The 59,145-nt window shown below is 26.3% G+C and overlaps 2 protein-coding genes across 5 annotated transcripts in view; both read right to left on the reverse strand.

The window, feature by feature from the left end:
• Positions 1-349: 349 nt before the first annotated feature.
• Positions 350-36,598, reverse strand: LOC122503983 (cAMP-dependent protein kinase catalytic subunit PRKX). 4 transcript variants are annotated; one of them, XM_043614798.1, is made up of 6 exons: positions 36,482-36,598; positions 6,867-7,249; positions 3,082-3,244; positions 2,733-2,996; positions 1,237-1,567; positions 350-1,108 (listed from the first exon to the last, which is right to left on the reverse strand). In XM_043614798.1, exons 2-6 carry the CDS (start codon positions 6,934-6,936, stop codon positions 962-964), a joined length of 975 nt encoding a protein of 324 aa, XP_043470733.1. In that variant the 5' UTR covers positions 6,937-7,249; positions 36,482-36,598; the 3' UTR covers positions 350-961. The 4 variants fall into 4 exon arrangements, with proteins under 4 accessions (XP_043470733.1, XP_043470731.1, XP_043470734.1 ...); XM_043614796.1 differs by lacking the exon at positions 36,482-36,598 and adding an exon at positions 7,859-8,012; XM_043614799.1 differs by lacking the exon at positions 36,482-36,598 and adding an exon at positions 7,939-7,956.
• A 20,499-nt stretch (positions 36,599-57,097) lies between these two features.
• The window catches only part of LOC122503982 (40S ribosomal protein S8), a 4,273-nt gene continuing 2,225 nt past the window's right edge, over positions 57,098-59,145 (reverse strand). Inside the window, exons 3-5 of the mRNA XM_043614795.1 lie at positions 57,743-57,994; positions 57,425-57,554; positions 57,098-57,249 (exon numbers count right to left, since the gene is read on the reverse strand). Coding sequence (XP_043470730.1) covers positions 57,140-57,249; positions 57,425-57,554; positions 57,743-57,994 — 492 coding nt within the window. The 3' untranslated portion in view covers positions 57,098-57,139. The remainder of the gene's footprint in view (positions 57,250-57,424; positions 57,555-57,742; positions 57,995-59,145) is intronic.

The raw sequence follows: 59,145 nt of genomic DNA on the forward strand, positions 1-59,145 counted from the left end.
TTCCTTTGTTTCCGAGAAATTTCTCAAGATATTTCCAAGAACGATTGCCAACCTTTGAAAAATAAAAACCTAGAGAAGGACACAAATATATTTCCATCCTTTTCTATCTCTCCATTGACAAAATGTTATTTAGGCCCATTAAATAATATTTATATACTATATTTATATAATATATATATATATATATTATTATATTTATATATATTATATTTATATTTCGCAATAAGAATTTAGGATTTTAATAAAAATGTTCACATGTTCATGTTTTGGGAAAAATTTATTTTGATAATTTTCAAAACCAAAAATTTACTGGCACTTTAGTGTTAGAAAATATATAAATAAATTAAGATTTCTTGAACAAAGTCGGTCATAAAACTAAATAACAAATATTATAGTTTTATAAATATCATTTACAATATAATGACTAAATTATTTTAAGCTATAAACATTTTTATATATGTAAGTCTTTGCTATTACTTAGATATTTTCAAAGTGTCGTCGTAAATTTTTTTAATATACAGAAATAACAGTACTATTTATATTTTCTAAATCCAAAATTTTTCACTTATACACATATAGACACATACAAACAAGATTTTTGAAATCACAGCCTTAATCCTATTTGCACTTTTTTCTCTATTTTTAAAAAAAAAGCGACAAAAAGCCTCGAGTTTTCTAACCTCTCTCGAGTATATTAATTTTTCTGTCTCCAAATATACAATTGAGTCTATAGTATTCAATTGACAATAGGTGAGAAGAAAAATAATTGTTCCATATTATAAAAAATATTTCTTTTCTTATGGAAGCACGATTTTTCGTAAATATAGTCTCCTTACTGACAATAAGTTATATATGAGATACTGTGTGTAATATCACGAGACAAGAGATGATTTTTTTGCTTCTAGGCAAAGATGGCAGGATTGAAATGTTTTGAACATTTATGATAGTCACTTATTGTGGGTCAAAAATCTTGAAACAGAACCAATTGATCCGGAGGTGGTGGAGGTTGGGAGCGCCAATCAATTTCCGGATAATCGTCAAAACAACTTGGATCCTCGGGTGCTTTCAATCTTGGACAAATTGGAGGGGTAAGTGCTCTTTGTGGTACCTGAAATTAATAGAAAAATATTTTAAATAAGAGAATAATATTATTAATTCCTTTTTAAGAATAAATTAAGTTTTTAAGGCTTAATTTTAAAAAATTAAGTTTTTAAGGCTTAATTTAACTATAATAACCTGCGTCCAGTCGACGAGTTTAAACCATCGATGCCTCTTGACATCCTCAGCACCTTGCCTCATGTTTCCAAGTCTCTTTGTTCTGTCGGTAACTAATAATTTTTTCACTAAGTCTTTGACAATTGGATCCATGTGCTTTGGCCATTCGATCCTTCCGCTCAGAATCTTCTCGTAAATACCAAAAGGATTATCATCGTAGAATGGAGGAAAACCGGCTAACATTTCGTAAATTAATACCCCCAATGCCCACCAATCCACAGCCTTATTGTGACCCTTACTTTGAATTATTTCAGGTGCCAAGTATTCCGGTGTACCACAAAGTGTCCACGTCCTTAAAAATACATGTACATGGTTTGTATTAAAAAATTTTATTTTTATACCTAATTATTTTCTTAATAAATCGCCATATATTTAATAACTATTAATCGACGTATATTTCTTAATTAATTAATATTTTCTATTTTTGTTTTTTCAGAGATGATGTTATTTGGGACTTTCAACAACAAATGATTCTTTTTAGAAAATTTAAAAAATATACATTCACTGAAGTGAAAGAGTTAGAGGTCAACGAAAAAGTGACAAAAAGTATATTTTGATTTACCATCAGTATTTCTATTGCAATCATGGACATAACCGACAAGTGACAGAATATAAAAGGTTCTTTTTAGAAAATTTGGAAAATATTATAAATTTAAGTAAAAGAGTTAAAGTCAATGAAGAAGTGACTAAATAGTGTTTATTTTTTAACTATAATCAGTATTTCTATATTAAAAATTAAAAATCATAAACATAAACAAGTGACAGTGAAAAGCGCGAATGTAAAGGATCTTTTTAGAAAATTTGGAAAATATTATAAATTTAAGTGAAAGAGTTAAAATCAATGAACAAGTGTCTATAAAGTGCATATTTTCGATTTATAATCAGTATTTCTATACTAAAAATCATGGACATAAGCAACAAGTGACAGTGAATATATAAAAGGATCTTTTTAGAAAATTTGGAAAATATTATAAATTGATTATGTCAATAAGTACTGTCGATCAGTATTTCTATTAAAAATCATGGATATAACCAACAAGTGACAGTGAAAAGTGCGAATATAAAGGATCTTTTTAGAAAATTTGGAAAATATTATAAATTTAATTAAGGAGTTAAAGTTAATAAGAAAGTGACAAAGGCTGTTTTCGTCAGTAAAAAGCGAATATAAAAGGTTCTTTTTAGAAAATTTGGAAAATATTATAAACTGATTTATAATCAGTATTTCTATTAAAACTCATGGACATAACCAACAAGTAACAGTGAACAGCGAAAATAAAAGGATCTTTTTAGAAAATTCGGAAAATATTAATAATTTAAATGAATATAGAAAACGATAAACATGCACAGAAGCTTTCAAACCTAAATTCATAAAAATTATAGCAATTTTAGAACCCTGAAGACTTATTTCTCCCCTCATTGGAAAGAGAGCTTTTAAGGCTACATAGTAATATACCCACCTGTCTGTAAGTTTCTTTGAAAATCCAAAATCCGTAATTTTCAAATGACCCTGAATGTCTAGGAGTAGATTTTCCGGTTTTAAGTCCCTATAGACAATATGTTTACTATGTAGATAATCTAAAGCGCAAATTATTTCGGCAGCATAAAAACAACTCGTCCTTCCGGAGAAACGTCCAGCTGCTCTCAGGTACGAAAAAAGTTCACCACCAGCAACAAATTCCAATAACATGTATATTCTAGCCTCGTCCTTACCGCTCCATAACCTAAAATATTTTTAAAGCCATATAATTCAAGAAAAAACAGAGAAAATTAGGGTAAAAAATAGGAAATGTTAATAACCAAACTTACATATTCACGATAAAGGGATGTTTTACTTCTTTCAAAATATTTATTTCGTTTCGAACATGATCGACCTGTTTCAATCGAATCACATCCACCATCGAAAGGATCTTCAAAGCCATAGGAATACCCTGATGTCTGCACAAAATTACTCTTCCAAATGTCCCGGTACCTAGAATACAGTGAAAATAAAAATAAAATTAATAATAAAATTAGTAATAAAAATTCTATTTATCAAAGTTATTTAATTGTACCTAATTATTCAAAAAATAGGAATATTATGTAAAAATCTAAAAATAGTAGTAAATAAATGTTTCCCTCGCATTTATAGACGTGTATATCATGTTTGTGAATGGCTTTCAAAACATTTCGTGCTTCTAAAAATAAGCGTGTAGTCAATAGAAGTAAAATGATGAGAATGTGTGTGTGTGTGATCGCGATAATATAATCATTTTGGTGCATTTGAATTTGAAAATTCATCATGATTTATAGGGTCAAATGTAGATTAAATATCATTCAAGGATAGAAAAGCATGATTTTGTTGCTTAGACATTAATCCAAAAGGCAATGTGTGCGATTTAAATCATCAATTAAGAGGGGAAAAAATACGGAAGTTTTTGCTTTTACAGTCTTCATCGTAATACTACTAACTGTGAATTTTCGAGTTCGAGTGCAGACTTCACTTGAAGTTTAAATATAAATCTCATTGCCCCCTTACTCTCCAGTGGCCCACTTGCTTATTTCGTTCGCCGCTCCCATTTCACCTTCTGGATAAGGCGGTCACTATTGTGCCACCTTTACTTTCACAATAATAATATCAAACGAAAGCAAATTGTACCCTTTTCTTTTATTTACAAAAAAAAACAATAATCGTAAATTATTTCCCTTTAAGAACAACAATTTAGATTTAGACAAAAAAAAATTTGTATTTCTTCGAGATGAACATTTTTATTCATTCTTAGGATCTATATAAAATTGTTCAGTCGAAAAAAAAGTGATTGACGTTACGACTGACAGTTATTGTCAATTTTGAATAATTCTCTAATGTCATAAAATCTCGAGGTGATAAAATTATTCATTTTGTTCTATTTACTGGTGAAAATCCCCTTTGTATCATCTATATATATAATGGAGAGGGGAAATTTTCTCGCTGAGGAAAATCATAAATCAAATGTTTAGTAATAAATCAAAAGATTCAGAGAGCACTTTTGGGACGGAAGTCTGTGAGTCGAACAAATGTTTAATTTGGAAATAATCCAGAAAGCAGGCGCAGTAGCCCTAAAGTTTATAAATGACGCACTTGGTAACAGGTGCAAAGATTTTCTAATAAACGCATCATCCTTCGTACTAAAAATAGAGACCTTGGATTGAAACTTACTGAAAATTGAAAACATTATTCTATCACTCAACCAAAATTAGCAACTTTTCCGGGTGAAATAATTATTTTTGTAAATAAAAACAAATATGTATAGACGAAGTTTGTTAATATGCAATTATTTAGAAAAGAATTATTATTATTTAGAAAATAATTCACTTGAGGGAATAATTATTTTCTCAAGGGAAAATAAGTTCAGTAAGGAACCTAATTACAAATTTGTTTTGTTTTTTTTTCAGATGTACAGCAGGAGTTTCAACAAGAAGAGATCGTGATGGCAGAGAAATAACACTTTTCTCCAAAGTGTCGTGGAAAACGGATCAAACTGATTTCAAATCTATAGGTATTGTTTTTATTTTTAAATTTAACGTGTCATGTTTTTTTTTGGTTTACAGGTGAATCATAGAAGGCAGCTACTATATGAAGGGATGACGGTAAAAAAGGAAAATCAACGGATCTTTAAAAATAAAAATCATGTTTAACTGTTTTTGCTTTTTTTCAGGTTCATCGTGGGACTTTTAACAATAAGTGCCAGTGAAAAGTGAACAAAAAGGATCTTTTTATAAAATTTGGAAAATAATATAAATGAAAGTTGTCAAGAGTCAATGAAGAAGTGACTAAAAAGTGTGTATTTTTTATTTATAATCAGTATTTCTATATAAAAAATTAAAAAACATGGACATAAACAAGTGACAGTGAAAAGCGCGAATATAAAGGATCTTTTTAGAAAATTTGGAAAATATGATAAATTTCAGTGAAAGAGGACAGCTATAATGAAGGGACGGTAAAAAAGGAAATTAAACGCATATCATTAAAAATAAACATGTTAAATCTGTTTTTGCTTTTTTTTCAGGCACATCGCGGGACTTTCAACAATAAGTGACAGTGAACAAAAAGGTTCTTTTTAGAAAATTTGGAAAATATTATAAATTGATTATGCCGAAGAAATTATGCCAACAAGTGTATATTTTCGATTATTATAATCAGTATTTCTATTAAAACTCATGGACATAACCAACAATAGTGACAGTGAAAAGCGAATATAAAAGGTTCTTTTTAGAAAATTTGGAAAATATTGTTTTAAATGAAAGAATTAAAGTATATAATTATATGAAAGGTTCTTTTTAGAAAATTTGGAAAATATTATAAATTGATTATGTCAATGAAATTATGCCAACAATAAGTGTATATTTTCGATTTATAACCAGTATTTCGATTAAAAACCATAGACATAACCAACAAGTGACAGTGAAAAGCGAATATAAGATAGGTTCTTTTTACGTAATTCGGAAAATATTATAAATTTAAATAAAAAATTTAAAGTAAATAAATATATAAAAGGTTCTTTTTAGAAAATTTGGAAAATATAATAAATTTAAATGAAAGAGTTAAAGTATATAAAAAAGGTTCTTTTTAGAAAATTTGGAAAATATTATAAATTGATTATGTCAATGAAATTATGACAACAATAAGTATATATTTTCGATTTATAATCAATATTTCTGTTAAAAATCATGAACATAACCAACAAGTGACAGTGAAAAGTGAATATAAAAGGTACTTTTTGGAAAATATTATAAATTTAAATAAAAAATTTAAAGTAAATAAATATAAAAGGTTCTTTTTAGAAAATTTGGAAAAAAATATAAATTGATTATGTCAATGAAATTATGCCAACAATAAGTATATATTTTCGATTTATAATCAATATTTCTGTTAAAAACCATGGACATAACCAACAAGTGACAGTGAAAAGCGAATATAAAAGGTTCTTTTTAGAAAATTTGGAAAATATTATAAATTGATTATGTCAATGAAATTATGCCAACAATAAGTGTATATATTTATAGATTTATAATCAATATTTATATTTAAAATCATGAACATAGCCAACAGGTGACAGTAAAAAGCGCGAATTTAAAAAGATTCTTTTTAGAAAATTTGGAAAATTTTAAATCCATTAGGGGCCATCTACAAACTACGTTACCAATTCAAGAAGGGGGGTCCAAAAAATTATAAAAATGCATTTAATGCAATCGAAATGGGGGGGGGGGTTAAAAAGTATGGAAAATTGGTAACGTAGTTTATAGACAATCCCTTATTAACTGTAGAATATAATATTTTTATTTTATCTTTTTTTAACTATCCGTGGGGTTAATAAAATATAATATATATATATATATATATATATATATATATATATTTTTTTTTTTTTTTTCTAATTTTGAAATCTCTTTGTTTATAATAAAAATCGAGTAAAAGTATAATTCATATCCTTTTTAATTTCAAGACAAAAAAAGAAACGGTTTTCATTATAGTAATAATGACAATGCGAGACCTCGGCAATGCGCAATATTTGAAAAGTATAAAATAATAACAATAACAAAGATTATAATTATAATAAAGGTGCGAAACTCACCAATTGTTTTTATAATTTCTAAATCATCAATATCATATCGATCTTCGTCTGTGGTCATTTTGTCAGACATCCTTCCGTATATAAATCAAGTAAAAAAAAATCAAGATCTTTCACGATAATTCACCACCAAGTAAACGCGATGAATCTCGTTTACTTTCTCAGTCTTCACAGCACGTGGAAGTGTCTGGTTCAATGATCCTACTCGTGGATATTCTTAGACCCTGTTCGTCCAACTCGCTTTCGTAAACTGTGAGTATATTGCTTTCATACTCCTTCTATTATTCTCTTTTTTCTTCATCAATATTTTTTTGAAATTCTACTCATTTTTCCCTCCAAAAATATTAACCCTCATTTATATATTGTTGATGTCCGTAAAGAAAAACCTTTTAAAAATAGAAATAAATTTTATATTATTACTATACTAAGTTTATTAATATTAAAACTTTTTTTATAATTAATAAATTTAAAAAGAAAAATTAATTTTGAATTGTATCGCATTGTATAGTACTTTTTAATTTCAAATATATAACATTCTAAGGAGTGGGGGAGGGGGAATCTTTTTTCATACAAAAACCAATGAATTGATATTTTTAGTGGGTAATTTTTATGATTTGAGACTAAAAGTAACGGTAAATGTGTTTTTAAGTACAAAATAAACTAGCGAGTAACGGTTTTCGGTTCCGCGGTTTTGATATCGAATTAAACGGTTCCGGTACTTTGCGTTTTGCTATCCTACCATCTGCAAGTATTATTTTTTTTTCCAACTTTTCATGTTGCCTCGGCATTATAAACTGACGATATCTGTCTTATAAATCTATTAATGAACTTAAATGGAAAATAATCAACTATTGATTATAATAATTATTTTCTATTACATTAATTATATTTTTTTAATTATTCTAAATTTTAATTCTAAACTATTGATGATTTGAGATTATATTAAAAATAGTTTTTTTTTAAATGGTAAAGGGTATATATTTATATGTATGTACTTTTTTTTGAACTATAATCACTTGTTTATAATTTTATAGAATAATTATTATAATTAAGTATATGTAGCGATTGTGTGCACATTTTTTGATTGTCGCGGTTGATAAAAAATTTTCAACGGTCAAACACACTCGAAGCAATGCAGAAACGAACTGATCGCTGTGAAATCTCAAAAGTTAGACTGTCCTTCTCTAACCCCTCTACTTAGGTAGCGTCGTTCTCTCTCTTTCTCTTTTCCATTTCAGTTTAGCGCTGACATTTTCAACGCGCCGAGAGCAATCTTTTGTATAGGCACACAATACGTACTGAATTAATATATTTATTTACATTATGAATTATATATTTGATATTAAATTATTTTATATTACCTATATATGCTATACTAAATTGTTATTTTGTAATAAAAAAGGCCTAAATGTGATTTTTTAATTTTTTATTGCAAAGTAATTAAAAAACGGGTTTAAAGAAAGCAAATATTATGTTATATTATATTATATACGAATTAAAATTTAAATTATATATTTTCAAATTTAAGATCATTAAAATTTTGAGTCTATTTTCAAATTTAAGATCTTTTAAATTCAGGACCTTAAAAATCAAAGATCTTTAAAATGTAGGATCTTTAAAATTTTGAGTCTATTTTCAAATTTAAGATCTTTTAAATTCAGGACCTTAAAAATCGAAGATCTTTAAAATGTAGGATCTTCGAAATTGAAGATCTTTAAAGTTTAGGACGTACAAATTTTAAGATCTTTAAGATTTTTGACCTATATAATTTGAGATTTTTAAAAATTAGGACCTTCTTGGAAAAAGACCCCTTTTTAGAATATATAGTTTAAAAATAAAATTGGAAACCAAATAATCTTAAATAGCCTTTTTATTATAAAATTATTATTCTATTTATTATAATATATGTATATTATATTAATATAATAATATAGTTGTATATAATTATAATAATATAATATAATATATATTAATTGTATATCATAATTATATTTAATATTATAATATATTATTATATTAATTCTATATATTACAATATATTTTAAGAAACAATTTAAAAGAACATTTTCATTCTAATTTTTTTCGATCTAATTTCTAAGAATTTCGGGGCGGCATACGTCCCACTCGCAGGTGGATTGAGTGAAATTGTTGCACGTCATGTATATTATGTGAATATATATTTTATCAGTGAGACTTTTCCCTATGTGACTGGACATCATACTCGAAATATTTTCTTCTCTCTTTTTCTTTTATAATAAATATTATTTCACATCTGACATCAGTGTTTATTTTCGTATTATATATTATGTATATCTGGGGAAAATGCATATTACATTTTTTTCGTCTCATTCACTCCATCTATTGAGATCTCGAGGAAATCAATTTTTGTACACTGTTTTATCGATCGTTATATAGAGTAAAAGTCGATATAGCAGGTGAAGCAAATGAAAATATTGTACAAACTCATATACTGGGTGTTCTTTTAGTCTTTAAAATTTAAGATCTTTAAAATTTAGAACCTATAAAATTTTAGACATTTCTTTAATTTAAGACCTTAAAAATCGAAGATCTTTAATATGTAGGATCTTCAAAATTTAAGATCTTTAAAATTTAAAACCTATAAAATTTAAGATCTTTAAAATTTGGGACTATAAAAATTAAAATCTTCAAAGTTTAGGACCTTTAAAATTATCGATCTTTAAAATTAAAGTCCTCAAATGTCATAGATCTTAAAAAGCAAGATCTTTAAAATTTGGTATAACTAAAAAATTTAAGATTTTTAAAATTTAAGACCTTTAAGAATCGCAGATCTTAAAAAGCAAGGTCTTCAAAATTTAAGATCTTAAAAATTTGGAACCTATAAGTTTTAAGATTTTTAAAATTTAAGACCTATAAAGTTTAAGATATTTTTTAATTTAAGACCTTAGAAATCTAAGATCTTTAATATATAGGATCTTCAAAATTTAAGATCTTTAAAATTTTGAACCTGTAAAATTTAAGATTTTTAAAATTTAATACCTTAAAAAGTCGTAGGTCTTAGAAAGCAAGATTAATACCTTTAAAATATTGGACGTATAAAATTTAAGATTTTTAAAATTTGAAACCTTTAAAATTTAATATCTTTTAAATCTAGGAAGTATAAATTCTAAAATCTTCAAAATGTATGACGTTTAAAATTTAAGATCTTAAAAATGTAGGACCTTCAAAATTTAGAATCTTTAAAATTTAGGTCCTTAAAAATAAAAGATCTTTAAAGTTTTAAACCTATATAAAATTAAGATCTTTAAAATGTAGAACCTTCAAAAGTTTAGATCCTTAAAATTTGGTACCTTAAAAATCAAAGATGTTTAAAATGTAGGACCTCCAAAATTTTAGGTCTTTAAAATTTTGGGCCTGCAACATTAAAGATTAAAGTCTTAAATCATGAAAATCTATAGGACCTTAAAAATCGAAGATGTTTAAAATTTGGGACCTGTAAAATTTAAGAGTTTTAAAATATAATATCTATTATATTTAATATCTATTATATATAATAACTATTATAAATAAATATTTCTTGAAAAATACTTTCAATTATAAACTAGAAACTAAAAAATTATAAATTTAATACCTTTAGGTGGTAATTTGTTATTAAATTTTCATTACATTCGTCAATTATAAATATGAGGAAAAAATGTAAATATATATTATAGGAAACGTCGCGATGTGGAAACTGGTTTTTAATGTATCATGGGTAAGAGAGTCAATTAAGAAATAATTAAAGCAAAGTAACATTAAGATTTCTGCACTTGAAAATGCGATGGTACTTGCACATATATATATATATACATATAGATACATCTATATATGTTTGATGTTAGATATAAAAGGCGTACCATATAGTGCAGCGCGTGTATTATATATTATAATAATGAAAAAAAAAAAAAAAAAATTAAAGCAGACACGAATTTGTAAAGCCGGATTCACACTTTGGCGCAACGCGGTGATGTGCAACCAAGCGAAATTTCTTTCGTGAGGTAATTCACGCTCTTGCTCATCTATATTATACGAGCGTTAGGCACTTGTTATAATTTCAAAGTCCTCACGCGCATATTCATGTGGTTCTTCTTCTTCTTTTTTTTTCTTTTTTCGTCGGTGTTTTATGCGGCAATATAAATTATTAGATTGTAGGCTTTAATTGAAATCTTGACTAATTAATTAATTTATAATTAACTAATTTCGACGAATTAGAACATTTATTTTCTCCATTATAAATTGTATAAATTGTTATATTAGAAATTTACATGTTTTGGCTTTCTTTATTTCAATGCCTCTTTTTCCCCTCTATTTACCATCCGTGTCCATATATATTATTGCATTTTACCCTTCATTTTTCTTTTTTACCCTTTTCACGTTATTTTACCCTTATTTTGGTAATTTTACCCCTATTTTGCCATTTTTACCCCTATTTTGATAATTTTACCCCTATTTTAGTAATTTTACCCCTATTTTGCTTATTTTGACACTTCTACTATTTTATGTGCGTTATTAACATTTTTCGGGTATTTTACTCCTTGTATTTATCACTTTACCCCTATTTTGTTTGTTTTAACCCTTATTTTCATTATTTGACCCCTTTTTTCTGTTATTTTAACCCTATTTTTGTTTTTTCTTCCAAACATTCTACATCCGTTTTTTTTTTCTAATTTTGAAATATTTTAATGTTTCTCTTTTTTATCACACTTTTTATTTTAAAATTATTTTGTTCAATAAAATTAGAGCTTTATTATTAGTAAATATATTTATTTAAAAAAGAAATTGTTATTTTAAAAAAGAGAAAAAATGACAATATATTTCTTGTTTTTTGTTTTTTTTAAAGTATAAAGTAAATAATTTTGGTTTGAATACAAAATACGCGGCATAGCCAGGGACGCAGTTTATCTAATTTATTACAAATAAAATACACGCGTTCATTATTTTCGACAACTTCAAGGCTGTGTTTCAAATAAATATTATGAAAATTTAAAATACGATGTATTTCTAGAATTTTTTATTATAATATAATATAATATAATATAATATAATATAATATAATATAATATAATATAATATAATATAATATAATATAATATTTAAAAATTTTATTATATTATTATTATATATTATATTATCAACTGATTTAGAATAATTTATAATTTTATTTATTCTTTTTCCGTTATTATTTATATTAGGATATATCAGTTTCCTTTGAAATTAAAAAAAATTTTTTCCTACCATAACAGCATTTTACGGTTTCCTCGATTTCTTCCAATTTTCTCATTATCTTATAGGCTTTTACTTCCATTTAATTCCTGTTGCCCATCGTTTCCTTTTTCACACTAATTTCTCTCTTTCTCTCCCCTCGCTCCCTTTCCGCATTTTAATTTTCCATTTCCTCTTTTTTACCTTTTCCGCTCAGTCCATTTCTGTTTTTTCTCCCCGCCACATCTACAAAAAGGCATTTCAATTTTTTTAAATTCCCTTCAACCTTTTGTCTGCAGGTGAAGAAATATAAAATGCATTATGTGTATATTTTCTATTCTATATTTCAAAATAAGGCATTATTTTTTTTTATATGCGTATATATAACTGTATTATTAGACACAAGCACATGGAGATATATTTTTCAAATTTTGAAATTTGTGACTGCTACGGTCAAGTGTACGTCTTCTTATTTTATTATTATTTTTTGGTAAATTTCGAATTATTTTCTTGAGCTAATTTTAATTGAACCTATACATTGTCTACAAAAATTATGTAAAAGCTATACTTTTTTGAAGCCACGAAGAATTTTCTATTTTCTAAAATGTTTTAATTTAATTTTATAGTTTTCAAATTTAAAATCTTTAAAATTTACTACCTTAAAAATAAGAATTAAAAAAAATTTTAAATCTTTAAAATTTGAGATTAATAAAATTTAAGATCTTTAAAATTTGGGACCAGTAAAATTTAAGATATTTGAAATTTATTGTGACCCTAAAAATCAAAGATTTGTAAAATATAAGACCTATAAAATTTAGGATCCTTAAAATTTAAGACCTTAAAAATCGTAGATCTTCAAAAGCAAGATCTTTAAAATTTGGAACCTATAAAATTTAAGATTTTTAAAATTTAGGACCTACAAAAATTAAGATCTTTAAAATTTAGGATCTTAAAAATGTAGAACCTACAAAATTTTAGATCCTTAAAATTTGGAACCTTAGAAATCGAAGATCTTTAAAATAAAGAACCTTTAAAATGTTACATCTTTAAAGTTTGGGACCTATAAAATATAATACCTTCAAAATTTAAGACCTATAAAATTTTAGATCTTTTAAATTTGGGACAAATAAAATTTAAGACCTTAAAAATCGTAGATCTTAAAAAGCAAAATCTTCAAAATTTAAGATTTTTGAAATTTAAGACCTTTAAAATTTTGGGTCTATAAAAATTAAGATATAAAACTTAGGTCCTTAAAAATTATAGATCTTTAATATTTAAGATCTTAGAAATCGTAGATATTGAACAGCAGGATCTTTAAAATTTGGAACCTATAAAATTTAAGATTTTTAAATTAGGACCTTCAACATGTAAAATATTTAATTATTCAGAATAAAATATTAAATTTGAAGGTAATTTTACGTATAATTTAAATATTAATTAAATTGTAAAGGGAACAAAATGTATGATTTTAGATGTTTTAGGAGATTTTAATAATTTAAGGGAATAAAAAAAGGAGACTAACTGTGATTCCTGAGAAGAAAAGGAAGAAGAAAGCGAGAAGATAAAGAAAAAAATTTTAAATATGATTTATTTTCTCGCGTTTGAGTGAATGAGAGAAGAAATTAAATTTATTTTTCTCTCTCTCTCTTTCTTTGATGTTACGGTGCTAGGTTATGACTAGAGAGATGTCCGGTTAATGCACCTGCCTGCAGTGCCTGCATACTCCATGGGGTGTGAACGCGAGTAGAACGTGCGGGAGAACAAAGAAAATAGAGGAAGAAAGAATTATTTTGTCATTATTTCTCTATTCTTTTAAACCCCTCTTCACTCCTCTACTCACCCATTTTCATTGCTCCTCAAATCCCCCTTGTCCCCTTCCCACCTTGACCATCATTCTTCAACTGAAATTGTTGCAGAAGAAATAAAAAAAAAAAAACTAACACATCATCAAAATGATTTATATCAGTAATTACTAACCACTATACAATATAAAATATATAGAAATTTTTCTTTCTTTTCTAATACTTCCATTTTTCTGTATATCGAATCCTATATATATAAATATAGATACATAGTTAGTATATTTTTTACTTTTGTTTGTTTTTTTCTAAGAAAAATATTCCAAACGTAGAAAGTTTATGGTACAATTTGGGGCAATTTATAAAATCTGTAAAATTCGTTTTTAACAGTTGTAAATCTTCTATTGTTGTTGTAAATCTTGAAAATATGAAGTAAATAAAGATAGATCTGCCATATCGGAAATATTATGAACTTAAAAAAATTGAATCTCTATAAATTAAATCTTCTATGACATCTACAATTTAAAAAATCTTATATTTTGTAGGTCTCAAATTTTAAAGATCTTGCTTTTTCGGATCATATACGATTTTTAGGGTCTTAAATTTAAAATGTCCTAAACGTTGAAGATTTTAATTTTTATAGGTTCCAAATAATAAAAATCTAAAGTTTTAAAGGTCCTAAATTTTAAAGGTATTAAATTTTATAGGTCCCAAATTTTAAAGATCTAAAATTTTTAAGGTTCTAAATTTTAAAGATCTTAAATTGTATATAGGTCCCCAATTTTAAAGATCTTTGATTTTTAAGTTCCTAAATCTTAAAGATCTGAAATTTTATATGCCCAAATTTATTAATCTTAAATTTTGAAGATCTTATACATTTTAAAGGTTTTCAATTTTTAAGGACTTAAATTTAAAAAATCTTAAATTTGATAATAGACTCAATATTTTAAAGATATTAAATTTAAAAATAGGTTCCAAATTTTAAATATGTTAAATTTTAAAGGTCCTATACATTTTAAAGATTATCTTATACATTTTTAAACCTCCCGAATTTGACTCATTTTTGTCTAAAAGTTATTTCGAATATATATATTAAAATGAATTTTATAACAAAAGTCCCATTAGATATCTAAATTATACGTAAAATTACTTTTAAAAATAAATACTACTTTATTCAAAAAATTTAAGATCTTAAATCTTAAAGATCCTAAATTTTAAAGATCTTCAATTTTTAAGGTCCTAATTTTTAAAGATCTTATATTTTGAAGGTCCTACATTTTAAACAGCTTTGATTTTTACGGTCCTAAATTTTAAAAATTTAAGACTTTAATCTTAAATTTTAATTTTAAAGACATCAAATTTTTAACGTCCTATACATTTAAATTCCTTCCATTTTTATGGTGCTAAATTTTAAAGATCTTAATTTCCAAAGGTCCTACATTTTAAAGATCTTTGATATTTGAGTTCCTAGATTTTAAAGATTTTAAATTTTGATGGTTCGAAATTTTAAAGATCTTGCTTTTTAAGGGATATGATTTTTAAGATCTCATATATTAAAGATCTATAATTTTAAAGGTGATAAATTTTAAAGATCTTAAATTTTATAGGTCCCCAATTTTAAAGATTTTTGATTTTTGAGTTCCTAAATCTTAAGGATCTGAAATTTTAAACGTCCCAAATTTTAAAGATTTTAAATATTGAAGGTCCTACATTTTAAACCCTTTTGATTTTTAAGGTCCTAAATTTTAATGATCTTAAATTTTAAATGTCATAACATTTTGAATATCTTTGCTTTCTGAGTTCCTAAATTTTAATGATCTTAAATTTTAAATGTCATACATTTTAAAGGTCTTAAATTTTATACGTCCCAGATTTTAAAGATCTTAAATTTTATTGGTTCTAAATTTTAAAGATCTTAAATTTCGAAGGTCCTACATTTGAAACACCATCGATTTTTAAGGTCCTAAATTTTAAAGATCTTAATCTTTAAAAGTCGCATACATTTAAAGACATTTAATTTTTAATGCCCTAATTTTTAAAGATCTTAAATTTTGAAGGTCCTACATTTTAAACATCTTTTATTTTCAAGGTCCTAAATTTGCAAGATTTAAGACTTTAATCTTAAATGTTGCAGGTCCTAAATTTTAAAGATCCTAATTTTTAAAGGTCTTACACTTTAAAAATGTTTGATTTTTAAGGACGTAAATTTTAATGATCTTAATTTTTAAAGATTTGGAGATCTCATTCGGAGATCTACGATTTTTAAGGTCTTAAATTTAAAAGAACTTTGATTTTAAAGATCCCAAATATTAAAGATCTTCGACTTTTAAGGTCATACAGTTAAGGATCTTCGATTTTTAAGGTCCTAAAGTTTAAAGATCTTAATTTTTGCAACATAAGGTAAGTAAATTTCTAAAATTCAGTATTTGTCCTACAGTTTATATATATAGCCGCGTGGAAAAGTTGTTTCTCCATCACTGAAAATTAGCAGGGTTCAAATCTTTGGACCGACAATTTTTTTTCTTTTTTTCGCGTAAAATATTAAAACGGTTGAACTTCTCTTCGGCTTCTCGAAATGAATATTCGCCAACAAAGAATTAATAGAGAAACGACATTCAGAAGAATTAATATTTTCTAATATTCTTTTTAATTCCTCATCGCTATATTCTTGTCATATACGGGTTACACGAATGATCCTCTTTTCTTTTCGTAAAATATAATATTTCCTCAATTGCGACCACCTACCATAAAAATATACTAAAATTAGCTTCGGTGTATTTTGTTACAACTCCATGAAAAATGTTCCTCTAAATTGTAATAAGCTAAAAATCTCTTCAAAAAAAAAAAAAAACTGATTTTTATAGCATAGAATATATAAAACCGTTTCAAAATGGATTATTTTCTATTCGCACGGTTTATAATATACAAACTTTTTTTTCTAGAACAAATGAATCGAATTTTAGAATTTCGTTTCGTTTCTTTTTTTGTTAATTTCAACTTCCTACCTGGAAGAAAGAGAATTTACTTTTTTCTTTTGTTTGTTCATCAAAAATCTTTAACAATAGCATTTGGGCTGGATTAATATATATTTCTTTTTTGCGATTAGTAACACTTCCTCTCTCTCTCTCTCTTTTTCTTTTTGTTCCTTCTGTTCTTCCTTCCGTTCCTCTTCGTGCACCAATTGATAAAGCTTCTGGAAATAAGCCGGTAGACTAAACCTGAGCGCTCCACTAACTTTCAGTTACCTTACCAACCAACGAGTCGCTGACCTCAAGATTCAGCCGTGTGCATCAAACGCTATGATTCTCTATGTTCTATGCCAATCTCTTCTGGATTTCTGTGCGTTATGCTATGATGCTCATGGTAATCCTGCAAAAGGGCAAACTAGAGAGAGAGGGAGCGAGAAAAATTATCAAGAAAGTCGAGAAAGAGAGAGAGAGAGAAATTATCAAGAAAGTTAAGAGAGAGAGAGAGAAAATTGAGAGAGTAAGAGAGAGAGGGAGCAATTGAGAAAAAAAGAGAGAGCGCCAAAGGGAGCGAGACAGAGCAATAAATGTGAAGAGAGAGAAGGACATAGAATAAGAGAGAGAGAGAGTAAGAGAGAGAAAAAGACTAAAGCATCTTACTTGGAGAAACGGGGCACTGAAATGCCGGTCATTGTTCTTAGAGGTCGGCAAAGCTTGCGTGGATTACGAGTTCAACGAATCCCTTTCCATTAAAAGAAGAGAAAAAAAAACAATTTTGCTGCGACAGCAAAAAAAAAAAAAAAAAGAGAAGAAAAAAAAGATGGACACATGGAGCGTTACAAACCAACTTGTTACAACCTGAATCTTCACTCTTCCGGATCATGTTTTTTTTTTCTTATTTTAGAAGCAAGGACCTCCGATTCATCATTACTGTATTTCCCATATATAGATACTTCTATACACATGCCATAACAAAAATATAATAAAAACTAGCAAACGGACTTCTCCCTCACACTTTTTTTTAAAATAAAATTAACAATTTTAAAAATAATGGAATATAAAAATTTTTAATTCAAATTTTTATTTTTTTTTATAAAAATAAAATATGAATTGAAATATATAGTTATTAAAACTATATATTTTAAACATATACCAAATTTTAAAGATCTTAAATTTGAAAATAGGTTCCAAATTTTCAAGATCTTAAATTTTTAAAGGTCCTAAATTTTTAAAATCTTAAATTATATAGGTAAAAAATTTAAAGATCCCAAATTTAAAAGATCTTAAATTTGGTAGGTCCTAGATTTTAAGTCTTTTTTAGATTCTACATATTTTATGGATCTTGCTGTTTAAGATCTACAATTTCTAAGGTCTTATAAATTTTAAAGGTCCTGAAATTTGAAGATCTGAATTTTTAAAGGTAAAAAATTTTAAAGATCTAAAATTTTGAAGAACCTACATTTTAAAGAACTTAAATTTTAAATTTCATATACATTTTAAAGATCTTAAATTTTATACGTCCCAAATTATATAAAGATCTAAAATTTTGAAGATCCTATACATTTTAAAGATCTTCAATTTTTAAGGTCTTAAATTTTAAAGATCTCTCATTTGATAATAGACTCAAGATTTTAAAGATATTAAATTTAAAAATATGTTAAATTTTACAGGTACTACATTTTAAAAATCTTTAATTTTTAAATCTCCCGAATTTTATTAATATTTTTTCTGAAATTTACTTAGAATATATTAAAATTAATGGAATTTAAAAAAAAAAGTCGCATTAGATATTTTAAATTATACGTAAAATTGCCTTTAAAATTAATTACTATACTTTATTCTAAAAATTTTAAGATCTTAAATTTTGAAGGACCTAAATTTTAGAAATCTTAAACTTTATAGGTCCTAAATTTTAGAGATCTAAAATTTTTAAGTTTTTACATTTTAAAGATCTTCGATTTTTAAGGTCCTAAATTTTAAAGATCTTTAATGTCATACGTCCTTAATTATTTTATTAATTCTTTTTCTGAAATTTACTTAGAATATTTAAAATTAATGGATTTTAGATCATTAGATATCTTAGATATTTAAATTATACGTAAAATAACCTTTAAAATTAATTACTACTTTATTCTATAAATTAAAGATCTTAAACTTTGTAGGTCCTAAATTATATAATCTTAAATTTTATAGGTTCCTAATTTAAAAGAACTTAAATTTTCTAGGTCCTAAATTTTAAAAATCTTAAATTTCATAGATTCTAAATTTCAAAGATCTTCCTTTTTAAGATTTTTAAGGATCTTAAATTTTGAAGGTCCTGCATATTTAAAAATCTTTGATTTTTAAGGTCATAAGTTTAAAAAATGTCTTAAATTTTATAGGTCCCAAATTGTATAAATCTTAAATTTTCAGGGTCAAAAATTTTAAAAATCTTTAATTCTATATCAAAAATTTAAAAGATCTCAAAATTTTGAAGGTCTAAACATTTTAAAGATCCTCGATTTTTAAGATTCTAGATTTGAAATATCTTAATATTTATATACATTTCAAATTTTACAGATCTAAAATTTCGAAGGTCCTACATTTTTAAAGATCTTCTTTTTTTAAGGTAATAACTTTTAAAGATCTTCGATTTTTAAGATTCTAAATTTGAAAGATCTTTAGTTTTAATGTTCTGCTTTTTAAAGATCTTAAATTTTGAAGGTCATACATTTTTAAGATCCTAAATTTTAAAGATCTTAAATTTGAAAAAGTACTCCAAAATTTAATTATCTTAAATTTAGAAGGTCCTAAATTTAAAAAGTTTTAAATTATATATGTAAAAAATTTCAAAGATCTTAAATTTAAAAATAGGCCCCAAATTTTAAGGGTCTTAAACTTGAAAATAGATTCCAAATTTTAAAAATCCTAAATTTTGAAGATCTTAAATTTCAAAGATCCTAAATTTTAAAAAACCGTAAGTTTAATGGTCCTCAATTTAAAAAGTCAAAAATTTCATAAGTTTGATAAGTAAAATCAATAAATCGAAAAATAAAAAAAAAATTATTGTTGTTTACGAAAAATACAATTTTGTATACGTAACCATAAGTCTTTTTGAATTATCGAACACCCGTTAGACTCGCGACAAAACCATATTCCCGTAGCCAGCAGAGCGTGACTTTTCACGTGGTATTGCTATATGAAGAGGGTATATGACCGTGCCCCAGCAAAAGCCTAAGTACATATAGAGGATAGACGTTGATAGAATTTACACCGACGGCACCTGAGAGTTAGGAACCCGAGTATGCAATAAAATGGTCAACCAGGAAAAATGGACATCGAAGAAGAAGAAGAAGAAGAGTGAAATGGAGAAGAAAAGGGCAGAGGGGGAGGGGGAGGGGTATATATTCATTACACTATTATTGACAATAATAAAGAATCTTTCTCATTCCGACTTCGTCTTTTGTTATATTTTCTATATATAAAGAAAAGGAAAAGGGACCCTATGTACTATATACATATATATACATATACGTATACACATGAAAAAGACTCAACATTCGGAATTTAGAATTTGTGATTAATGATTGCCAATGGAACTTTTCATAGACGGAATTTTAAGCGTGTCTCTCTCTTTTCACTGTGATGATCGAATTTTTCAACACGAATAACTTTTGTGATGAATAAGAAAATACCTAATGTCCAGATAAAAATGCTTAAAAAATATTAAGAAAGTACCATATCGAAATTTATGTTAATAGTTTTGAAAAACATTATTTTTGATGGTTCTTTATTATTAATACTAAATATTATAAACAGTAACCTAAAACTAAAATTATATGTAAAGAAAAACTTTATAGGTACCAATTTGAAAAATTAAAAATTTTAAAGGTTCCAAATTCTAAAGATCTATAATTTTAAAGGTCACAAATTTTGAAGATCTTAAATTTTATAGGTCTGAAATTTTAAAGATCTTAAATTTTGAAGGTTCTACATATTAAAGATCTTTGATTTTTAAGGTCCTGAATTTGAAGGTCCTTAAAGGTTCCAAATTTTTAAAATCTTAAATATTGAAGATCCTGCTTTCTAAGATTTACAATTTTTAAAGTCTTCAATTTAAAAAATCTTAAATTTTATATAGGTCCCTCATTTTAAAGATCTTAAATTTTTAAGGTAAAAAATTTTCAATATTTACTATTTTTTAGGTCCTATACATATTGAAGATTTTCGACTTTGAAGGTCTTATATTATAAAGATCTTCGATTAAGATTCCAAATTTGCATGATCTTAAATTTTAAAGACCCCAACATTGAAAGATCCCTAATTTAATAATTTTGAAGGCCCTACATTTTAACGATCTTAAATTTCAAAACAGGATCAAAATTTTTAAAGATCTTAAATTTTGAAGGTCCTACAATTTAAAAATCATAAGTTTTCTAAGTTTTAAAAGTTTAAAATTTGAGATCGCCACATATATACTTTAAAGAAATTGATTTTTAAGGTCCTAATAAGTTATAGAGATCTTAAATATTTTAGATTAGAAATTTTAAAGATCTTAAATTTGGAAGATCTTAAATTTCAATAATCTTCGATTTTTAAGGTCTTAAATTTAAAAAAATATCTTAAAATTTATAGGTTCTAAACATTGAAGATCATAAACATTAAAGGTCCTACAATTTGAAGATCTTAAAACTAAAATTTTATAGGTTCCAACTGTTAAAGATCTTAAATTTTAAAGATCTTTTTTTTAAGATCTACGGTTTAAAATTTTTCAACTCATTTAAAATTTGAAAGATCTTAAATTTTATAGGTTTCAAATTTTAAAGTTTCTATTTTAGAGATCTTGCTTTCTAAGATCTACAATTTTTAAAGTCTTTAATTTCAAAAATCTCAAATTGTAAAGGTCCCAAACTTTAAAGATTTACTATTATTAAGGTCTTAAATCTTAAAAATCTTAAATTTTATAGGTCCTAAATTTAAAGATCTTAAATTTTATAGGTTCCAAATTTTAAAGATCGTAAATTTTATTGGTTTGAAATTTTAAGGATCTTGCTTTTTAAGATCTACGACTTTTAAGATCTTAAATATTATATATCTATCATTTTTAAGGTCCTATATATTTTAAAGATCTTAATTCTTATAGACTCAAAATTTTAAAGATATCTCAAAATTAAAAGGTCCTAAATTTCGTAGATCTTAAATTTTATACGTCTCAAATATTAAAAAACTAAAATTTTGAATATCCTACATTTTAAATATCTTCGAATTTTACGGTCCTAATTTTCCAAATTTTTAAATTTTATAAGTTCCAAATTTTAAAAATCTAACATTTTAATGATCTTATATTTTGTAGGTCCATGAACATTTTAAAAATCTTAAATTTTAATGTTTGTAAATTTTTTAAAAATCGTTAACTTTATAATGGTCCTTAATCTAAAAAGTCCAAAATTTCAAAAGGTCGAAAATATATCGTTAAATTTCGTAATACCTAACCTCTAACCCTTTAATTATTGCTTCCTCCTCACATCTAATGACTTCTTTCTTGGATTGAAAAACCCATCATTTTTCTTCGTACAGAACAATCAAAATTAAATTAATAGTCTGAGAGAGAAATTTATATAATATATAATATAAAATAAGTTAAAGGGAGAACAATTTTTCGTATAAATATATACACGCGGACGAAAAGGTTAAATTCTAAAACTTTTTTCGAGAATCATTAGATTTCTAATTCTTCACAGCGGGTTTTTTTTTGTTTGTTATTATGTATGGTTATAGTCTTTCAGTTCTTTTTTTTTTGTTATAGAGAAAGAGGAAGAGAAAGAGTGGTTGGACCTCTTAAAAGATGTACACGAGATTTTTTGCTTTTGGTTAATGCAACTTAAGATAGGTATAGCTTAAGAGCTGAGTCACACAGTGTACAACAATAATTCTTTCTAGGTTCCTATCTTTTACCTTATGCTCCTCTTCTTTTATTACACTCCTTATCTCTAGATACCGTTTCTTAATCCCCCCCCCGCGGTCCCCATACTCCTCGAAACATAAATAGATATATAAGCATGTATATAAACATTTCTAAGGAAGGTTAGGGATTTATTATTTATAATATTAAGCGCAGAATCCGTTTTCTTATAACCGAATTCATAATTTTTTGTATTTGCTTGGAAATTTTAAGGGGACTACTATATAAAAAAAATTCCCATTTTTAAAGATCTTTAATTTTATAGGTCCCAAATTTTAAAGATCTAAGATTTTAAAAGTTCTGCATTTTCAAGATCCTTAATTTTATAGTTTCAAATTTTGAAGATCTTAAATTTTGCAGATCTTGCTTTTTACGACACTCGATTTTTAAGGACTTAAATTATGAAAATCTTAAATTTCACATACAGGTCCCAAATTTTAAAAATCTTAAATTTTATAGGTCCTACAATTTAAAGATCTTAAATATTAAAGCTTCTACATTTTAAAAATCAAAAATTTTATATCCTAGATATTTTAAAGACATTCTGGTTTTAAGGTCCTTAATATTTAAGATTTTAAATTTATTGGTTACAATAGTTTTAAAGATCTTAAATTTGAAAGATTTTTCTTTTTAAGATCTACGATTTTTTAGGTCTTAAATATTAAAGGTCCTGAAGTTGAAAATTTTAATTTTTGTAGGTCCAAAATTTTTAAGATCTAAAATTTTAAAGGTTCCGAATTTTGAAGATCATACATTTGATACGTCCCAAATTTTAAAGATATAAAATTTTGAAGATCCTATATATATTAATGATCTGCGATTTTAAGGATCCTAAATTTTAGAGGTCCATACATTTGGAGATCTACGATTTTTAAAGTCCTAACTCATAAAGATTTAGGACTCCAACCTTAAATTTGATAGGTCCCAAATTTTAAAGACCTAAAATTTTGTAAGTTCTACATTTTAGAGATGTTCGATTTTTAAAGACATACATTTTAAAAATATTCGATTTTTTAGGTCCTAAATTCTAAAAATCTTAAATTTTATAGGTCTCAAATTTTAAATATTTAAAATTTTTAAGATCCTTAATTTTATAGGTTCCAAATTTTAAAGATCTTAAATTTTGAAGGTCATACATCTTTAATTTTTAAAAAAAACTTTAATTTTAGCTAAATTTAAAAAAATTTAGTTTTGGATTTATTATTTTTAAATTCATTATGAAAATTTACATATTTGTATTAAAAAAAAAAAGTTATCAATTGACTATTTTTATTTACTCATAGAACTATACCTAAAATTTACTAAAAATTAACCTAAAAATTAAAAAGAAAATATCCCCTTATATGTGGTCAAAACTTTATACATACGTTAAAATTCAAAGTCCATTTGGAATCCTTCTCACCTGTTGCTAATACTCCCTTTCCAATTTTCTTCCCCTTTGTTTTGTATAATCCACAACCCGATCCTTTTTTTCCTCTTCCTTGAGTCTCTCTTCTTCCCTACCTGGTGTCTTTTTACTCCTTCCTGAAGTCGTTTCAACCTGGCGGCATTACCACCACCATCATCATCATCACTACCAACTAATACAAAAACAGGGAGAATCTAGCGTCCGTCTCCTTTGCTCGCATTCTTTTCTAATTCCCTTTGAGGCACATCTCTTTTTGCCCCCATCCCCTCTCCCCTCTTTTTACCTTTTCTATCATCTTCTTCTAGTGCATCAATTTCCCCCTCTCTTTTACTCTTTCTTCACTCTGTCTTTCTCTCTTTGTTACTCTTTCTTCACTGTCTTTCTCTCTCACTTTTCTTCACTATGCTCTCTCTCTCTCTCTCTCTGTTTCTTTTACTCTTCTTTCCTTCTCTCTCTTTCTCTTTTTCACTCTGATTTCCTTCTCTCTCTATCTTTCCCCCTCTCCTTCTCTTTAGCTCACTCCCTCTCTCTTTTACTCTTCTCTCCTTCTCTTTTTACTTTTCTTTCTTTCTCTCTCTCTCTCTAGACTTTACTATTGGAATGATTCTCTCTTTCTCTCTCCCTTGACTTTGCTAGTCGAATGACTATTTCTCTCTCTCTCTCTCTCTCTTGACTCTCGCAGGTCGAATGACTAGTTGGCCGTCTCTACGGCTGGCTGGCCACCTTCCTTCTCCTGCAGGTTGCCCTACCGGCGAACGAGGAGGTTTACCTGGCGTTACCTGGCAAAGCTTTAGTTAGTTCTCTCACGTCACTTGAACTAACCGGTTCGAGCCTCGTCGTTTCACTCCGGGAAAAAAAATTCTTCAAACTTCCACTATTTCTACTCTTTTTCCTGTTTTTCTTCTTTTACCTTTTTTCACCACTGAAATCCAGCAAAAGTAGTGAACTGCCATTTCTTCCTCTTTTCCTATTTCTCCTTTTCCTTCATCTGCTTTTTTTCCTTCTTCTTCTTCTTCACCTGTTTCTCCTTTTCCTTTATCTGCTTTTTCACCTGTTTTTCCTTTTCCTTCATCTGCTTTTTTCCCTTCTTCTTCTTCTTCACCTGTTTCTCCTTTTCCTTCTTCTCCTATTTCTTCTTTTCCTTCTTCTCACTTTTCTTCTTTTCCCTCATCTCCTTTTTCTTCTTCTTCTTCTTCTTCTTCTCCTGTTTCGTCTTCTTCTCCGTTTTCCTCGTCTCCATTTTCATCCTCATCTCCGTATTCCTATCTCCCCCTTCAAAAAAAAAAAGAACCTTTCCCTCAACTATAAAAAAACAGATTGAACCGCGTTTTAAATTTCGTCATTACATCATCGGGTGGTATTCCGGATTTCTAAACCTACACTTTGTGACCCCTTTATTTAAAAAGTAGTTTTTAAAGTGCAAAAAAAATTTAAAACACCCTTGTACGAAGAATCGACAATATTTTCCATGATTTTGATGATCGTCATCATGATTTTCAACAACGGGAACGATTTTTGGAGAAGGAAAAAAGGGAAGAAGAAGAAGAAGGCGTGGGACTTGCTTGGCAGCTGAACGCATTAATCATCCCAACAGGTATGCCCTTTTACAACTTTTCCATCAAGGTCTCTCTTTCAATTTCAAGGTTTTATCATTTTTCCAGGATTCTCTTCTTTGTCTAGAGGATGATTTTTCTCTTTTCTAGATCACGAAGAGTATATGGTTTTTTTTTAAATGTGTATCTACTGTTACGAAGTTATGAAATATTATGTTATAAGATATTTAAATTGATTATTGAAATATTTAATTGCTGCATGAGAAAATTTTAATTGATTTGGGTTCGAGTATTTAAATTGATATACAATATTTAAATATTGCTTTGAAATATATATATATTGAAATTGCTGGGAAATATTATAATTGCTGTGAAATGATTTAATTGTTACAAAAACTGTTCTAATTTTTACAAAAACTGTTCTAATTGTTACAAAAACTGTTTAAATTTTGAACAAAAATGTTAAAATTATAAACGAAAATTGAAGACTTCTTATGTAGAAATTGATGCATTTTATTAGCTGATGCTATACTTGAATTAATCCCCAAATTTTCTTTTTATTTTCGATGTTGCTTCTTGATTTTTATGCTGTATCTGTAACATTTTAAATGTTGTCTAGTTTTTCTATTTTATAGTTTCTATTATAGTTATTGTTTCATTAGTATCTATTAGTTCTGGTTCTTCTCTGGAATATGCAATTTTTAACCTCATTTTTGAATTTGTATTTAATAACTGAATGTTCTGGATAAGTAGTGATGCTTCTAAGACATCTGTTTCTAAAACAGCATTAGCTAATGGTTCTAGAACAGCAGCATTTGTTCCTGGAACAAAATTAGCTAATGGTTCTAGAACAGCATCATTTGTTTCTGCAACAAAATTAGCTAATGGTTCTAAAACAGCAACACTTGATGCTTCTGCAAAAGAATTTTTTGTTTTATATAAAAATAGAACTGTCTAATGATTTAAAAATAAGTTCTAATATGCTTCTAAAGCAGAACTATATTTTATGGTTCTAAAGTAGACTTATTTAATGCTTTTAATATAAAAATATTTAATGCTTCTAAAGCAGAACTATTTAATGCTTTTAAAGCAGAAATATTTAATGCTTCTAAAGCAGAACGATTTAATGCTTCAAAAAAGATACCTAATGCTTCTCTAATAGTATAATTTTATGCTCCTAAAAAAGTAGCTAATGGTTCTAATACCTAAAGATTATTATTACCTAAAGATTCAAAAACAGCATCATTTGCATTTGAAACAACATTATAGTTGTTGGTTCTATAGCAGCATTATCTATAATGGTTTTAAGACAGCAATACATGATGCTCCTAAAACAACATCTTTTAATAATTTTAAAAATAACACTTTCTGAAAATTTCAAATAACTTCTAATGCTTCTAAATAGGCATCTAATGCTTCTATATTTTATGCTCCTAAAATACAATCTAATGATTCTAGTGCAACATTATTTATTGGTTCAAATACAGCATTATCTAATGATTCTGATACAACATTGTCTAATGCTTCTAGTACAACATCATCTGAACAAAAACATTTTATGCTAGTAAAATAAAAGCTAATGCTAATACTATAATGATTAATATTCGTCACTAGCGAAACATATCATCTAACGCTTCTAATACAGCATTATCTATTGCTTCTATTACAACATCATTTAATGCTTCTGATACAACATTACCACTAATTAATAATACATCACCTAGTGCTTCTATTGCAACATCATTTAATGCTTCTAATACAACATTACCACTAATTAATAATACATCACCTAGTGCTTCTAATGCAGTATCATCTGTTAATTCTAATGCATCTGTTAATTCTATTGACTCTAATACAACAGTCCCTAATAGTTACAATAAATTTTCATCAAATATTTTTCAAACAACACCATTTAGTGCTCCTAAAAAGTAATCGTTTAAAAGCATCATCATTATCTAATGATTATAAAATCATTATAGTCTTGAAAGTAAAATTTACTTTTTACAGTAAAAAGCTAATGTAACTCTATTGTAAAAACAATCATTTATATACTGCTTAAAAACAATCGCAGTTATCCTGCTATTCTAACAAAAAAAAAAAACAATCGTGCTATTCTAAAAACAGAACAATTTTCCACTATACCAAAAACATAATTATTTAATGATTCTAAAACAACATTATTAGTTATAATGATTCTAAAATACCACATCTATCTACTATATAGTATAACTTGATGCACTTCTAAAACACGAATTCTCAAGGTAACCGCAGAATTTCAAAGAATTAAGAAAAAAAAAATTTTTTTTGCGGAAAAGCGAACAATTTTTTTTTTTCATTCTTTTCAGAAAGAAAAAAGTAAACCGCAATAGTTGTGCAAAAAAAAGAGATAGAGAGAGAGAGGGGGGGAAGGGAAATAAATAAAACCAGAACATGGTATGATGTTAGAAAAGCCACAAGCGTCACGTTTATAAGTCGTATAATTGGTGAACAATTCTTGTTTCGTAACAAGCTTTTCATGTGCTGTGGCGGTGAAGTTCAGAGGTGAAAGAAATCCGGCCTAATCTGATGAGAGGCTTTTGGTTTTTTCGTCTCTTTGAGATAAGTCATGAGAGGAATTCTTCAGTTTCTTGTTCCTCATCTCTTTCTTTATTCAACATTTTCTCTTTTGCTCTCTGTTACTCTTTTGCTCTGTGTTACTCTTTTGCTCTGTGTTACTCTTTTGCCATATTTACTCCTTTCCTCTCTCATGAGAGACGAGAGGAAGAGTCATCGTGCTTGATGGACTCAGCCAACGAAGAGAAAGAGCGAGATTGAAATCACTATATATGTGTGGGGCTCCTTTAAGAGCGACGCAAATTGAGAACCGACGACAAGATTTCAGTGCGCGCAGAGGGAATCGTTTTGCAGTTGAAATAAGTTTAACGACTCGTAAACAGAGTACAGTTGTTGTAAATATTGCGGATTATGCTACAACTACTAGTTCCACTATTACTGTACGACAAATATACTTCTACTGCTACTAGTGCTTCTGCTGCTACTACTACTAATAGTACTACTGCTGCTACTAATAATACTAATAATAATACTACTAATAATACTGTTACTAAGGCTACCCTTGCTAATACTGCTACTATACTACCTCCAAGAACTATCTAATCTAAAAAACTGATCTACTATAAAAAAAACAGCATTAACAGAAAAGCAGAAGCAGTACCTAAATATACAACAGATCTATATTCTCTACTACCATACCGGAAAGAAACACCATTGCCCAAAGAAGCACAGGACCTAAACAAACAACAAAAATATCTGCTATACTACTCAGAAAGACAGCACTACCTAAAGAAGCAGGAGAACTTACTTAAGAAACTACAGCAATAAATAAACCAACAGCAGCACTACCAAAAGTTACAGCATAACTACCTAAAGAAACAGCAACATTACCTAAAGAAACTGTATTACCACAAAAAGAAACAGCATTACCAAAAACAGCAGCAGCAGTACCTAAAGATTCTGGAGAACTATCTAAAGAAACTGCAGGATTAGCTAAATTAACTGCACTACCTAAAATAACTAGAACACTATTTTAATTAATTGCAGCACTACCTAAAGGTACACCAGAACAATCTAAAGATACAGCAGCACTACCGAAATAAACAGCATCAGCATCAGTATCTAAAGAAACATCATATTTATCTGCTGCACTACCAAAAAAAGCAGCATAACCCAAAGCAGTAGCAGTACTTCAAGAATTAGCAGATTCATCTGGTATACTACCGAAAGAATCATCATTATTAAAAGAAGCAGCAGCAGTACCTAAAGAATCAGCAGAAATACCTAAAGAATCTTCAAAACTACCTAAAGAAACATCATATTTTTCTGCTGTACTACCAAATAAAGCAGCATAACCCAAAGAAGTAGCAGTACTTAAAGAATTATCAGATTCATCAGCTATACTACCGAAGATGCAGATGAATCTGCTAATTCTTTAAGTACTGCTACTTCTTTGGCATCATTATCAAAAGAAGCAGCAGCAGTACCTAAAGAATCATCAGAAATATCTAAAGAAACAGCAGCACTATCTAAAGAATTTGCAAAAGTACCTAAAGAAACATCATATGAATCTGCTGTACTACCGAAAAAAGCAGCATTACCCAAAGAGGTAACAGTACTTAGAGAATTAGCAGATTCATCTGCTATACTACCGAAAGAATCAGCATTATCAAAAGAAGCAACAGCAGTACCTAAAGAATCTGCAGCACTACCTAAAAAAACAGCAGCACTACCTAAAAATACATCAGAACTACCTAAAGATACAGCAGAACTACTTAAGCAAACAGCAGCACTACCGAAAAATTCAAAAGTATTAGCTAAGGAACCGTTCAAAAAATATTTATTTTTAACCTACCCCTACCCTATGTTTACAATCGTGTAAAGAAGCTCCATCACCAACCCAAACAGAACTACAACACTATTTAAAGAAACTACATATATACAATTAGCTAAAGCAGCTTATTGTTTTTCCTTTCAAACAAAACCGTCAGAAGGAAAAATTTTCCCAGTGATATGAACGGATAACATTGTTTTTTTCTCTTATTTTCGCCATAGACGTTCTTCACTTTATCTGGAAGCATTACATCGACTAGACCTTATCGGTTAAAAATTTGCAAACAGTGTGTGTATGTATATATGTGTTTGTGTGTAAAGGGAGAGAGTTTTACGGGAATTACAAACATATATATGTATAGCTGTGGTTTTTTCTACACATATAGTGGAATATTACATCCTTAGCTATATATATACATATACATACAGGAATTATACATCGCTATATTATATGTGTATATATATAGCTGAAGAAATTGCATCCTTAGTTACATGAATTGCGTTCAAAGGTATGCAAAGGAGAATTTTTTTTTTCTTCTTCTTCTTTTTGAGTTGGATGACTCTTGGCAGATATAGGAGTTACAAAGCTTGTATTTCTCCAGTCTGCAGTTTGCGAGGCGAGCAGCACCTGGAGGCGTTCTCCAGGGTCGGATTACGAACCCTCTCTCTCCTCTCTTATATATTTTCTCTCTTTCTTTCTTTCTCACTCTATTTTACTCTCTCTTTCTCTATTTTTCTCTTCCTGTTTATTCCTTTCACTCTTTTTGTTACTAATAATAAATTTTTCAAAAAAATGCATAAAATTCCTTTTTTTTCTATAAAATTCTAATATTTTTTTGCCAAAAATTAAGAAACTTTTTCTTCTTGCCCCCTCTAGTTTTCTTTCTCCCTCTTTTTGTCCCAAATAATAAATTTTTCAAAAAAATACATAAATTTCCTCCTCTTACCAAATTTTGGTAATTTTTGCCAAAGAAAATGTTTCTTAAATAATAATTTTATTATCACTAATTATTATTAATATCATTATTATTAGAGGCCGTTCAAAAATTACATAAGACAAAATTATTATTATTGTCAATTTTTCTTTCCCCTTTCAGAGAGAAGGGGAAAATTTTCTCTTTTTCAAAAAAGAAAATTGTAAAAATTGCAATTGTATTTTCCTATTTTTAAATCATTTATCAAAGTGTTTGTTGACAAGAAACAAATTTTTTTTTTCATCTTTATCAAGTCAGTGACCACTTTTTTTTTGTGGTTTCCAAGCCTTTTTCCTCATTCTAATTGCATAACTATATAGTCAAAATAAATATTTCCGCTTCTTTAAGACTAGATGTGTAAAAACAAATTGAGGTCGGGTGTTGTTCTACTTCCTGGATTTTTTTTTTTTATTTATTTCATTTGAGAGAAAAAGAAAAATGCCTGGGAATTGTTTTTAAATAGGTTGCTTTTAAAATATATTTGAAATCTGGAACTCGTCGAACTATGGGAATTTTTTTTTTCCATTGCGGAATGATGTCAAAGAAAATTAGAACTTTTATGTGTTATTTTAGAATATCATTTTTGGGGAAAAAAAATTTATGTTTACAAAATTTTGAAAAATTAGTTTTTAAGGGAAATTTATTTATTTTAAGAAATTAAATAAATATTTTAATTTTCTTTTTAAAAAATCTTATAGTATATTTTTGTAAATATTGAATAAATTATAATTATATATATATATATTTTATTAATTGTTCTATTAAATGAATAATTAAATAGATTGAATTAATATTAGAAAAAATAAATTTTAAAATTTTAAATCAATTAAATAAATTATTTATTTAATTAGCTATTTAAATATATATTAATTAATTATATATTTATGTATTAACAGACTTAAGGCCCTTTAGTAGAAAGTAGTAAATTATTAAAATAAATTTTTTAAATAAAATTATAGTAAAAATACACTTTTAAATAAATTTATTATTACGTCATAAATAAATACTAAAAAATAAATTTAAAGAATAACAAAAATATTTTATATTTGTTATTCCTTAAATTTATTTTTATTATTTTTTCGTATTTATTTATATTATTTTATTTAAAAAGAAATTGTTTTAACTTTTTGTTTCTACTTTTTTCCTAAAAATTTATTATAATGTACGTACGTACGTATATACGTAGGAAGAAAATTTTTCAGAAACTATAATTATATTGTAAGTACTAGTTTACCCAGTATAAACATTCTTTTGCGCATTAAAATTTCTCGACAATTTTTCACGAGTCAAACGCAGTTAAAAAATTCAGACACAAGAGTATTAAAAAAAACAATTGTCTGTTTTAACGCTTCCGGTGTTACTGTTAATTACAGAGAGAGAAAGGCCCGTTTTTTGTTTTATTTGACATTTTTACTTGGAATCATTTTTTTTAAAAATATATATATATTTATTTATTTTAATGTTTATTTTTTCAAATTTTAATTTTTTGTAAAATAACGTCAACTTTCTTTAACTTCAATATTTTTAAAATAAAAGTTAATTTTTTTAAATTTTCACTTTAAAAAAAAAAATAACGCATAAAAATAATTCAGAAATTATAAAAAAATTTGTTTTGAAAATATTAATTTTAAAATAACGTTCATTTGTTTTAACTTTCGCTTTAAAAAAAAACACCGCTTAAACATAATAAGTAAATTAAAAAAAAAATTTTTTTTCGAAAATAACATTAACAATTTAAAAAGAACGTTCATTTTTTTATTTTCAGTTTTTTAAAAATACCGCTTAAAAATAAATAAATTTTAAAAAAAATTTGTTTCGAAAATAATACTAACAATTTTAAAATAACGTTCATTTTTTTATTTTTACTTTTTTTAAAATAACGTTTGAAAGTAATCCAGAAATTTAAAAAAATTGCTTTTAAAATAATATTAATAATTTCAAAATAACGTTAATTTGTTTTAATTTTACCTATTTTTAAAAAATATACCGCTTAAAATAATTCAGAAATTAAAAATTTTTTTTTCGAAAATAATATTAATAATAATTATAATTAATAATAATAATAATAATAAATATTCTTTTATGTAATAATAAAACGAAGTTAAACAATATAATATTAATCGTATTTATTATAATTTTGTAAAATTTATACTATATATCGATTTTGAATTAATTTATGTAAATAGAGTTTCGATAAATTGCAACTTTTTCTAATAAATCGATATATTTCAATATATCAAAATATTATCGATAAATCTACATTATGCTGATAAATCGATATATATCAATATGTTAATAAATCGATATATTGATATATGTTAATAAATCGATATATTGATATATGTTAATAAATCGATATATTGATATATGTCAATTAATCGACATTAAATTAATAAATCGATACAATTCGACAATTTACCATAATATCGATAAATTATTATTTATCGATATTCATAAATTGATAAAGTTTCGATTTATCGCTACAGTGTCGATATCTTTTCAATTAATCAGAATAATATCGATACGTTGCTATTGTATCGATTTATATATATATAGTATCAATAAATCGATAGTTTCGATAAATCTAGAAATTATCGATTAATCATTAAATTATCGATGTAATATTTATTTTTTTAGATAACAAAAAATTAATAGTGGATATTAAATCGATATTGGGAAATGTTTAGGAAAAATTTGAAATGGTAAAAGCTAAAATAGAAGTTGGACGTTTCGTGCTAATGGAAAAAGGCAGAGAATTTTTTTTTGTTTGTTTCTTAAGAAAATTCTGATCCTTATTCATTGACTTGAGGCCGCTCACGATTCCGGCAGCAATAATATCGTATCGTGCTTCCCAGGAAGATTTCGAAAGTCACGCTGCTGAGGCCAGTGTACTATCGGGTATCTCTCGAGAACCACTTGGTATTTTATTGTTTTCAGTTTCTCTTTCTTTTCTTTAGTCTTTTCCCTTGCCACCTACTTAGTTTGAGCGTTGATTCTCTATTATTTCAGTCTCTCTCTCTCCCTCTCTTTTTCTCTCTCGCTCCCTCTTTTTTTTCTCTCTCTCTTTCTCTCTCGCGCACTTTTTCTCTTTCTCTCTTAAAACAGCCGCGCGTATATTGCGTCACCGTGAAATTTAGCTTTCGATTCATTCACCGTCAGTCATTAGGAAACTTCGCCAAGTTCCTCGGAAAGAAAAGAAAGAGAGATAGAGAGAAAGAAAAATGAGCAATGACGCGCCCGATTTTTTTTTTTTTTTTTTTTTATTTTCTATTGCTATTGTAGAAAAACCCTTTTCGAGCCGGATTCACACTTTGGCGCGTCGAAGCGACATTTTTCCTCCCCCTTTTATGCCATTCTTTGCGGCGTTGTTCGCTTCCGCCTCGCGCGAAACAAGTGCCGTGAGATTGTAACACGGGAAAAAAAAAATAAATTTCGCTTCGTTGCGCTCCGCCGGCTTTCAAGTGCGAATACACCGGAAACGACATCGCAAACTTTAAAATTAAAAAAAAAAATCTCTTTTCCGGATCACTTTGTCCATTACAAGTGTTGCTCAATTTTCTTTCTATTTCCCTTTTCTTTTTAAAAATAAAAAAAAAATTGAAAAAAGATGAAAATTTGTTAACCAAAATATTAAAAGTTAAATTAAACCAAAAGTTACGAAGTTAAATTTAAAAATAAAAATCTGTTTCACAATAATTTCCATGACAATTAACAATAATATGTTATAAACTTTCATGTAATAAATAATAACCGTCTTTTTTTCTCCTATATATTTCAAACAAGAAATAAAAGAAAATTTCGTGTGTAAACTTTTGATAATCCGTTTCTTTAATATATTATTACAAACAGCAGTTATTTCTGATGTAATGCCATCATTATTTTTCATGATTTTTCAATTACGCGTTGTGAATTGACAAACAGGTGTCACTAACGGCAATTTTAACAGAGAAGAAAACGTGGAGAAAGAAAGAGAGAGAAGGGGGGGGGGAGAAAAAAAAACATTTTTTTTTCCCTCTCGTGAGAAAATAACGTTTTGCAATTTACATTTTTAATTCCGCGGCTCAAAAGTATAATAATTGCTGCTTATGGTTTTATATACCGTCAGAAAGATGCCTATCTTGATCCTCGTAATTCACTAATTAACCTTCACATTACAACGTGTTGGCACGTCACATATAATGCCAAAGGAAAAAGAAGAAATTTTTTTTTTTTAAAGATAACGCACGAATAGTAAATAATTAAAAGAAAAAAAATAATTGTTGACAGATGTTAAAAATACAAGAATAATTGTTCTATAAAAAAAAATGAAGTTATACAGAAAAAAAATGAAGTCTAAATAAGCGCGAAATTTTTTTTTTTTTATTTTTCAACGTGGGAAGGCACGGGAATTATTTCGCGGGGAGTGTGAGAAGAAATAGTGCGGGGGTGGTAGTGGGGGAGGGGGGGGGTAAACAACCGTAAAAGACTATATTGAAGAAACAAGAAACCGTCGATTTGAAACTGATGAATGGTGGGAATAACCGGAGGGTCTTGAAGGCGAATAAATTGAGAGATGTAGAAAAAAAGATACGAAGGAATAAGAGAACAAGAGAACGCGGCTTTTACTAACTTATAAAGAAGCGAAAAGGGGAATTTCTCGAGATTTTTCTCTCTTCCGGGAAAGTCGATGATCCGGAACAAAAAAAAATTTAGTTGTTTTAGAAAAAAAAAATTTTTACCCAATAATAGTGATTTGACTTCAAGAAATACCATTTTCGGATTATATTTTCATTGCGAACTTGTCTGGCTTGATAAAGTTTTCTCGTGGGAAACATTATATAATAAAACCTCGGCTTTTGAGGTTAGGTTACATTGTGATAAAGGCATGACTATTAAGGACCCATTTGTGTTGCGTGTAGAACAGTTCTTAGTGGCGCGAAAATTCAAACTGTCTACTTTTATAGATAACATTCTTATAAGCATTACTTAAATATTTTACATCAGTTTTGGCATTTACTGAATTTGGTGTTTTTATAATATGATACATTTCAATAAAGCTGCGTTCTGCGAAATTGTTTTCAGTTGATAGAATTTTATGTCATTTTTGAAGTCGAAAAGATGATTTTCGTTTCTTATATTGGTTTCGAAAGAAACTTCACAAATTTCAGCGATGTGAATAAAAAACCAATTTTTTCGGATAATATTTCCCTTATATCGTTAACGTCAATTTGAGGAAAATTCCCTTTAGGGAAAATTTCGATAAAGTGGAAGAAGAAATAAGAAAAATATTTCCTACTCTATTTTTTTAGGAACACTAATATCCACAGGGCGTAAAATTAATCACCTGTAACAAAAATAAAAATTATTTTAATTTACTTTCAAAATACTTTACCTAGAAGTTAATTTTCCAAATCCATAGTTGTCGTCTTCCTTCTCGTTTCTTCCATTTCTCCAGTCGATGATCCAGAACAAAACGTTTCTCTACCAAGAATTATCCTTCCACAATCGCATCTTCTCCGTTCGCCGATTAACCCTGTGAAAAATTTGCGGTGTCATTAAAAAAAAAAGTCCTTAACGAGTTTTGTTTACGATTCCTGCGCAGATGGCATATTGTAACGAACGGTTCTTTATGTTTAAAAAAAAAATTATATTTCTTTTTCTTCCTCCCTCGTTGGCATTAGACTTCAAAACTCGACTCACTCTCTCGAGGTAGTCAAGTATGTAAATTTTTTTTTGTTTCCCCATTATATCGGACCCGCATGAGTAATTACCGCAGTTTCCGCTGATAAACTCACCCTCAGAAATTCGTTTCAATTTCACTCGTATACATTTATTATCTGCAGAAAAAAATATTATTCAAGTCACAAAATATTCGGAAATAATTCAAATCTTTTTCCTGTAAAAACCCGATTCCGTTATAACTCTTTTGTCGAATGTGTTGTTGACCGTTACTTTCGCCGTGCCTCCCCCTCCCCTCCCTCGACCTCTTTTATTTTCAAAATGGCCACTGTAAATTATCTCCAATTTTTTTTTCCCATTAGTTTTAACATTTGAACTTGTATATATATATAACTATTTCAGTGTTCACCGATCCGGAAATAAGTTGCAGATTGAAGAGCCGATTCTGAGGAGGAGAAGAAGAAGAAGGAAAAAGTGGGAGAGAGAAAGAGTGGGGAGAGGAGTCTTGGAAAATACATAACCGCAAAGAAGATGGAGGAAACAGTTTGAAAAGAGATTGAAAACTACTTCTTCTTGGCTTGGACTCTGTAAATGGCACTGGAAGAATTCACGGGGGTTTTAAGCAACAGTCCCGTGGAACTCCCGTGTCATACACAGCGTCCGGCCCTGCAACATGTGCGCAACAGTTATAAAATGAATATCTCGATAAAGGTCGTTAATATAAACAGGGAACAAACATTGGCTATAGGTATATATTATATGTACCTATAGATATAAATATATGTATAAACCTATACATTTTAAAAGACATAGCAAACATTTTATTGTATATTCTACGAAATGCTATTTTCTCGAAATATCGAATAATTCGAAAATTATGATTTCATAAACCTATTTTTTATGTAAAAACCGAATAACCGAGGTAAAGACGAAAAAAGAACAGTAAATGGAAAAAAATAGTAAATTAATAGAGATAGAAAAAATATTGTTACCCCTATGAAAATGTATGACATGTGTGACACGATTGTCATTATTTAGCAACCGCAGGAATAGTGGTTTACGAACAAGCAAAATTACAAGGCCGCAACGACACAAGTATTTTTATATATCAAAGTTTCAAAATGGCGACCGAAAAAATTTTAAAGTTAATGAATTTGTTTGAAATGGTTCAACCCGGAGGTTTTTCGGTTTACTGAATTCGAATATTTGGTCAAAATATTAAAATTCAAAATGGCGACGAAAAAAATTTTTAACTTTTCGAATCTGACTGAAATTCATAAACTTTCAAATTGTTTGGTCGCCATTTTGAATTATAAAATTTTAACCAAATATTCGATAATATTTGGTTAAACAAATAATTTTAAGGCTATGTTTATGTTATATACACTTTATTTCAAGTTTCATATTTTAATTATGTAAAACTAAAATCGGTGGTTGATTCTCTTTGTGTATTATTATTCCAAAAATCACAAACATAACCTAAAAATTGTTTGCTTCTTAGCTATCGTTCTTCGAAGTGCGTCACATATAAATAAAATATATTTATTAGGCTTATTAGGTAAGCAAAATATTAAATTGATTTAGTAGAATTTTTTTTCTGACATAACCTAAAAATTGTCAATACTAAAAATCTTAAAAATTGACTCGAAAAATATTACTGTCAGCATGTATAATAAAATTATGGTAATTAGGTATATGCAGAATCGGCACTTTTGACAATTTTAGAGATAAATGGTGAATTCTTTTTGGAATATCTTTATAGTTACTGATTGAAAAATTAAAATCAAAATGAAAATAACTAACAAAATTTCTTTCATTTTTCAAAAATATTACCGAATTTTTTGTTTTTGGTTTACATGAAACGTGTAGTTAAAATTACTGATAGAAAATATAGTCAATAAAGGGAAATAAAAACGAAACATAAATTTAATAAAAGGATACTTGGAAAAAACTATGATAAACGAACCATTACCTTGTCGAAAAACTGTAACAGCCGACATTTTGTAAAAACACTAAAAACATCTGTTCCTTGTACGTTAAGGCCGATGCACAATAAACTCTAGTTACGAAAACAAGGCATAAAGGTCTTTTTACAATAATTTTTTTTATCCACACAAACAAAAAGCACTGTCAACTCGGAGTGCTAGTGACACTATTCTGACATTGAAAATACTTAAAATAGAAGAAAAACTTAAAATAAACTTAAAATATCAATTAATATTAATTAAAATATAACTATTAAAATTTTTTAAAATATTAAAATAATTAAAACATAAACTTAAAATACAAAATAGACGTTTACGTAGAATGAAACCTCGAAATTTTATATTTTAGTTTTTACATGAGTGAAAGAAGGATAAAACTATTGTGTGCCTCTTTCTAGAAAAGGACAGTAGATAATTCTATCCTTTTCTCTCTCATGTAAAAATTAAAATATGAGGTTTTTTATTCTGCGTAGGTTTAATGTATTTAGGGCCAAAAAAATAAAAAAATGCAAACTTTATTCATTATCACGATACAGAAAAGATATTTTTGTTCTCCCTCATGTAAAGTTTTCGAATCGTTTACAATTTTCAATTAGGCCCTTTGTTATGCTTTGTTATGCTTATCAAAAACGAAATTTTAAGAATGGTCAAATTTTTCAATTTTTTTTTCAGTAACTAGCGAACCTTTGTTAGATGAAATTTTCTTATAAATTGAAAATTTTTCAAAATTTGGTCTTTGCAAGGTTGGGTAGTTAACAATAAAATTAAAAATATTCACGAACGAAATACACGAGATAGAAAAGAATAGAGATACACTTCTTTCCTTTTCCATCCCATGTTCTACGTTTGTGAATTTATTGTATTTAGGGCTTTAGCTTATTTTTTTCATCTTGCAAGGTTGGGTAGTTGACAAAAAAAGTTAAGAATTTTCATCAAAGTTGGGCAGTTTGAAAAGGACACAAATCTCTGTCCTTTTCAACATTTTTAGGTAAATTTCTTTTCTACCATTTTTTCATAACGACGTTTTGAAAAATTCGAACCTTAAAAGTAGATATTGAACTCGAACTTTGAAAACTTGATTTTCAACTCGAACGTTTTCTTTCAAGCGCTTTCAAGTTTTATATCAATTTCTAGGTTTAGTGTCAAAAAATAATTCTTCAAATACCTCATCAACAAAAATTAATAATCCATTTCATCTATAGAAATTAAAAGATTCGTTTGGTTGAAAGAAAGAGTATACCATAAAAGTATATTAACTGGAAATTGTATTTATGAAAAAAAAACTAGTTTTAGAAATTATAAAATTTCTTCTTTCTTCACTTCCAAGACTTCGACTGATGTAGATACAAAATATAAACTTTTTTATAGACTAATTATCATGAAATAAAGAATATTAATATCTGCTATATAACGGATGAATGAAAATATTCAATCTATTAAATATTAAGGATGGGAAAATTCATCCAAGTACAACTAATGCTCTGAAATACATAATTTCTAGTTTCCAGGTGTTGTCTATTATAGAAGAACTCTTGGAAAAGTTAATGTTGCATGTCTCACTGATTATTAATTATTCCCTTAACGATTAAATTTTATAAAGATAATTCTATTCCCACGTCTAGTATTTCGAATCTTTGTAAAAATTTTTTAATTATGAAATTGTATTTTATTATTTTTTCATTATTATTATTATTATTATAATTTAATAAATATTATTAAATTTATCATTTGGTGGAATTATATTAATATATATATAAGAAGTTATGAATTGATTATTGATTGATAACTTCTTATATATATATATATATATATTATTATTATTATTTTATTAATAAACAGAAAATACATGTATTACAATTAATTGTATTTAATTATTTATATATAATGTAATATATTATAATATGGTATGATATATGATATAAAATATAATATAATATAATATAATATAATATAATATAATATAATATAATATAATATAATATAATATAATATAATATAATATGATACAATATGATATGATATGATATAATATGATATAATATAATACAATTAAAATATAATGTTGTATTATATATTATGGAATTCGTAATAATATATACACAGTTATTTACGAGAATACATTAAGAGAATAATACAACTTACAAAAGCGCATTACTGAAAGTGCAGGTAAAATTGCATAAAACAATCGCAATGTAACATGACTCATGATTAAAGCATTCGGAACTTAACAAATCAGATCAAGGCGTTTTGCGCCCATATTACCCAGAGGAAGTGATGTGAAAATCAATCGAAATGAGTAACGACACACCAGTGTTATCAAGAATTCATTGAAGGATATTTAAGAAGTCATGAATAAAAGGGGCAAGGACGACAAGAAGAGAAAGGATCTAATATATATTATATAATACAGTATAATATAGCATATAATTCAAAATATAATATAATATAATATAATATATAATATACAATATAATATATATAATAATATACAATATAATAATTATGTATGATATAATTTATATACTTCCATGTGACATAAATTATATTATATCATATATTATACATATATGTATATCCTACGATATAAATTTTATCATAATATAATATAGTCTAATATAGTATTATTATACTATGATATATGATATTATAATATGATAAAATTTATATCGTAGGGTACATGTAATATATGATATAATATAATTTCAATATCAATTTTAGTTTACAAATTTTAATAAATATAATTTTAATTATATCATATTTATATGATAACAAATATACATTAAAAAACTGTACCAAGATTATCAAAAAAAAAAAAAAATAATTTTTGTCACGACTTCTTGAATATACCGAATATTGTTAAATGAGGTTCAATGCTCGCTCAATTCTAAGAAGCGCGGAGTGAAGTGTACATATGTTGTACAGTATCTTCATTCCGCACGACGACCAAGCAACAGGTGCAGCAACTCATTAGAAAAGGCTACAGTTCCAATATATGTATAAGAGGGAAAAGAAAACTAATCCCCCCGTGAATTTAACATTATGTTGCGCTTTCAATCTACAGGTGGAAATAACGTTTCTCGATCCTATCTCAATGAGAGGAAAAAAGAGAGAAATTTTTTTCTACCTCTTAAATATTCTTGTTATTTAAATTTAATAAGTTTAGAGTCATAAAATTTTATAACGTATAGGGTACATATAATATGATATAATTTAATTTATGTCATATGGAAGTATATAAATTATCATATACATAATTATTAATTTGTATATTAGTATACATTATATTAGCATATATTATATTATTATATATTATATTATTATATATAATAATTTATATATATTTATAAATTTTTATATATATAATTTATGTCACATGGAAGTATATATTATTATATAAATTATATCATACATAATTATGATTAATAATAATTAATAATTATTAATTTGTTTATATTATTATATATTATATATTATACTATATATTATATTATATATTATATTAATATATTATTTTATTATATCATTAAATACTTTTATACATAAATAAATAATCTTATATAACAAATATTACTTGTATATATTTATAATATACTGTTGTTAAAATATTATAACATTACAATTATAAAATAAAATATAAATTTTTTTTATTAAAAAACGGCTTGTCCCGTATATTACTTAAATAAAAAAAATAAATGATGTATTTTCAAAATATTACTTTTTATTTGACACGTATAGGTATATTATTATATTTACTTTTTAAATTATATTCTTCTCGGGGGTACATAAAATATTTCATATATATTCTAACATCAAAAATTATCAAAAAAAAAAGGAAAATCTAGAGAAAAAATTATATATATTTGTTTCTAATTTTATTTTTTAAAATGTATTTTCATTTTTCTTTTCATTTTATTGTTCTTTTTATTGCACCGCGAGTTCTAGAAAGATGAGAAACGCCAAATATTGTTTCTTCATCTTCCAGAAGCAAGTTTATAACGGGTCAGTAAAAGTTATACGGCGCAAGACATCTGACGCGGAACACAACTCGCGGCACATGCTGTTTGCGAACGTCACATCATCTTGGAATGAAAAGATAAATAAAATTAAGAAAAAAAAACAAATAATATACGTGTCATTCCGTTGATGTTAATGGCCAAAGAAAAGTTCATTTAAATCAAAACAGGAAAAACATTAATATTTTTTGATTTTATAAATTATGCTTCTTATTATTTTCTCTATAGGCACGTAATAATAATAATAATAATAATAATAATAATAATAATAATAATAATAATAATAATAATACTAAAAATTTTTATAATAAAGTAATAATAAAAATTATAATAATAATAATAATAATAATATAATAAAATTTAAAGTTGTACTTCTTTTAACCTTCCTTTGATCGTTAAAAAATTATTATTAATATAATAATAATAATACCAAAAAAGAGATAGAAATATTTATTTTCTCGTTTTTCAAATATACTAAAAACTTGTTTTTTAATTCAATTTTACAAATAATGCGATTTGATTTCAAGAAATACAATTTTCAGATTATATTTCCATTGAATCACTGTCTTTCATTTCCACGATCAATTTTCCTCGTAGGAAAAATTTCCATATAATACAGAAGAAATAAAAAAAATATTTTCTACTTTTTTTCATATATAACATTCAAAACTTTTGTTTTTGAAACTTCACAAAATTCAGCGATGTGAATAAAAAACCCATTTTTTCATATAATATTTCTTTTATATCATTAATTTACATTTAAGGAAAATTTCCTTCGGGGAAAATTTTGATAACATGGAAAAAGAAATAAAAAAAATATTTCCTACTCTATTTGATACTTTCAAAACTTTTGTTTTTGAAACTTCACAAAATTCAGCGATGTGAATAAAAAACCAATTTCTTTTTTAAAGAAACTTCACAAAATTCAGCGATGTGAATGTGTCATAATAATTTACTTTATTGTAAACGAAAAATTAATTTCGTGGAACATTTATTTTAGCCGGAAAATTTATCACCTACTGTAACAAAAATAAATATTATTTTAATTTAATTGTTAAATTTAGAAAAAATAAATTTTTTATAATAATATAATATAATATGCAATTAAGCACAAATATTAAAGTATATTCTTATTTAATATTTATTTTCTATATCTTTGTTATAATCAGTTTATTAATTTATATCTATAACATTATCGTAGGTATACCCCAACGTTAAGCAGACATATAAGTAAAACATATCGTAACCTTATTGTCATATTGAATGCAATTGATTTAAAAGTACAAAACATAAATCCTCTTTGAGATCATCTTTCAATAATATACGTTTCTTCATCTTTTTCCAAAGAAATCAATTTAATGCAATCGCGTCTCGTATATAGATATGTTTTAAAAGAGCAAAAGAAAAAGAAAGAGAGACAACAAAGGTAATCGATATAAATGTGTTTTCTTAGAATGTGTGTGATGAATTTTGTAATGTGGCGCATAGTCTTTGAATATAAGGCACTTGTTGCGCAACACCTGTTGCTTTTAAAAGTGAACCCAATACATACACCACGCGTCAAACTATATACTATAACCTATACTATATCTGCCAAGCCACGTGCGACTTTTCCCTATATTTAATCAATCTCCTCTTGTTTTCTTTTCTTTTACTTTACACATATTATACGTTAGAATCTAAATTTGTATACCCCATCCTTTAATGGTTTCACTAAAAAAAAAATTTGTTTTTCAAAATTCATTTTTTGTGCTCTATTTTAATGTTTGACCCTATTCTGAAAGGTATAAAAGAAATTTAGATTTATAATAATTTAAAATTTTTTTTGTTTTGATTAATGGTGCCTTTCTTTAGTTTTTTATTTAAAAAAATCCTTATTTGAAATTTTTAATGTTAATGAAGATTTTATTTTTTCTTCCTACGAATTTGAAAGCTGGTAACGGTTACGACGTTACGTATAGACAAAGGCTTAATGTAATTATAAAATAAAAAATTTGTTTTTAAGTTTCATTAAATTTTTCAATTCTATCAATTTATTATTAATTTTAGGTTATGTTAAATTTAAAAAATAATAATCAATTTATCATTAATTTTTTTAATTTAACACAATCTAAAATTGTTTGCCGCGTTATAAAATATATATTATTTTATCTCGTGAATCATCATATGTTTATGTGCGCAAAAACATATTTTTCGAAATATTCAATATTATTAAAATTACTTCCTATTTTCTTTTATATTGTTGAAATCATTGTTGCAAATATTTTTTTTAAAAGCACATTACAAATAATAAAGTCGTTAAACAAATAAAATTGCTTTCATAATATTATTTTCTTCCTAAAGAAATTCCGATTAATTCCCTTCTTTTTTACTTATCTGCTTCCGCTTGTTTTCTCCTATTCCCTTCCTTTCTCGTTTTATTCGTTTCCTTTCATTTTTTTAACCCTATTTCCTGTTATGTTATAAAAATATATGCACTCTTTACTGTAGTGTTACTACTATTGTACTATAGTAGAACATCGAAATTCTTATTATCGAAATGTCATTTTACATAATTTTCATATTTAGAAATACCATTGAACATAATTTTTAATTATTCGAAGTATTCTTTATTCTAATATTTAAATATTAGAATTATCCTTTGACATAAATTTTGTTATTCCGAATGACTATTTGTCATAATTATTAATCCTTCGAATTGCCATTTGAAATAATTTTCAAACCTTCGAAATATTATGTTACATGAATTTTATTTTTCTAAATTATATATTTGCCAGAATTTTCATTCATACGAATATTTAAATGATTTAATACACATTTACCCGAATTCTCATGTGTGACATAACCTTTAAATCTTCGAAATGTCATATTTAAGAAATTTTCATTTATCGAAATTTTATTTGTCATAATTTTTATTTACTCGAATTATCAAGTGACATAAAACGCATTTACCCGAATCCTCATGTGTGACATAACCCATAAATCTTCGAAATGTCATATTTTATAAATTTTAATTTATAGAAATATTTTTTGTCATAATTTTCATTTATTCGAATAACCATTTAACATAAAATTTATCTGTCCGAAATTCCATTTAAAATAATTTTCAAATTTCAGAACTACTTTTTAACCTATAATACAAGTCACAGAAATTTCGATGATTCGAAAATTATGAATTGACCACTTGGAGGGTTCTTATGCGAGGCCTCTTTTTGACCTGCAGGTAAAAAAACAGGTCAAAATGGACCTATATTTCGGCATGCAGTTATCTTTAATATACTATAGGGGGCCCTTATAATTTGACCTGTAGGTTAAGAAATAGGTCAAAATTGAACTATATTTTTACCTGGAGTTATCTTAAGTATAGTATGGGACCTTAGAATTTGATCTGTAGGTTAAAAAATAGGACAAAATTGACCTAGTATTATATTAAATATACCATAGGGGCCTTTAAAATTTGACCTGTAGGTTAAAAAATTGTTCAAAATTGACCTATTTTTTGACCTGGAAATATACTATATGGGGCCTTTAGAAAATGTTGACTCTGCGGCGACGAAATGTTTTTATATAATAGGGAGAGATATATACGGTATTATAAAAATAATTCCGTATAGTACTATGTACAGTACCATATACTAAGTATAGTACTATATACTATATACAAAAACTAAAATGTAATTTTCTGACTAAAAACCTAACATATTCACCCTATATAGTACGTATATGTAGTTTTTTAGTACTTAATATGCATAGTACTATATATCTATACATACGTATCTACTTACTCCATTCCTGATGAAAATTATTATATATATATACATATATGCACACACATACAAAATATGTATGGAATTAGATGCCGAGATTTCGAGCTGGGTAATTAGATGATAGCATGGGGGAATAAATTAGCGTTAATTGGCATTGTAAGTTTGCAAAGGAATGACGTCCTCCTTTATTTAAGATTTTTTTCTCTCCCCCCCCCCTCCCCTCCTTCCCACTCCCTTTACGCAGAAGACCCTATCTTATTCTTCTTTGCCTTGCAAGGTTTAACAACTCAAACGTCACGCTTGGCGAGCAAGATCGCACTTTCGTGGATTTCTCATGCGTGCAAGTGACTGTGTATATTCACAAACACTACATACATATATATAAACATCTATATAGAGGAATTTTTTTTCTTTTTTTTTTTTGACTTTGAATTCAGAAATAATAGTCTCGTTACGCATTTTACGCGAAAGAAAAAAAATATGTAAGGGACGAGAGGGGATTTCATTACTTCCTTTCTAAAAATGCTTCCTGCAAAAGTTATAGCTAATTGAATAAAAAATAATTTACCTTTTCTGCCCTTTTTTCAGAATTTTTCTCTTATTGCAAGGGTTACAAAAAAGTTATTCACAATTTACAGCGATTGGATTAATCGCTAGTTTTAAAAAGAAAGTAGCAATAAAGTGAGGTTATGTTACCTATTATGATTAGCGCGTTGATAGTATAAAAATATATGTCATCAATTTGACTAATTATTCTAGTTTCATTTTGAAGAAGTATTTGATTTTAGATACCATTCGGTTTTGAATTCTTGACTGTTGACAATTCTATAAGTATATTTACTATATTTAGAGTTATTTTCTCCTTCTATGGTGTGCTCTTCTAATTTTCTTTCCCAATTCATTAGAATAATCTTGTACGTATTATTAAATATTTATTAAAAAATAGGCACAATTTTACCTGTATTGAAGACTCATTTCTTTCAGTGCATCGTTTGATGAACAACTATACTCATATTACGCTTTAAAGTTCAATTCACAAGAGCGCAACACTGAAGACTAAAGCGCCATTTCCAGAACCTAAAAAAAGAAAACCAACAAAGTCAATTAAAAATTTCTATTTCAAATTCAATTCCAAAGAGAGAAAAAATATGAACAAATTTTTCAAGTTTATTTTCCTTCTCACTTTATTTTAAAACACAATTGTATTTATAATATATTACAAAAAAAAAAACAAAAACAAATTGAATACCATGCGGAGCAGAATGCGCAGATAACTGCAAATACTTTTAGGCGGGAAATCTTCAAAGCTTTATGTGTATTCCAAGGCAGAGTGGACAATTGCTAATGTATAGTTAGACCCCTCTTTTGATCGCTCGTGCCCCTCCTGAATTGCTCCGATCTCATTGTTTGTGGTCAGCAGAGCAGAAAGCGGAACTTCCGGTTTTTGATCAGGTTGCAGGTTGCAGACGGATACCTGCGTGCCTTCTGACCGTTCGTTTAAAAAAAAAACACCTGCCTTTTCTTTTCCATTCATAATTTTTTTTCGCTTCATCCTAATATAGAAGGAAAATTAATTCTTAATTCTGTAGAAACTATAATAATAATAATAAAGCAGGTATTTTCCTTTTTTTTTTAATTTTAATTATACAAAGTTTCATCAAACTTAAGAATTTCACGCAATCTGTAAATTATCTCTGTTCTATTGTAGAAATTTTCTAAAAATACCACCTTAATTTATTTTTTAATTTTTTATATTCTAATTGCGGTAGGTGGTCAATTTACAAAATTTTTTTAAGAGAAAATAAAAATATTACGGTTTAAAACAGTTAATAACATCGAAACGGTGAATTTTATAAACTATACCCGCGTCACCCAAACCTAAAAGTGTTTATTGTGGAATCAACCTTAAACTATCAGGGTTGGGAAGTTACAATAATTCAATAATATGGAAGAAGAAATAAAAAAATATTTCCTACTCTATTTGATACATTCAAAACTTTTGATTTTGAAAGAAACTTCACAAAATTCAGCGCTGTGAATAAAAAACTAATTTTTTCGGATAATATTTTCCTTATATCGTTAACTTTCATTTATGGAAAATTTCCTTAGGGGGGAAATTTCGATAATATGGAAGGAGAAATAAAAAAAATATTTCCTACTCTCAGGGCTCGAACCAGTGAAATTATTTAAAAATACGGACTTTACGGACCAATTACTGACAAAAATATAACCATCAGTCCAAGTCAATAAGAAAACATTTTACTTAAAACTATAAATTAAATTTTTCACAACTATGGAGCCAAAAGTGATAAAATCATTATCAATTCAATTATTATTTTCAAGAATTTTTAACTAAAATTCTTCCTTAGATTCGATTATTATCGATTATTTTTAATAATTTTCGAAAAAATTCTTTGACAATTCACAATTTGTTTACAATCTTCAATTTCATGAAATTTCAATTATTCGTAAATTCTTCAATTAAATATAAAATTAAAAATTAAAAACTTGAAATAATTTTTTTTAAAAATTCAATTGAACTTTTTGAAAAAAATTAATTCTACAGAATTATTGTTTGTTAAAAGCATGAAAAATTCAGATTTTCAAAGATATTAATTTGAAGCCTTTTCAAAATTCAATTATTTCTATAAAAATTTACGCTCTGATGCTTTTAATATTCAATTATAATATAGAATTTTAACTGAAATCCATTTTTAAATCAATTTTTATTAGAAAATTCTATTATAATTCAATTATTTATATAAAAAAATTATTGAATAATTTTATGTTTCTTAAAATTGAAATCTCATAAAGAATTTTATCAATAAATTTTTAAATAATTGAATACTTTTGACGAATTTTAATAAAATTTTTAATAATTACTTTTTTCGAAGAATTTTATTAATCTTGAATTAAAAATAATTGAAATTCTGCGATGAGTTTTATTATTTAAGAAAATAATTGAATCTGTATAAATTTTGTTATTTATGGAAATAATTGAATGATTGAGAAAAAATTTATAAAAAAAATAGTAAATAATTGAATTCCTGTAAGATTTTTATTATTTTATGAAAATAATTAAATGTTTGCGTAGAATTTGATTAATTATTTTTAAATCATTGAATTCTTTTGGAAATTTTCATTAAAATTGTACATATTAAAAATCATTGAATTGCGGAAAATTTTTGGAAATTTTGCCAAGAATATTATTCAAATTTTTTATTGGAAATAATTGAATTTTTGAAGAACTTTATTATTTTTTAAAATAATTGAATTTCTGCAATTATTTGTAATTTCTCTAAAATTCTCCAAATTATATCGTACAATTTACAAACTTTTCATATTTTCTCAATGAAATTATGGATTTTACGAACTTTTTAAAAAAAAAAAATGACTTTTTACGGACTTGAAGCAAATTTACGAACCTTTATGGGTTTTAGGGACCTAATAGTTCGAGCCCTGTACTCTATCTTATACATTCAAAACTTTTAGTTTTGAAAGAAACTTCACAAAATTCAGCGATGTGAATAAAAAACCAATTTTTTCGGATAATATTTCCCTTATATCATTAACTTCCATTTATGGAAAATTTTTTTAGGTGGGAAATTTCAATAATATGGAAGAAGAGTTATAAAAAATATTTCCTACTCTATTTGATGCATCCAAAACTTTTGTGTTTGAATAAAAATTCACAAATACAGCGATGTGAAGAAAAAAAAACCCCTTTTCGGACGCAATTATTTACTTCCACTTAAGGAAAATTTCCCTTCGGAGAAAAATTTTGATAATATGAAAGAAGAAATTTGAATAAGTTTTATTTAAACTGCGATTTTAGATTAAATTGAATAATTTGAATAATATAATTTTATATTTTTAAAATCAAAGAATCTGTTTTATATTAATATCAGATCAGATTAACACATGTGTATTCACAGCGATATAGATTTTGATATATTTAATATGTCATTAACTAAATTTAAAACGACAGTTACTTTATATATACTATCTAAAAGATAGCTCTTTCTCCTTACTTTTTTGTTTATCAATTTTATAAATTATATTCTGCGATTTCCTTTATATACTACAATGTAATACCCTTTAATGGTTTTCTAACCGAGGGTTTGATAATTTTGCAAATAAAAAAATATATATATATACACCACGTGGTTTATGAATATACAAAGAACCCCTACTTTGAAAATTCAAAAATTCAATTTCAAAAGAGGGGGAATTATTTAAATATTTCGAAGAAACTAAAATTTAGATCAGATTTGTGGAAAATTAAAGCGACGCGACAACTCTGGTACCGGAAGTGAGTTGGAGTCGACATTACGAACCGGAAATCGTCATGGGGACCCATGGGAAACTTGAAAAAGTGAGCGGAACTACAGACCCTGGGAACACGATTGACTCTTGCTCGGGGATTTTGTGTGTATATATATATAACAAAATATATACAGAAGACTGCGACTTATTGTAAACTTTGCAGTTTATATTTCTATGTCGCAATTGAAACAAGATTTACTTGAAATTCGTATATGCGTGACTGGCCATAGTGACCGGTGATCGTCATATTCCTAAGGACTCATAAGAGCAGGCTTAGAAGTCAGTTAAGATTATATAGATACATGCGTGTGGAATATAAATTTCAAGGACGAACAAAAATATAATGAATGTCTCAAATTCTTCCTAGTTAAGAGCACAATACTTCTTTCCATTTATTTATAGATACCTAACATTATTTTTTAATTGTAATTGAAAACTACGAATTTTTTACTTGGGAAACTATATTATAGATGGTTTGTTTGACAATTTAATTCTGACTCGAAATTAAGCAAGTCAGAAATTCGAAACAGTAATTTAAAAATCAAAGTTATGGGGTTATTTAACCTTATAACTTAACAAAAGTTTAAAATCAAAGTTATGAGGTAAAATAACCTCATAACTTTGATTTTTAACCGTTAAGAACTGTTGAATCGCTTAATTTAAAGTCAGTAAAAATTGTATGATGTTTTTGTTATGCTGATTGCTTTTTACCAGATTTGATGACTCCTCATCAAAATTTTACTAATTCTGAAAAATAATTAAGTTTTAATAAATGAAGATAGAACAAAAAATTGTTAAAAGAGATGATTTAAGTTGAAAACAATTTTCTTTACTCGAAATTGATTTGAAATATTTTTCGGTTAAACCGCTACTGCCTAGAAAAAAAATTACTTTTCTAAAACTTCTATTTCCGTTGACCTGATTTTTTACATAAATGAACACATTTAACGTCGCAATGTGAATGAAAAGAAACTTTTTCTGGACATTTTTTTTTCTTTTGCGGTGTCCATTTTTCACTGTACAACCTATATTTCTTTTTTTTTTGTTAGAGAAGCGATTACAAATTGCTATTTCTTTTCACAAAAAAAAACCAGTTCTTCATGAGATCAAATGGTTCCTATTATGTAAAACTATAAAAATGAGATCTAATTTTTATATTCTAAACTAAGAAAAAGAAATTATTTCTCAACATTAAAATAATTCCCAGAGTATACAAAAATGCAAATTTTTTTTTCTCGGAAGAAAGTTTCGTTTGAAATTTAAAAAAGAAAAGAAAAAAAAAGTGACTGATGTATATCAAGGAGACAGTGTAAAATTTAATTGTCTCTATGGAGAGCGAGATTTCTTTTTCTCTAATGTTCTTTGGGGAGAAATTTAAAATACCTTTTGTTTTCCTTTTACAAACATTTGAAATCGTCTCTATCGTTATTTTTTTAATTATTCATAATTTCCCCGAGAACTGCGAAATTGAAAATGTAATTTTCTCTAAAACCATTATATATTATATACTTTTTGTCATTCTCTTTTTTTCCTATTTCTCTTCGGTGTAAAATAAAACCGAATATGCAATAAAAAATATTTCACCCTTCTTTTTAATTTTTAAATAAATTTTTTCATTTCTTTTCTCATTCAAACTTATCGTTCTTCATCATCATTGTAATTTTTAATGCGCTCGTACATCACTTTCATTGTTTGATATATTATTCTTTCCCTGAAAAAAATTGGTCATAATTACAAACAAAGATCGTTTCAAAAGGATGTGTTTTATCTCAATTCCTGTAATATATTTCATCATCATTTCAAAAAAGAAAAGATTTCAATCCAAGTTGATATTTTAATGAAAATTTAATTTCATTTATAAGTAGTCTGTAAATAAAATATAAATTATAATTTATATCGTGTAAATATTTTTTATAAATTATAATTTATATTTTATTTAATGACTAATTAACTTCCGTAAAAAAGAAATAAAAAATATATAATCAAGTCACCGAAAAGAAAACAATTTTATAAATTAACTTGATGAGTGTACATAAGAATTATAAATATAAATGTTTTTTTAAACATATTTTATAAAACGTTTCTGAATGGTAAACATTCTATTTGCTATTTTCGTTTCCAAAAGGTCATTCTACAAATAGAATAATGTTATTTTTCCAACACTTAAAAATTATTCTTGCGACATGAAATTGACACTATTTTATATAGTAATTAAAAAACAACAGAAACAAGTTCAAAATTGCCTTCTTTTTAAGTATAAAAACTTTCTTAACGATTTACATGGTTAATTACGGGTAATTAGAAACAAATAAAATTTGTCCTACAATTATATTTTTTATTTTCCTTCCAAGAATAGTGTGGAATAATGCAAAAGAAAAACAAATTATACCAAGAAATGATTTTTTTCTAAATCATCAAATATAATTATATTTTAATCTTAAAGGCTAAGGGACAGTTTCACCAACTCTGATTAAAATAGTTAATCAATGATTAAATCCTTAACCGACCTAAGAAATTTACCGTAAAATAATTTAATCCCTAATTTTCGATTAAATAAAATTTAGTATTTTTGTATATAATTCAAAAATTTCTTTTTCTTTATTTAAATGAAATAAAGCACACTTTTCTTTTAAAAAATTTTATACGGGAAACAAAAGTATAAATATATATGCATGAACCGTTAGTAAGGTGTAAATTTGAAATTTTTATCAGAAAAAAACCCGCATTTTAAAATTTTTGAATATAAGTGTATAATTATGAATCATCGATCGGTCAATTACCACGTGTTTGTCATTCACGTGCGTATATGCGTATATATGTATATGTCGACATAGAGAGTGCGCTAAAAATAAAGGATTGTTGATACGACTTTGCAGGCGATCACTAGGCCGAGCATTGTTACCTTATCTATGACTAATTTGTACTTTGAAAAACGCATAATTTCATTTCATTGCGACTATTTCTGATTTATCATTACGTCTACAAATGAAATAAAATCACTTATAAAATAAAATTACAAACGTAAATTCTAGTACAAAGTGTTTTTTGTTACTATTTTGGATATGAAATTGATGAAAAACGGTTTTAAAAAATATTTTCTATTAGCAAACTTTGAAAATAGTTTCATATATGTTTTAAATAGGTGAAAGTTAACTTTATGTCTTTTAATAACCAGAGATTTTTGAATTTCTTAAAAGTAAATTTTAAATTGCTTTTAATAACCAGAGAGCTTTCAATAACTTTAAAGTTAAAAGTGATTAATCAAACTAAGTCGATGACAATTTTCACATTATATACCTATACGGAAAATAAGGTCAATGAACCGCAATTGAAATATTATGAATTACAATCATTACCTCAATTTATTAAGCAATGGAAAATAAGCATTACTAAGAAACTGTACATCTTTCTTCTTATTATAAGTAAAATCATTGCATTTAATATAAATCATCTCAGAAATCAATCGTTTTTTTAAGAAGTGTCCTCGAAAGTAAATGAAAATTTAATAATGAAATTAATTTATTTTTTTCGGAAGAAATTTTAATAGTGAAAATTAAGATTTTTTATATCATCTTTTTTATTTAAAGGATTTTTTTGTAAATTGATATGGATCAAACTCGGTTTTTTGAAATTTTACAGGAGACACAAAAAACTGTTCATTTTAAACAGTTTTAATTAAAAGAGTCCAGCTTTTTTTCATAGTAACTATGTGGATGCTATTTTATATGACAAAATGATAAAAGAATTGTCCTTAAGGAAGAATCCGACAAACAATCGGAACAAAAGTTAGTCCAATGTCATAATTTCGTATTTTGAAATAAAAGATCAAATTAAATTTTAAATTCCTTTTAGTAGAAGCATAAGGAATTTAATTTTCTACATTTTGAACATTTTAAAGTTATATTTGAATAATAATTATAATTATTTGTCAATAATAAATCATTTAAGTAACATAACCTAAAATTTAACAAATGTTTCTTATTGACAGAAAATTGTAATTTTTATTCAAATGCAACTTTCAATAGTTTTAAATGTTCAAAATTAAATTCTTCGTCTTTCCACCAAGACGAATTTAAAATTTAATTTGCGTTTTTCTTTTTAAGTTACAAAATTATGACATTGGACTAACTTTTGATTTGACTGTCCGTCTGATTCTTTCTCAATAACAGTGAGTTGGAGAAAATTGATATTATAGTTGTCAGAGTTGAGCCCTTTTCGAAATTCACGAAAAAAAATTGAATCGTTTTAATCATAAAAAAATATTAATTAAATGTTTTACTATCGATAAACAATTTATTTATTTAATTTTAAAATGTATTAAATTTTTTTTTAACTCAAAAACAATTCAGCATGAGGTTAGAAATCAAACTTAGGTTAAAAGTCAAAGGAAAAAACACTTTAATCTATTTTTCTCCGCTAAAAATACTTCAGATGTATTTAAGAAAACGTCAATGAAAAAAAGTGAAATTTAAAAAAAAATCCGAGTTGAGTCCTTATCGAAATAAACGATTCAATATAATAAATATTGTTAAATGGAGTACAAACTTTAGGTAGTTGCTGATAATTACAAACAACATTATTCGATTGTTTTTTTAAAATATTTTTTTGAATAACTTCAAAAGAATAATTCTTTTGCAAAATTTTAAAAATTCGTTTAATGTTTTCTTTATGAGAGGACTTGTGAGACAGTAAAATAGAGAATTGTAGACAATGTTCTTTTGCATGACGTTATTGGTATATCAATCGGAGTACCATAAATTTGTTTAATAAATGTTTTCATCAAAAACAAAAAATGTATTGTCAAACAAAAATTAATTAGAATTATTATCAATAAAAGGAATCTTACAATTATTGTGAATAATATTGTGTCTTCTATCTAGGCTTTGTATAACTAAATCGTACGGAATATTCGTGAAAAGTGAACTAACATCAAGAGAAAGTAAAACAGAATTCTGTAGTGTAGCAATATTTTTGTCTTTCTTTTAACTCAAAGCTATTGTTTACCTGAGATTTTGGAAGAGAATAAAATTGAAGTTTTTAACTCTTCGTATGTGATTTTGGACAAAATAATTGGTCCAAAATGTGCGTTGTCTTTGTGGATTTTTGGTAAACCATAAAATTTGTCCAAAGAAGTATTAGTCATAGTTAACTGATTATTATGATATTTATGTTTAAGAAAATCGTAGTTGTTTTTTAAATTTTTTGTAAGTTCTTGATTGTAATTTAGATAAAACTCTTTTGGTAGAGAATGAAATTGCAGTTTTTAACTCTTCGTATGTGATTTTGGCCAAAATAATTGGTCCAAGATGTGCGTTGTCTTTGTGAATTTTTGGTAAACCATAAAATTTTTCCAAAGTATTAGTCATAGTTAACTGATTATTATGATATTTATGTTTAAGAAAATCGTTGTTGTCACTTAAATTTTTAAGTTCTTGATTGTAATTTAGATAAAACTCTTTTTGTCGAGATTTCTTTATAAGTACGTCGCTCAGAGAGCCAATCATAAGCTTAATGTAGTCTGATTTTTTCATACAAACCGAAATACCTTCCTAAAATAAAAAAAAATTTTAAATGATTTTTAATAACCAGAGAGCTTTGAATAACTTAAAAGTTTCTTTTTAGTATTTTTTAAGAACCAGAAAGTTTCGAGTACCATAGGAAACTAAGCAGTAACTTTTGAATATCTTCAAGTAACACTCGGCCGGTAAAGTAGATTTTTTTCAGTATTTTATTGTTTTTAATGCAATGTATCAAAACAATAAAATACTGAACTTAAATTCTTTTGCATTAATAAACTACCAAAACACAGCTTAAAATAAAAACTCTAACTACATTTATCATGCACATTTCAACATAAAATAAAATCATGCAAGACAAAACAATTATTTAAAAGAAACATAAAACCTTAAAACAATCCTCTCAATATACAGTCATACCCTTTCTTTGAAATTGACAAAAAACATTGAAATTGCCCATGAAATGAATGAATGAAATGAATGTCCATGAAATATTGTCGAATCCTCCAGACAGTTGATATTTCCTTCTTGACAAAAAAACTCCCCTGCAAGAGAAAAAGAAACAAGCGACAGCAAAACATTCTTTAAAACATAAAGCCAATAAAATAAAACTTACCCTGAATGAAGGTGAACAATTCGCTTTGTTGTAAATTGGAGAAGAAATTTTTGGAGAAGGAAAAAGTTTGATAGGAAAAATTGTGGATTAAATAAAATACAATTGGTTTCTTTAAATTTAAATTTATTCACCTTTGAAGTATACAAATCTACTTCGCTTTTTTGCTCTTAATCTTTCTCATGTAGAATTCGAGTTCTTTGCCTTCCAAAATATAACCGTCAGCTCTTCCGCATTGTCCGGGTCGACTGGCAACGCAAGCTTGAATAAGGAAAATTAATAAATTAAACAGAAAAATCTAACATTTACATTTTCAAAAATAAATTTTCTTTTATTAAAAAAAAATGAAAAAAGCAGAAATAGCATTTTTTTACTGATAGATTATAAAAAAAATAACTTCTAATTACTGATGAGAATGTAATTCATATTTTCTTACCGAGAACTCTTCCGGTGGCGAATTGATCCTCAAGTGCCTGTTCAACTTTTGCGAACTTTTGCCTCGACTTGTATTTAGCTTCGCATTTCTTCGACCTCTTCTTATTCAAAATTTCCTCTTCAGCTTCGGTCTAGTTCGTAAAAGAAACACAACTTATTGAAATTTTATAAATTATATTTAAATAAGTAATTAGTAAGTTAGCTTACTAAATACGTTGTAATAAACTTTACTAAAATATAAAACATAATAATACATTTATTGTGAAGGAAAAACATAAAAAAAATACAAAAAAAGAAATAAAAATACAAAAATTCTCACCAATTTTGCGCCCCGTTTGCGTCCAAGAGGAAGGGCATAATGAGCCTCGTACCATTGTCTGAATGGTGTGGCGTCAATGGTGACAATTGCATTTTTAACGAGAGTTTTGGTTCTCACCAATTCGTTATTAGATGCATTGTATACAACATCAATGATACGTGTTTTACGTGCACGACCCTCCGAACCCCAGGCAAAGTTTCCTGTGTCGAGACGAAGTGCTCTGTATTTCTTGTTGCCACCGCGTGTACGAACCTTGTTTTATTTCCATCCAACGAAATCGTAATAAAAATGAAAGAGAAACAAAAAAAAAGATAATTATTATTTTTGTCGAAAAACAATTTGTTTCTTTATTTTTTTTTTAATTCAAATCTTTTTACATTAAAAATATATTGTAAAAAGAAATAAATCCTCAGTACGCTGTGGGAATAATATCAACATATCTCATATTCTGAGTAGGTAAGGGTACTCATCATTTAAAAAAAAAAATTTTTTTACTTTTTTTATTTGCCAAATTTTACACTATTTTACTTCGTCTGTAATTAGCAGGCCTTGGATTGATTTTAAAGGGTAAAAAGTCGTTTTATTATAGTTGAAAAGTACAAAAAAGAATTTATATTATTTTATTTTCTAGAATTTTTGACTATTAACATTCTTCTCTAAAGCAATTATTGGTAAATAACTTTCAACTTCTTCAAAAATTTAATTATTTAAATACAAAAATTTATTTATTACCTTAAATTTTTAACTTAAATTCTTTAAATCAATTATATTTTTTTTAAATTTCCGCAAACTTCTTCGAAAATTCAATTATTTAAATATAAAAATTGCTACTGTAACTTCAAAAATTCAATTCTAAAATTTTGAACCAAAAAATCTTTCTTTAAATCAATTATTTTTAATAATTTTCATTATGTTCTTCGAGAATTCAATTATTTCCTTGAACTTTTAAATAAAATTTTTTAAATCAATTATATTTTTTTTAAATTTATTTAAAGTTCTTCGAAAATTCAATTATTTCCTTGAATTTTTAACTAAAATTTTTTAAATCAACTATATTTTTTAAAATTTCTATAAAATTCTTCGAAAATTCAATTATTTTTTAAAATTTTAAACCAAAAAATCTTTCTTTAAATCAATTATTTTTAATTATTTTTATTAAGTTCTTCGAAAATTGAATTATTTCCTTGAATTTTTAACTAAAATTCTTTAAATCAATTATATTTTTTAAAATGTTCTATAAAGTTCTTCGAAAATTCAATTATTTAAATACAAAAATTCAATTATTTTCTTGAATATTTAACTAAAATTCTTCAAATCAATTATATTTTTTTTAACTTTCTATAAATTTCTTCAAAAATTCAATTATTATCCAAAATTTTAAATTTTAAATTAAATTTTTAAAT

This window comes from Leptopilina heterotoma, unplaced genomic scaffold, assembly GCF_015476425.1.
Source record: "Leptopilina heterotoma isolate Lh14 unplaced genomic scaffold, ASM1547642v1 Lhet_275, whole genome shotgun sequence".
Lineage (NCBI taxonomy): Eukaryota > Metazoa > Arthropoda > Insecta > Hymenoptera > Figitidae > Leptopilina > Leptopilina heterotoma.

What these genes read in the sequence shown, in the direction of transcription:
- LOC122503983 (XM_043614798.1), bottom strand. Translation starts at nt 6,936, where the DNA reads ATGTCTGACAAAATGACCACAGACGAAGATCGATATGATATTGATGAT. An exon ending in TCAAAGAAACTTACAGACAG is followed by an intron (nt 1,568 to 2,732) that starts GTGGGTATATTA and finishes TGTATTTTTAAG; the next exon opens with GACGTGGACACTTTGTGGTA. An exon ending in AACTCGTCGACTGGACGCAG is followed by an intron (nt 1,109 to 1,236) that starts GTTATTATAGTT and finishes TATTAATTTCAG; the next exon opens with GTACCACAAAGAGCACTTAC.